The sequence below is a fragment of the Humulus lupulus genome, chromosome 1 (assembly GCF_963169125.1).
Source record: "Humulus lupulus chromosome 1, drHumLupu1.1, whole genome shotgun sequence".
In the NCBI taxonomy this organism is placed as follows: domain Eukaryota; kingdom Viridiplantae; phylum Streptophyta; class Magnoliopsida; order Rosales; family Cannabaceae; genus Humulus; species Humulus lupulus.
The window spans coordinates 8642198-8714286 of NC_084793.1; the positions used below are offsets into that span (position 1 = coordinate 8642198).

At 33.2% G+C, this 72089-nt stretch overlaps 4 protein-coding genes across 4 annotated transcripts; 1 reads left to right on the forward strand and 3 right to left on the reverse strand.

Moving 5' to 3' along the window:
- Nucleotides 1-23305: 23305 nt before the first annotated feature.
- On the reverse strand, nucleotides 23306-26024 carry LOC133785178 (uncharacterized). The gene is made up of 7 exons (XM_062224434.1): nucleotides 25810-26024; nucleotides 25634-25728; nucleotides 25203-25303; nucleotides 24566-24635; nucleotides 24073-24100; nucleotides 23930-23990; nucleotides 23306-23776 (listed from the first exon to the last, which is right to left on the reverse strand). Exons 1-7 carry the CDS (start codon nucleotides 25820-25822, stop codon nucleotides 23674-23676), a joined length of 471 nt encoding a protein of 156 aa, XP_062080418.1. The 5' UTR covers nucleotides 25823-26024; the 3' UTR covers nucleotides 23306-23673.
- Nucleotides 26025-27487: 1463 nt separating this feature from the next.
- Nucleotides 27488-29349, forward strand: LOC133785182 (actin-depolymerizing factor). The gene is made up of 3 exons (XM_062224438.1): nucleotides 27488-27801; nucleotides 28503-28768; nucleotides 28934-29349. Exons 1-3 carry the CDS (start codon nucleotides 27778-27780, stop codon nucleotides 29082-29084), a joined length of 441 nt encoding a protein of 146 aa, XP_062080422.1. The 5' UTR covers nucleotides 27488-27777; the 3' UTR covers nucleotides 29085-29349.
- A 267-nt stretch (nucleotides 29350-29616) lies between these two features.
- Nucleotides 29617-31186, reverse strand: LOC133785173 (inorganic phosphate transporter 1-4-like). Its single transcript, XM_062224431.1, has one exon. The coding sequence runs from the start codon at nucleotides 31165-31167 to the stop codon at nucleotides 29617-29619; it is 1551 nt and encodes a 516-aa protein (XP_062080415.1). The 5' UTR covers nucleotides 31168-31186.
- A 3042-nt stretch (nucleotides 31187-34228) lies between these two features.
- On the reverse strand, nucleotides 34229-37686 carry LOC133785188 (inorganic phosphate transporter 1-4). Its single transcript, XM_062224443.1, has 2 exons — nucleotides 37538-37686; nucleotides 34229-36047 (listed from the first exon to the last, which is right to left on the reverse strand). Exon 2 carries the CDS (start codon nucleotides 35981-35983, stop codon nucleotides 34361-34363), a length of 1623 nt encoding a protein of 540 aa, XP_062080427.1. The 5' UTR covers nucleotides 35984-36047; nucleotides 37538-37686; the 3' UTR covers nucleotides 34229-34360.
- Nucleotides 37687-72089: the final 34403 nt, after the last annotated feature.

The window sequence follows — 72089 nt, forward strand, 5'->3', positions numbered from 1 at the left end:
AAAGGAAAAGAAAAGCTCACCCAGCCTTGAGTAGAGAGCTTAGGTGGCGATGTGTACATATGCGGTCGCTTAACACCACGGCCAAGGAGTTTCTCAGAGGAACTAGGGGTTAACTCTATTTTTGCCGCTTAGGTCGGCGGGTTGTAATTTTTACACTGTAATGACCATTTGAGTTGTAAATAACTTATAAACACTTTTATGGGCCCATGGATAGTTTTATGCTTTAAATAAAATATATCATTTCCTTTTTATTAAGTTTTTCACCTTAGCCTATTAATAACACCTAGATGCACGTTTAGAACCAAATGATTCGATTAGCGAGTTAAGCACGGTTCAAAGTTAACAGTAACAGTCTTGGAGTAACCAGGGCGTTACAGGATGGGTCTCAAAAATCACTGGGCTTTAAAGCCCTGACCTCGAGGAAGCTGAAGGTGGTGATATTTTGGCTCGAAAAGGCATGTGGTAGCTGGATCGAAGCCAAAAGGTCTCAGAACTCCTTGGATTCCGACGAGCTGCCACTACAACTTCAAGGGGTTTGTTGGAAGCCTTAGGTCGCGTGTGAGGAGGAGGGCTCGCGGGGATCAGAGGTTAACGATGTCTTGCATCCTTGGATGGTCCGTGTAGCTGGTGGCGGCCAGCATGGTGGTCGTTGGGGCTGGTAGAGCTAGGACGCGAGAGAGAAATAGAGAGAGAGTGTGTGTGTGTGAGGCGACTGGAAGAAAAGAGAGGATAGAGAAGGGGCTGATACAATTTTAGGGTTTTCTAATTTTTGTATTATCTTTTTTTTTTAATTTAGTTATTAATAAAGCTTTAATTTATTTATTTTTATTATTTTTTTAGGGTCCACTTTGAGTGTCATCAATACTCTTTTAGGACACTCAAAGTGTGTCCTTAAAAATCTCTACTGACTCAAATTTCCTCATAGTCTTTTAGGACTCACGTCAGTAAGTAGGGATGCACATTTTTCCCATAGGGACGAGGCCCCGCAGGGACCCACCCCTAATGGGGCGAGGAATCCCCGAATGTTAAATGGGGCGGAGGCGGGGATAGCACTTCCCACCCCGACAGGGCCCCGTTTAAATTTTTATATATTTTATATATTTCTTTATGTGTTATTGTAGTATAGTAGTAACTTTTTTAATATTTTAAATTTTATTTAGGATAATGTTTAATATTTTAAATAATAAATATTGTACAATATTTTAATTTACATATAATTTATAATTTATAATTTTTATTTAAAATTTATTTTATAAATAAATGGGTTCCCCGTGGGGATTCCCTACCCCACCCCCGACGGAGAATAAGCAGGGATGGGGCGGGGACGGGGATTCAAAATATAAATGGGGATAGGAACGGGGACGAGGACCAGGGGAGCAGTCCCCGCTAATTCTCCGCCCCGTGTGCATCACTACCTAAAAGGTATTTTTTAAGGACTCTCACTGAGTGTCCTAAAAGGTCTAGGAGTTGTTTTTAGGGCTTGCATCTAGGTGAGTGCCCTAAAAGCTAGCTTTTGTAGTAGTGTTGAACTTGAGTGTCATCTTTGGTATTGGATTCTTCCTCATTTCCTAGATTGTTTGGAGTCTCTGAAAGTGATGTTTCCACCTCAAATCGAGCTGCTGTTTTGAGGTCTTTTTCTTGGTTACCTGAAACACCAACATAAATGAGTTCTTGGACTAACAATTGATCTAAGTCTCTTAACTCTCTTTCATAGCCCGTACAAATTCTCTCTAAGTATTTCCCAAAACCCAAAAATAAGAATGAAGTCATTAATCACTGAAGCTATTTCTAAAGCTTTTTATTTGAGTTTAGTTGTATATTTCAGACAATACCAGAAATGCTCATGCTTGGTTGAAACAAATATAATAGTCATAAAAAAATGTTAATGACTTGAGTTAGTTTTATATGGATTACTTTACCATTATATATATATGTATTATATCGATAAAAACATGATAATGTATGATATTCCACAATAGAAAAATAAAATTGAACGAATTTACCGATAAATATTTCTGGCTGAGTCGCGGACAAAGTCGCTCTCTTTAAGACGTTTCGCGGCTCTGCCCTAAGTGTGCACGACAGTCTATCAACCACGCCGTCCCCAGGATAAAACAGCCTCTGTACGATCTCTCCCTGCACCGAGAGGATCGTTCTTGTACACCCTTTATAAAATTGCTCTCTGAGAAATTTCGTAGAACCAAGAAAGAACTATGTGTGTTTGTTCTATATTTTCCAAAATGGTTCTATCTTATTTATACACAGAAAAATCCCCAAAACGGTCAAAAAACGTTTTTTTCTTAATAAATCAGAGGAGGATTAAGGATTAAACGGCTAAAAAATGTTTATCTTCAATTAATAAAAATAAAACTGTTTTGGTATTATTAAAATGAACGTTTAAAATTTAAATAAAAAAAATAAACGTTTAGATACCTTGTTAAAAAAAATAAAACTTAAATACGACACCACACCACACCACCCGCCAGCCAGCCAGCTCAGCTCGGCTCGGTCGGACGGACGGCGGCGGCGCGCGTGTGTGGTGGTCAAGTGTGTGAGTCCTCACCCATTCGCACAAAACTGGGTACCCCTTGGGGCACACCCCAAGTCATTGCATTTGCAATATATATACACTCTATGAAGAGTGTTCCAAATCCATGTGGGACTTTTCCCATATCACACACAAATGTATCAATTTTTAATAATTCATAACAAAAGGTTCCAACAATCCCCCACTTGAATTTTTAAAAATATTTTCTTGAGCAATTTCAGAATCTATAAGATTGTGCATAAACAAATGTATCTTTCGATTTGAACATTTGCGTAGTGAATACGATTTAGATTATACTAGAGTGACACGTAGTCTTGAACTCTATTTCTAACATCGTACCACGCACCAACCTTTCAAGGGTGTAATCAAAAAAGCCCGTGCGTTAATGGCCATGCTCGTCTATCCCAGTATAGTGAATGCTCTAGAAATTTTGCCCAAATTCCATAGGAAGCGGCCCCACTTCCACATTCACATAGGTGAGTCTATCAAGAGTACTCCTGTAGCTTGGTACTCCACTCCACATAGAGTATAGATCTCATTAAGAGTTTCTATTAACTCATCCTCTCATCGCTTCAGGAATTCATGCTTCTATTTGCTTTAATGGAAATAGCATGATTCAACTCATATCACTTCACAACTTGTTATTACCCATTGAACCTAGTTCTTGGGATCTCCAGTCTTTAGGTTGGGTTACCATCATGAGTGATTCATCATTCTAAGGGCAATAGTCCCATTCCCTTCGATGTTTTATGGACTTTCTCTCTAGCTAATCCTTTCGTCAAAGGATCTGCTAGGTTATCATCAGTGCGTACATGATCCACTCTAATAGCTCCTGTTGAGAGAAACTCTCTAACAGAACTATGCTTACGACGTATTTGTCGTCTCTTACCATTGTAATAACGGTTCTGAATTTTTGCAATAGCCGCGGTACTATCGCAGTGGATCAACACAGCTGGTATCGGTTTTTCCCATAAAGGGATCTCAGCTAGCAGGCTTCTCAGCCAACCTGCTTCTTCACTAGTTGTAGCTAGTGCTATCATTTCTTACTCCATGGTGGACTGTGCCAAAATAGTCTGTTTCTTTGATTTCCAAGAAACAGCTCCACCAGCTATACTAAAGATATAGCCACTTGTTGCTTTGGAGTCATCAGACAGAGAGTTCCAGTCTGCATCACTATAACCTTCGAGAACAGCTGGAAACTTCTGATAATGTAATCCAAGGTTCATGGTTCTCTTTAGGTATCTCATGACCCTTTCAATAGCATGCCAATGCTCTATACTAGGTCTGCTAGTAAACCTGCACAATAATCCCACGACATAGGCAATGTCGGGTCTCGTACAATCAGTGGCATATCGAAGACTGCCAATGATGCTCGCATAGTCAGATTGTCTTACACCGTCACCAGTGTTCTTAAATAACTTTACACTTGGATCATATGGTGTGCAGGCAGGTTTACAATCAAAGTAATTATATTTATTTAGAATCTTCTCAATATAGTGAGATTGATCCAGAGAAATTCCATTTTCGGACCTAGTAATCTTAATACCAAGGATTACATTCGCTTCTCCGAGGTCCTTCATATCAAAGTTAGCACACAACAGAGATTTCACAACATTCACAGCATGGATATTCGAACCAAATATGAGCAAGTCATCCACATATAGACATACAATAGTGCAAATGTCATTATCAGATTTATAATAGATGCATTTGTCACTTTCACTCACTTTAAATCCATATGAGATAACTAAATTGTCAAATTTCTCATGCCATTGCTTAGGTGCCTGCTTAAGACCATACAGAGATTTATCTAACTTGCAAACCTTATGTTCCTGACCACGGATCACAAACCCTTCCGGTTGATCCATATAGATTTTTTCTTCTAATTCACCATTCAAAAAAGCAGTCTTAACATCCATTTGATGAACAACTAAATTGTGAATTGCAGCTAGGGAAATCAAAACTCTAATGGATGTTATCCTCGTAACAGGTGAAAAGGTGTCAAAGAAATCTATGTTTTCTCTCTGCCTGAAACCCTTGGCTACCAAACGAGCCTTGTATTTTTCAACAGTACCATCGGGTTTCAATTTCTTTTTCAAAATCCACTTACAACCTATAGGCTTACAACCAGGAGGTAAATCAACTAAGTGCCACGTTTTGTTAGACTCAAGAGACTCCATCTCATCATTTATTGCTTCTTGCCAAAGGTCAGCATCTAAAGAGCACAAGGCTTCTTGGAGGTTAGCAGGATCCTCCTCTAATGTATAGACACAGAAATCAGAACCATAATCTTTAGCAACTCTAGTTCTTTTACTTCTCCTAGGTTCTGATTCTCTATCCTCAATATGTTCATTATTCCTAATCACAGGAATGTTGCTAGTAGATGCGCCCCCACTATTTCTCAATTTAAAAGGGAATCTATGTTCATAAAAATCAGCATCATTTGATTCCACAATAACATGCGCATTTAAATCATAGAACCTATATGCTTTACTATTCATTGCATATCCGATAAATACACATTCATAGGCTCTACTTGCTAGTTTAATTCTCTTAGGATCAGGAATATGAACATAAGCCAGACAACCCCAAGTTCTAAAATAAGACAGGTTAGGTTGCCTATTTTTCAAGATCTCATAGGGTGAAACTTTACTTTTAGACTTAGGAACTCTATTAAGCACATAACAAACAGTTAAGAGAATTTCACCCCACCAATGAGATGCAGCACCAGAATTCAATAAAATAGCCACAACAGATTCAGTAAAAGTTCGATTCTTCCTTTCAGCTTTACCGTTCATTTCAGGTGAATATGGTGCAGTGGTTTCGTGTACAATGCCATGAGAATTATAAAACTCAATAAACATGTTTGAATCATATTCAGTACCTCTATCACTACGAAACCTTTTAATTTTCTTATTGAATTGATTCTCAATTTCAGTCACAAATAATTTGAACATGTCAAGCGCATCACTTTTATTTTTCATCAAGTACACATAAGTAAAGTCAGAACAATCATCAATAAAAGTGATAAAATAACGTTTACCATTCCTAGTTAACGTTCCGTCAAGTTCACAAATATCTGAATGAATTAAATCTAGTGGCTCAGATTCTCTAGTAATAAATTTATGAGGAGTCTTAGTTATTTTTGCTTGACTACAAAAATCACATTTTTCAAAATCATTTTCTGACACTTTAGGAATCAGTCCTATGTTACTCATGTTCTTAATAATGCGCTTATTAACATGACAAAGTCTAGCATGCCAACCATTAAAATCACACAACATATAAGCAGAAGGAGAAACTTTATTGGATTCAACATTTAACTTAAACATACCATCAGTAGCATAACCCTTCCCAACAAAAATACCATTCTTAGTGATGGTGTACAAATCAGCCCCAATAGTTTGAGTAAACCCAGCCTTATTAAGCAGAAAACCAGAAACTAGATTCTTTCTCATCTCAGGAGTATGCATTACATCTTTCAGTAATAAAGTCTTTCCTGAGGTAAACTTAAGCTCCACATTTCCCATCCCAGCAACAATAGTGGTGTGGGAATCTCCCAACAGCACTTTCTTATCATCAGCAGCAGTGTATGTTTTAAACATAGCACGATCATAGCAGACATGGCGAGAAGCGCCAGTGTCTACCCACCACCCATCTGATCCACCAATAAGGTTGATCTCAGAAATTATAGCTATAAAAGCTTCTTCAGTCAAGTTAGCCTGCGGAGCAGTGCTTGGCTTGTTCCTACACTTACGTGCCATATGACCTGGCTTGTTACAAACGTAACAGAGGAATTGTCCAGAGTCATTCTGTTTAGGTGGAGGCTGCTGCCTTCCATGTTGGTTCCTGTTATGGTTCCAATTCTGATTGTTGTTTCGAGGATTGTGCTGGTTGTTGCAGTTGGGATTTGAATTCGCGTTGCGGTTGGAATTCGAATTCGAGTTGCGGTTCTGATTCTTAAAGGTTTTGCCATTTGGCTTCAGAACCGCAGGTGTGGGCTTCTTAGGGATGCTGTTAGAGACAACAAGCACCTCTTCTTTCTGGTCTTGTTTCCTTGCTTCCTCCTCGATACGAAGGCGGGTGATCAAACTTTCTAAGGAAAATTCCTTAGTCTTATGCCTGAGAACATTTTTAAAGTCCTTCCAGGAAGGAGGTAATTTTTCAATTAAAACAGCAACTTGAAACTGTTCATCAAGGGCCATACCTTCCGAGATAATCTCATGAGCAATTTTCTGAATTTCGTGAGATTGGGCCTCCACAGATTTATCATCAACCATCTGATACTTCAGGTAGCGACTAACAGCGTACTTTTTAGTCCCCGCCTCCTCTGTATCATATTTCTTTTGCAGCGCCTCCCAAATCTCCTTTGCTGACTTGTCTGAGTTATAATAGTCATAAAGATCATCAGATAAACCGTTAAGAATAAAATTCTTACATAGGAAATCATTTTCCACCCAGGAGTCCAAGTCCTTCTGTTGCTTCTCACGTTCAGTCTGATTGTCCTTGTCGGTCGAGGCTTCAGGGACAACCGGCTTCAGAGCAGTGAGCACAAACGCCACCTTCTTCATGGTCAGATAAAAAAGCATCTTCTGTTTCCAACGCTTAAAGTGCAAACCCTCAAAGCGAAATGGCTTGTTAATATCAACAGAGGTAGAACCAGAAAATTCATCTTTCGCAGCCATAGCAGAACAGAACGTCTTAAAATTGATATTCCACAATAGAAAAATAAAATGGAACGAATTTACCGATCAATATTTCTGGTTGAGTCGCGGACAAAGTCGCTCTCTTTAAGACGTTTCGCGGCTCTGCCCTAAGTGTGCACGGCAGTCTATCAACCACGCCGTCCCCAGGATAAAACAGCCTCTGTACGATCTCTCCCTGCACCGAGAGGATCGTTCTTGTACACCCTTTATAAAATTGCTCTCTGAGAAATTTCGTAGAACCAAGAAAGAACTCTGTGTGTTTGTTCTATATTTTCCAACGCGCGCGCGTGTGTGGTGGTCAAGTGTGTGAGTTCTCACCCATTCGCACAAAACTGGGTACCCCTTGGGGCACACCCCAAGTCATTGCATTTGCAATATATATACACTCTATGAAGAGTGTTCCAAATCAATGTGGGACTTTTCCCATATCACACACAAATGTATCAATTTTTAATAATTCATAACAAAAGGTTCCAACAATGTATATAGTTAATGAAAAAATAAATAAGAAGAGAGAAAGTTCTATGAGAGAGGAAAGGAATGAAAGAAAACAGGGAGTGATGAGAAAGTGGTGATAGAAAACAATTCAAGAGAATAACACAATTATTTAGATAAAAAAAAATAGCGAAGAAAGAGAAAAAAAAAGTAAATTAATAAAGTTATATTAATTAAAAGAGGAATAATAATATGTGCACTGATAATATGCACTCAGACATTACATGCAATGATAGAATAAAAGAAGTATTAATGTATTATACAATACATTTAGGGTATGTTTGGTATGCCTTATTGTATTGTATTGTATTTTATTTTATTTTATTGTATTGTATTGTATTGTATTGTATTGTATAGGATTGTATTGTATTGTATTGTATATTATTTTTATGCAGTATTTTGTTTGATATTCACTTGTATTAAATTATATTATATTTGGTATGCAATTAAATTGTATTGATTCAAATAAATAAAATAAATATTTTAAAACAATATCATATGTGATATTACCCTGACCCCAACCCCTGGCCCCATCCCCAGACCCCGACCCCGACCCCGACCCCGAACCCCTGCCCCAACCCAGATCTCGAACCCCGTCCCTCGACCTCGACCCTGGCTCTCGACCCCGACCCTGGCCTCGACCCCAGACCACGACTTTGGACCCCGACCCCTGACCCTCGACTCTGGCTCCGGCACTAACCATGACCCCTGACCCTAACCTCTGACCCGTACATTACCACAAAAAACCTTAATTTAAAAAATATTACAATACAAGCTAATAACACATTATTTCTTATGTATTGGAAAATACTGTATTGAAATTTGTAAATGTAATAATTAATACAATACAAAATTCACTCCATAGTGTTTCACTTATTTAATAGAATACAAACTCTTTATACAACATGCGAAACGTTCCTTTCCTGAGTAAGTATTTTATGTATGATTTTGACTCATTTATTAAAATAATTTAATAAGAATATTATTTGACATTATCGACTACATATATAAACCAATTGGTGCAGGCACACTAATGTACCTCTTGTAGCAACATTCAGATTCCGATGTATTTAGTTATAGTTAAAAAAATTATAAAAATATATAAGGAAAAGAAGTGCAACAGAGAAATTACATGTATCATTAAAATTGATTAATTATTTTATTATTTAAAATTGACTTAAATAAATAAAAATATATATTAGAAAAAAAAATCATTTATTGCAGTCACTAAATTAATATTCATTTTTTTATGTTGCAAAAACAAAAACTAACAAACCATATATATAATTGAATAGGTTCTTCCCTTCAATTTATCTAAAATAAATCAATAAATGAAAATAAAGGGGATTTTATTCATCCATATTAAGTGCCACCTTAAATTTGTGTGATATTTTCTTAGGATTATTCAAATATGAGAAAGAAAAAGGTCAAGAAGAGGAAACTATTTGCTTTTTATATTTTTCTTCGTTTAATATTATTTTATTTTTATGTTTAAGACGTGATTGAACATTTATCTATTTTTTAATTTTTCTTATGAAAAGGACGTGCATGAATGGCATTGCAAATCCAAATCGTTCTCTTTTGGTCTTTATTATATAACTAAAGGCAAAGTTCAACTTGACTCTTAGAAAATTATTAATAATAATTTTCATATCCTAATTAACTTTTTCTTATTGAAATTATTAATATATATAGTCGTAATCGTACTTATAATAATAAGCACAAACTTTTCCTAGTTAAATGTATTGAGACCAATTTCAGGGCCATTGAGGATCGAGTACAATAATGAAAAGATTTTGACTCCTTACAATAATGAAAAGTAAGCAGACATTCAACAAAGCTGTTATCCAACCTTTTATCTTTTCAAATTGGGAAGGTATTAGTTCTCAACTTCAACATTTTTTTCCTTTTACAAATAAACCCTAGAAAAACTCTCATTTTTTTAGTCATAACAAAAGTTTTGAATAAAATGAAAAATTTTATTACTAAAATATATCATATATATTATATGTTATTACTAAAAAGATTCGTGAGTAAAAATATTAATTACAATACAATTATAATTTAATTTGTTGTGACTAAATATGTTTTTAATCACATTTTTTTTGTCATTATATACATGGATAGACCTCTATTTTTTAAATGTAGTTTGTTACCCTTTAGTTCTTTTTTGTATAAACTCTTACATATACCCCCATGTTGAATTTTTTAAATATAAAATTTATATTTGTTATTTATTTATGATATTATTTCCACAATAATTTTTTACTAATATATAAAAGGAAAATGCTATTTTGGCTCCTATGTTTTTTCCGAATATGCAATCGACACTTGTGTTTTGTTAAATCACAATTCAGACCATGTGCGTTTACAAAGTGGATCAAAATAGTACCCTAGACCTATTTTTAGTTAAAATATTTTCAATTGCAAGATCAATTCTTGTGTCGTTGGAGATGATATGGTTCCCAGTAGCGGAGAAGATATGATCGACGAGCTGATAATGAAAAATTATATTTGAAATTTGACTAAAATCGGATCTAAAGTTCTATTTTGATCAATTTTGTAAAATCTAGAGTCTGATAATTGTCATTTATATAATAAAACACAAAAATCGATCCCGTATTAAATATAACCAAATTGATATTTGTATACGACATACAATTATTTAGTTAGTATGGATAATAATAAATTTGTAATGATATGTATACTTTCTCAAGATATGATTAGTGAGATTATTCTCCTCTCCTTGCTGACGACCACAATTTCACCATCATGTCCCAATACCTTGGCTTGGTGTACTTCATCGTGTGGTTGTGGTTGTTTTGAGGAATTAATTAGAGGAGTGGTGATGTTGAAGAAGATACACATTATTATATCATCATGGTTGTTAAATCGACAGATGTCTATGATGTGTTTGCATCTTCTATTTATTTTTGTTGGTGTTGATAAATTCCAAAAATAAGGAATTCTTCTTTGTTTAGGGGAACACTATATCATTCATATATTCGACTTGTAATATATCTTTTTTCACATTGAATGAAATTTCTATTCATCTCTTAAATATATATATATATATAACTAGTATTTTATACCATGAGTTATGCATGAGAAAATAAATGACTAAATTTTTGTTACAGCACTGTTATTCGTTTGTTTTTTGTGGCTATATATATTCAGAACAGGGTTATATATATAACTAGGCACATGTGTCTATATATATACATATATTTATATTCATATATATACCAAACCAATATTATATAATACTTCTTGGAGAACAAGGGTTTTTTTATCATTATTATTGGATTCTTGCCTTTATATCATCATGGAGTCAAAAACTTGAACTAACTTTTTGAAGTTTCACAAGTACCATACATATAGAAGAAGAAGACATAATAATGTGCTGTCGACAGGGCATATATAGACAAATTATTTTTGACATTTTTGAAAGACAACAAAATTTCTTTATAGACTTTTTATAATTAAGTAGGTACGTAGAGCAATTTTATCATTCAGTTAATTTAAGAAAATTGTGTGTGTATATATATGTATATTTATAGCATATAGCTTTTGTTTGGATTGATATTTTTTTTCATGGATAATTGGAATTATTTAAGTAGTATTTGAATCGTATTTGGCTATTATTCTTTTAGGCAACGTTTGATCTTGGATTTTACAAGAGTAGAAAAATGGAGGTAAATATGTTTATAAAAATTTTATATATAAAAGATTTTTTTTATTTTTTTAATATATATTTTTTCTTTTTTAAATATATTTATCACCTTTTAGAATTTATTTATTTATAAAGCTAAGAATGTTTATCTCATGTAAAAGTAGCCACCACCATCACCAAAACCCATAATTATTAATTATTACATATTAATAATGATTAAAATGTTACATTAATTATTTCGATTTTTTATTATTTAATTTCCCTGCTGGCTAAGCATGGTGATGATCAGCATTTCTGATTCTCTCTCTCTCTCTCCATTATAAATTTATAATATTAAAAAAATGTATCAGATAAGCATTAATACTATCACTAATGGATATTGTAATTAATTAAGATATTTCATTCACTTTGATTTGGGTTTGCCCCATTGCTATTGTTGCTTAGGACATTCATGCTTTAAAAATTTAAGAAGACTAAATTGTTATTTAAAAGTGGGTAATATTCAATAAATATTATTAATTTTATAAGATACTATTATTATAATTTAAAATTAAAAAAAAAACATTGCTTCTTCTTTATCTTGCTCGATACATGTATTTATGTTGTTTACCTAATTAGATATTTTTAATGAAGGTATATTAAAAATATATATCTCTTTTATATAAAAAAAAGTGCAAATAATGAAAATTATTAATTTTAATTTTTTTCTGTTAACTTTAACAAAATATTTTTATATTTAGACATAAAATTAAATAAATAAATTAATTAAAATAAAATATTTTACAATAATAATTATTTAAAAATAATAAAATCATATATCTTATAACTTAAATAAAATTTAATTAAACTTAAACTTAATATTATATTGAACATATAATATATACATAATCTTTTGTTGTCACTGCCAAATTAAAAAACTAAGCAAACATAAATTTAAACAAAAATAAATAAATTATTTAATTAAAATATGATATTTTAAAGATATTTTATGATCATTTAAATAATTAAATCGTATTTATTTAAAAATAATAAATGCATAAATATCAATTTTTTTTTATCTTATAAATCTGTGTGATAGTTTGTTTTTTATCAAGTGATTGAAGTTCTTTTTCTTCATCAAATTCACCAAAAGACATTGTGAGATATATTAGAAACTAAAATAATTGATACATGCATTATCTATACGTTGTGTTTAAAAGTATTATATGTAGAGATTATTGATATAAATATTTATATGTACTATAAAACTATAATTTATTCTAAAATATATATTTTTAAATAATTGTGAACCAATTTTTATTAAAATTATAGACAATATTTACAACTTTAAAACTAAGCAAACATGCATTACATGTTATTTCTACCTAGTATATAAATAAAAATCAAGAGTGTCGTGAAACATTTTCTTTTAATTAGGTACAACTTTTGTAAGGAAAAGAAATTAGGTCTAGCAAGGCTTTGAATTTGATTTGTGATGACATTTCATATTGTTGTCCAATCTAAGTGTGCAAGATTTAATAGGTAGACTTGTTCGACAAATATGTGTTGAATAGTTTGTAAAATTAACTGATACGTGCCTAATAGTTCAGGAAATTAACTAGGGTTGTACATAGTTTGGTTTGGTGCGATTGAGAAGAATTTTTTTGAAACAAAACCAAACCATAAATAAATGATTTGGTGTTGTTTTATTCGGTTATAACCATATAACCAAAATATTAAAATTTTAAATTTTTATTATTATAAAATAATTAACTAAATAATTATATTTTAAAATAATAATCATTTTATCTTTACTTTCAAGATCATAAAAAGTCTACAATAAGCTTAGAGGGTGTTTGACTCCTTAATTAAAAAAAATTGTTATTTGTTTTTAAAAGCTGAAAATTATTTTTTGAGAACAAATAAATGTGTTTGGTATTGTTTTTATAAAACAAAGTTACAAAAAATAAAAAACAAAAAAAATTGAGAACAATAAATAGTTGCTTTCTATTGTTCTTAATTTTTTATTTTTTGTCCATCTTTTTTTTTTCTTTTCTTACATCATTTTTTTAATTATTATTATCTCACATTATTTATTTTCACATCACTTTTTCTCTCATCATTTTCTCTCTCGTCACTTTCTTTCTTCTCACTGTTTTATCTTTAATTTCTTTCTCATCACTTTATTTTTTATTTTTTTTTCGTATCAATTTCTTTTTCATCACTTTCTCTTTCCTCAAAGTTTTTCTCCTTGCTTTCTCACTCCTTATATTATTTTCCTTTCATATTACTTTATCTCATTATTTATTACAAACTTTTAAAATATTTTTCTCTTTGTAAAATTATTTTTAGAAAACATTAACCAAACACCTCTTGTTTTTTGAAAACTATAAAAACTGTTCTCTGTTCTCATTTCTGAAAACAAAAACCAGAAAATAATGTCAAAAAGACCCTTAGTATCTTTGTTGTTAGAAATGTAAGAATTTTGAATCATTTTATGGAAGAGGGAAAGAGAAACTTTTAATTTCTAAACAATGTGAGACTTTACAATTCTATTTTTCAGTTTTGGAAACTTATGCATGTATTAAATACTACTGAAAACATGTTTTTAACAATTAAATTACTTGGCTTTGATGGTTGGATAGACTTTAAACCATTGCACTCTCATTTCTAAAAATTTATTTTTAGAAAAACTCACGGTCTGATCCGGTTTAATTGGTCTTGAAGAGTAAGAAACCGTGACCGAACCATTTAAAGTTGAGTGGTCTGATTAAATTGAACTTTTAGAAATGGTTTCACCAGACACGGTTTTTGGCGACTTGGTGCAGTGCGGTTTGGGTGCCAAACGATAGTTTGCGGTTTATATGAATACCCCTAAAATTAACAAACATGTATCTAGCGGTTCGAGAAATTATTTTTGTCACATGTTAATATCGATGATTAATTAGAGGTTGTTTGGTATGGTGGAATCATTTCATGTAAATGGTAATTTTCAATATTCATACGTTCAGTACGGTAGTTTTTTTTTCAAATCTGGAAAAATTATTACTATAGAAATGAGATTACTCCATAAATAGGTAATCTTAAATCCTCTAAAAAAATATGGATTCTAAACATTTAATCAATCATAATACTATGATTGTACATATAATTAATTTTTTTAAAGTAATATATTCTTAATGTTTAACTAAATAATGTAATTCAATTGACAAGAATCTAACTTAGTATTCTCATGTACAATCAAATACAATTTGTAAGTTTCCAAAAAATCATATTTCTCTCTTTAATATTCTAGCCAATCATATTAATATTATTATTATTTGAGCAAGTCACTCTTATTTTGTAATTATTTATCCATGAGTAAACTCGTGATTAACGAAATTTTATTATTGTATTTTTCTTAACGAAAATTTATGTCACATTATAAAACAAAAATTACAGGAATGTTGGAAATAAGAATTTGTATTTAATATGACTTTTGTTTTTGAGGAAGTTGTGATATCCCAACTCACAAGCAATGTACAATGTACATATTTGTTCCTTTAAAATTAAAATGTAACAAGGACTAATATATTTATATGGGACAAATGTTAAAAAAAAAAAAGTTGTGTGGTTCCAATTACACCGTTAGAAATAATAATAATTTACACGTGGTATACATATATATTTATTTATAAAAAAAAAAGGAAGAAGGAAATTAAAGTCAAAATATTTTGGTAGTATCAAGGACACACATGATACACGTGCAGTGTATTTTTCTAATAGTGGAAGGGAAACTTTAGTCTCTATCCATCTTAACAGAAGAAATTTTTTTAATACGACAACTTAAACACTCTTTCCATTAGCATGCCCTCAACCATATTTTTGATAAAAATACTCATTTCATAAATATTTATGCATTCATGATTAATTTTTATATTCTACATAAAAAAAATTTAAGACTTTAAATATGCTAAATGTGTAGATCTCGAACAAAATACTAAAATTAAAATTTTTAAAATTAAAATGGACATTTAAGCAAAAAATTACGACTCACTAAAATTTTCGTCAAATTTTAGTGCAGAGCATCGATATACCATCAATTTGCATCATTTTGGCCAAAAATCAAGTTTTCATGATTGCATTGCATGAGTATCGAAACAACATCGATTTTGCATAGAAAAAGCATCGTTTTGGCAAAAAAAAAAAACCAAGTTTTCAATATTGTATTGATTTTCTATCGAATTTGCACAGTTTTGGCAAAAAAAAAATCAAATTTTATGGATGCATCCCAATTGCATCAAAGAAGCATCGAAATAACATCATTTTTGTACAAAAAAAAAATAATGAAAACGATGCTATTTCGATGCTTCTTCTTTGCAATTGCGATGCATCCATAAAAATTGATTTTTTTGGCCACAACTGTGCAAATTTGATGCAAATTCGATAGAAAATCAATGCAATCTTGAAAATTTGGTTTTTTTTTTGTTGCCAAAACGATATTTTTTCGATGCAAAATCGATGTTGTTTCAATGCTCTTGCGATGCAATCATGAAAACATGATTTTGGCCAAAATGATGCAAAATTGATGGTACATAAATGCTATATCGATTCTATGCGCTGAAATTTGACGAAAATTTTGGTGAGCCATAACTTTTTGCTTAAATGTCCGTTTTAGTTTTTTTTTTAATCTTAATATTTTTTTCAAGATCTACACGATTAGCACATTTAAAGCCTTAAATTTTTTTTATGTAGAACACAAAAGTTAATCATGGGTGCACATTATGTGAAAGTGTGTGGGAAGTTTAATGAAAATTGTATTATAGTCAAAATTATACAAAATAGCATATATTTGAAATGCCTATTAAATTTGTCATATATATATATATATATATATATATATGAAATAGAATATATTATTAAGTATATAACTTGAAATTTCCCTAGGGAAATAGGCCTGCCACAACTAATCAGAAAAGTGCTGAGTTGTGGTGCTAAAAATCTAAACTTAAATAGACATGTAATAATATGGCATTTTTTACTTATATACAACAAAATAAAGAATTTACTATAATAATATTACATATATTATTTACAAAATTATATACAATTTTATTAAAAATAATTATATAAATACAATCTCACCAATTAAGCCATTTTCCTAATTTATTATATATATATAACTTCTTCTATTTAATATCATAGGAATTCAATTAATAAATCAAATATTAATTATATAATATACAAATTATTATCTCAATTAAATGAGATATCATAATTAACTGGCGGCAATTTATGAAATATTTAAATAAATTTTTTTAGAAAAATAAAATAAATTGTCTAAATAAACTAAATTATCTAAATAAAATTGTTTAATATGATAAACTAATGTAGTAAAAAAAAATAAACATAAAAGTACACATTGAACAATAAATTAACAAAATATTTATATAACTATAACATGTTATTCTAATGTATTATTTCATTGATAAAGATTTTTTTTTAAAAAGACAACTATGTAATTATAACCTACCCGTCTAGCTAAAATATTTTTGTTTATTTTACTATATCATGATAAAAATAAATGAAAACGGTGTTTAACAATAGTGTTATTGTAGCAAAAAATAACAATTAAAAAATAAATAAATTTGTTTAAAGTACAATATATCCATTCAATATTGACAGAATAAACAATGTTTTCTAAAAAATAAACATAAACTTAGTTGTATATTCATAGCAAGAATTATTCATAAAAATAAATATAAACATAATTGTATATTCATAAAATTCGAAAAAAAAATTACCATACAAAACAATCCAAAAAATGACATCATGAGCATAAACATAAAAATAAACAAAATTGCTACTAATAATAAACAATACATTAAATTTAAAATAAAAAATACTATTCAGTTTAGAAAAATAAACAAACAGTGACTTTAAAAAGCTTTGGTTCTATGGTTAAATCTAAGAATGGTTCTTTTGCGTGGAAAAACATTTTATGGGGAAATGAGTTGTTTGATGCTGGATCTATTTGGAGAGTTGGAAACGGTAAAGATATCAGAGTGTATGAAGATGGGTGGGTTCCAATGCCGTCAAACTTTTTGGTTCTGTCTCCTAACCTTTTAGGTGAAGGAAGTACGGTTTCTCAACTTAGATCTGACTCGGGGGATTGGGATTTGGAGCTCATTCGTGGTCTTTTTGCCCCTGATGAGGCTGCGACAATCCTATCTATTCCTTGGCCATCTACTCCGACTCGGGATAGACTAATCTGGGGTTATGAAACTTCTGGTCTTTATTCTGTCAAAAGTGGTTACTGGTTTGCTATTCGCAATCTGGGCGCAGGTCGTGCATCTTCCTCAGTCGGGTTTTCAGGGTGGTGGAAAAAAATTTGGTCTCTCAATATTCCTCCGAAGGTTAAGATGTTCGCTTGGCAGATCTCTTCTAATTGGATCCCTACCAAATGCAACCTCTCTAAGCACGGTTTATTGACAGACGAGGTATGTCCTATTTGTGATTCTCAGTTAGAAACTACTCATCATGCCTTATGGGGTTGCTCTTCTCTTGCTGACTGTCGTAATCTTAGTGATTTCTCTTTGGGAGATCCTCTTACTATTTGTCCCGATTTCTATGATTTTATTCATCAGTTTCTTGACCCTCTGCCAATTGCTTCCTTAGAGCTGATTTTGGTAATTATGTGGAGAATTTGGTTTAGGAGAAACAAAAAGGTGCATTATGATAAAATGATTGACTCAGACATTGTTGTTTCTTGGGGTCGTGACTTCCTTGCTAACTAGCAGAGAGTAGATAAGCCTCTTGATAATTCTCACACGTTGGGGAACTCGTCATCCACGCTCATGGGCTCTTCTAGGTCGGCATGGGTGCCGCCTACTAGGGGGATTGTTAAGATCAATGTTGATGCTGCTCTTGATGCTTCTAATGGAAGATGTGGGTTGGGTATGGTGGCTCGTGACTCCACCGGTGATGTTATAGTTTCTGCTGTTTGGCACATTATGGGTACTTTCACTCCTGAAATAGTGGAAGCTCTAGCTTTAAAACATGCTGCCAACCAATGCCGCTTATTGGGTTTCCAAAATGTGTGGTTTGAATCTGATTGTTTGAATGTGGTTTTGAAGTTTAATAACCAGGTTCCTTTGGCTTCTTCTCTGGGTTAGTCTTAGCAGATTTTAGACTCAGTTTTTCAGCTTTTCCCTCTGCTAGTCTTTCTTTCTGTGCTAGATCCTTTAATACTGCTGCCCATTCCTTAGCTAAATATGCCTTGTCGGAAGTTATTAGTAAAGTTTGGTGGCCTGGTTACCCTTCTTGTATCCATGATCTCATTTTATATGAGAAGAATTAATTCAATCAGTCTCCCCCTCACCTTTTCTTCAAGCTCTTTGCTTGGCTGGTGAGTCTTGGGGTTTTTCTCAAAAAAAATAAAAATATTTGTTTAGAAAAAAAACATATTTATTTATAACAATGAACAATAACCAATGATCAATAAAACATAGAGTCTTGAAACAAACTAACATTAGAAAATAATGAATGCCAATGTGAAATTGTCACGGTTTTTATTTAGTTTTTGGCATATATGTGTTGGTTTTTTGAAATAAATGCCAATGTGAAAGGATTACTAAAATAGGAAGTTATGATTACAAATCACTAATTTCACAATTTTAATAATAAATTGTATCTTAAAAAGTATAAAATAAAAAGAATTATATTAATTAAAATCTAAAAAATGGTTAAGAATTGTATACAAAAATGAAAGGGAAATTTCATGTTATATGCATAATAACTTAGTAAAATTTTTTAATATGCCAACATAAGTTACTATCCCAAATATATGATAATTTCAAATTTTTAGACAAAAATACCCCTAGCATTCAAACACCAATTTTCTCTCTCAATCCAAACTTTCTCTCTCTAACATCTCTCATTCTCTCACTCTTTCTTACATTCTAATCTTATAGATCTCGAAAAAATACCAAAATTAAAAATTAAAAAAAAACATCTGAAGCCGACATTATTTGAGTGAAAAAATATGAACCTCCAAAGTTTTCGTCAAATTTCAATGCAGAGCATCGAAATTGCATCGGAAAAGTATCGTTTTGGACAAAAATAAAGCTTTCATGATTACATCGAAACATCATCGAAACACCATCGATTTGGCATTGAAACACCATCAATTTTACATCGAAAAGTCATCGTTTTGGCCAAAAAATAAGTTTTCATGATTGCACCATAAGAGCATTGAAACACCATCAATTTTGCATCGAAATTGCATCAAAACACCATTAAAAAAAATGCATCTAAATTGCATCAAAACGATGCATTTTCGATGCAAAATCGATGCAATTTCGATACAATCATGAAACTTGATTTTTGGCAAAAACAATGCTTTTTCGATGCAAAATCGATGGTGTTTCGATGCAAAATCAATGGTGTTTCAATGTTCTTGCGATGCAAACATAAAAACTTGATTTTTAGCCAAAACGATGCTTTTCGATGCAAATCGATGGTGCATCGATGATGTTTCGATGCAAAATCGATGGTGTTCGATGTTGTTGCGATGCAATCATGAAAACTTGATTTTTAGCCAAAACGAAGTTTTTCGATGCAAATCGATGGTGTTTCGATGCTCTTGCGATGCAATCATAAAAACTTGTTTCTTTGGCCAAAACGATGCTTTTTTGATGCAAATCGATAGTGTTTCGATGCAAAATCGATGGTGCATCGATGATGTTTCAATGCAAAATTGATGATGTTTCGATGCTGTTGCGATGCAATTTCGATGCTCTGTCCTGAAATTTGACGAAAACTTTGGAGGTTTATATTTTTCACTCAAATGTCTGTTTCAGATGATTTTTTTTTTAATTTTGTTATTTTTTCGAGATCTACAAGATTAGAATGAGAGAGAGAGTGAGTGAGGGAGTGAGAGAATGAGAGATGTTAGAGAGAGAGAGAGAGAGTGTTCGGATTGAGAGAGAAAATGAGTGTTTGAATGTTAGATGTATTTTTGGGATATTAACTTATGTTGGTATATTAAAAAATTTCACTAAATTATCATGCATATAACATGAAATTTCCCAAATGAAATTAGTATTAATATAGTAATATAAAATATTATTGTAATGAGTGATGTAAAAATCCTAATAATATTTTGGATAGATGAGAGGTTAGAAAAATTAGTATTGAAATATTATGCATGTCCCAAAAGTGTTATGTATGTTCGTGATTTTCACAAATTAAAATATTATATTTGTTAATTTATTAAATATATGAGAGGTGATAATTTAATTAATTTAATATATGAAGCTCCGTCGCCATCTCGTCAAGCTCACAAGCTCTGCCTCCGTCGAAGGTAGATCTGCCCAACCGCAGTCGACTCCACCCGTGAGCCCAACCTTTAGATCTCCGCCCATTGTTGGCGGCCAAGATGTACCAAAAAAAAAAAAAAAAAATAGCACAACTACAGATTTGTGGTAGCTGAAGAAAAAGAAGAACAAGAACGGGTTTCTTCTTAAGCTCGGTCTGTTAGATTTGCAAAATAATTATGACCATCATAATCATTAATAATTCATTTATCATCTTAACTTTAACTTGGTTAGAACTTGTAACATACTAATCTAGTACATAGGAGAGATAACAACCTTTTAACCATGGAGATGATGATCTACTCTTGCTCCTCAATAAAATCTACCAAGAGAAGAAAGAAAACAAGAAATGGTGCAAGGAGTGTCAATGGACATTACTCTTTCACTATCTAAACAAGCATATATCATTTCCATCTCACACACTAAGCCATAAGGGTATATCCCCTTTTAATGAGAGAAATGGGCCTATTGGGCCTAGATACCCAATGAGAGAGAATTGGTTGTCTTAGCCTAATGGGCTGGCCAAAGACGTTTTAGTGCGTGTCCATGGGTCATGAACGTGCTACTATGTTATGTCCTTCCCACTATGGTCCAATAGTAATATTATGCAATACCAATTATGTAGTCATCCTTATATACTAATAATGACACTACATGAGCAACAGTAATTATGTCAGTCCATATAAAATATTCTTATATTCTCCCACTTGGACAACATAATTACACTGATAAGTGCTCATTGAACAATAGTGTCTATACGCAAGAATCTCAAGAATCATAAATGTCTTAAAACAACTAATTATGCATCATATTGTATCGATAGGATACAAATGTAATACACAACGAGATATCAGAGATTCACAAAGCGTGGAGATGACTACCAGTATGGATCCACTCGAAACATAATATCAAGCTAAGCCATAGGCCCGCATTAACAAATGTGCATACACAATCTCAAAGAGTGATCCAAAGTATGCATGTATTCAACAACAAATGACAATCCTTTCATTTCTATTATACATGATAACGATGGCTCCCACTAACTAAATACACTTTAGGCACCTAACAATCTACATAAAAAGTGTGTTTTCAGTACACACAATTAGGTAAGTCTTGTTAGTGTAGTCGTTGACATATAATCTATAAGTGCGTGTCATAATGCTAATAGAGGACTCCACTACTTTCTCATCGCAAATGGAACGCCATCAATACTATCTAAGTAATAAGACTTCTCAAGTTCCGAGAGAAAGAAATTATGCGACATTTATCACATACATTCAGTAAATTCATAATAGATTCAACAACTCTTAATCCTGAAATGAAATATCACAGTTACACTATATAATTAATATCCTCGTAACACGCCACTCACTCTACCTCTACGAATGAGGATTCTGTAAGTGTCCATACAACACTTGATCACAAAATAACTCCTCTGACCAATATACCTCTATGTATGAGAGAGGAAGTTGCAGGTGTTCATTTGATTTGATACTTAATCACAAAATAACTCCTCCTTCAATTATGAATGCTTAGAAATAGACTTTATCATCCATGGTCCAATCGATATCACTAAAACCAACTCTTGTATGTCATGATGTTGGTTTGTTGATTACTAACACATCCTTGGTACCATAAGGATGATAACTCAAGTTCTACCCTGCATACTTACAACAATTATCAAAAGAGGAATGCGCATCCTTACAACAATCTCATATCTAGTGTAATTTCCTCCTATAGATTCATTGGATAATTTAATGGCATTTTGGGCACTAAGGTACGGCAAAGCACAAGATCTGGGCTTTTCTTTTTTCAATTTTAATTTGCTGAACTTGGTTGTTTACTTGGTTTAATTATTGGCGGTATAATTGATTTGGAAAGAAAACTATTATTGCGAAGTTTCTTTGTAGTATATTCTTATTAGATTAGTAAAGATTTTCACAGACGAAAGTTTAATAATAATAGAGATTTAGGAAAGTCAAAGAATGACCTTGCTAAATGCCTATTTGCTAGTTTTGGATCCATATTATTTATCTTTAATAAAGTTGGATTTGCTGCCCGAGCTAGTTTTGGATTGTACACTTTCTTTTGTATTTGCTTTGGTTTACTAAGCTAGCTAATATTTTTCTTATTGATCAAAATTTTGAAAGGGTGATGTCTTGCTTGTCAACAGAGTCTCATGCCTTCATATGTGATTTCAAGCCACTTCATGCATCTTGGTGTAACCTCATAATATACCTAAACAACTTAAATACTTGGATACTCTTCTATATACCATAGGTAAAGTCTCATTATACCTACATTTCATTGCATATTTAAGTATAATGAAATGTTGCACATTTGCAATGAAAGCAAAATGTATCACATTTTAAACAAAAGAAGATATAAAGTTAAAATAAAGTATTCCCAATGTATATGAAGTCTTATCAATTCATTAACAGTGGTGCAAGTTAGGTCATCTCTAGTTATAACTCATCGTTGGCCTTGTAAAACAGGTTGAGAAAAATAATGAAAACCCATCTGCATGTAAGTTGTAACGAAGAGATGGGAGTCAAAACAAAATGCATTATAATACAAAACCCTCTTCAAAGTATATGCAATTACTGACTTAGTGTATGATTTGACACAGAGTTCATTGAACGATCTACCAAGATAATCTAGTAGAGCTTGAGAAGTCAATATAAAAATTCTTTTTGATGAATACATTTCCATAGTTGAGGTAAATCCATTGGATGCCAATAGAAATTTCGTAAGGAAACGCTATTTTGTACACGGACAAAGGCTAAATAAATAAGCAGGGACTAAACTACTTTGCAGCCTCAAATATAACATTAACTACAATAGTAAAAGATACTTCTCAAAACCGAAAGGCTTATCTGATGTTTAAGGCTTCCTGGGTTCAAAAAGCTTCACCATTTACAATGTCAGCTCAGGATCATCTTCATAGTCGTAATCTTGTTCACTTGGCCTGACTCTCTTTGCATCTCTAGGCGTTGGTCTACCCTTTTTGGGTTTTCCCCTACAACATCAAATGTGATTATCAAAACACTGATTGAGGAGTTGACATGCCTCCTAAACATGTACATGAGGCCATCTAAAACAGCAATGATTTCTGATCACAAATAGAGCTTTGCCAACGTCGTGATTTAACAGGAGCTAGTGGGGTACTTACTGTCCATTGGCGTATATCCCTCCACCCTTAGAACGACCTGGACCAAAATCTGATCTCCCATCTAAGATAAACATACAGGGAGGAAACATAAATATTTAGGTTAGGAAAATCTTTTGTGGTATTCACAACACTAGTAAGCTCACCATCTCGTCCAGCTGCCAGTTCTTCAGCCTGACGAAAAGGGAAAAAAAAACATAAGTTATTAGTAAAAACATAAGATCATGGGGACATGTAGAAAGAAAGTATGACCAAAACAATAATACCCTTTGGGAAAAAAGGGAGGGATAAGGAGTAAAATCATACAAAGAGCTAGGAAAAAGTATTGAAAGGAATCATACGAGATTTTATTAAAATATTTCTACATCTTCATGAGCACAGCTACAAAGTTCCAACTATTTCATTTTATGAGAAAAAGATAGTTCAACGCCTGAAATATGTACTTAACTTAACACAGTTACACAGACACAGAAATGACAACTTTTCATGTAAAGCTGCACTAGAACAGAAAATGAAGTAAAGGGATCTCAATTAAATCATAACTTCTTGTGATGAAAATAAAGTAGAGAAAGTAAGCAGAGAAAATAAGTAAAAAAATAAAACACTGCCATTTTCAGTAAACAAGGCTCAGCAACATACTGCTGGTGATGTGACAGAAGACAATGAGAAGAGTCTATCTTCAGGCTGAAACTTCCTAGACCTTTTCGTGCTGCAGCCACAAGATTTGAAGAATTTCATTACACAAAGCATAAGAGTAACCTTTTATTAAAAAAAGGCAATACAGCAACCTTTCGAAAATATATGTAGGAGTAATTCGATTCATAAGCATTGTTTGTTTCATTGTCAACAAAGTAATGTGTACCAAAAACTCTTTCGTATATTTATTACCTAGAAGTGAATAGCCTGAAGAATGATATTTTCAAATATATAATGTTGAGATTTATTCTAGTGACTAATAGGGATGAGGGTAACACAAGTTCGTATGATAACATAAATTTTAGACATGGCAATGTTGATAAATGTAAATGTTGCTAACAATCTTTTTTGTGATTTTTTTTATATATTTTTTTTATGAGAAAAGAAGCAACAATAAGAGAGTACTCTACTCTGGTGGATACAAGAAAATTTTAATCATGGCTAGCATAGATAGATTAATTCTCAATCAGAAGCTCTTTAAGCGTAAATTGATTAACATTGAAAATAAATCATCACATATTAAAACGAGTAAAATAAAAAAGCTATAAAATGGACGGGAAAAAAATCTGTCTTTCCATACAGGGCAGTGTTCTTAGACGAGGACAAGAATCCCTCAAAACCTTTTAATACATTGCCACATTGGCTTGGGTCCTGCAAGTAACTGGTCTCCATATCATAGACCTGTTTTAAAGATAAGAAAAATTCAGAAGCTTGACTATCGAATTCCTTTCTTAATACTTAAAATCTTTCCCCACTTTCAGAAATGAAAGAAAAAGAAAACCCCATTATAAACTTAACCGTGCTTTAAGAAAGTTATGTCTATAGTTCAGATACTGGGAAAATTAGAAGATGAAAATGCATGATATTGATAATGCCCTTTTCTTCCCCCAACCCAATTGTATATGCAACCAAACGCAGACAGTACCAACCCCATCACACACACACACGCGCATAAAAAAAAATTCTTGGCTGAAAAATTAATTAAAAAGAAGGGGGCAAAATAAAATATACCTGCTTTTCAATGTTTCGAAGATCTTCTTGGAGCTTGGCTCTCCTACTAAGAACAGAAGAGAGCAATGCCGTTGGGTTCAACGAAGACTTTTGCGCTGGAAAAAAAATTCAAAAATTAAATCAATTTTACGGGGGAAAAGAAACAATTCTAAGAGGGAAAGATTTCAAAACACTACCTTCCGTATCCATCTTTCTCTTACAAAATAAAACAAGATTCTTCAAAGAAACAAACTTTGCATAAACCCTAAACCCAAATCCCAAAACTTTTCAGGAAATTAGGGCAGTCGAGGCACTCAATTTTCTTAATTTTGCTTTCTAGGGTTATTTTCCGGCCAAAAAAAAAAAAATTCGCAGTTCATCGGAGGAAACAGTTAAAACCAATACGACTTCACCAGGAACGTCGTTTTCTCTGGATTAGTCATACGAACCAATATTTGGGTTGGGCCTGCTGACATGTGGGCCTAGACTTACAAACTGTCGGCCCAATTGTACCAACTAATAAATGCCTTGACAGTTGGCACTGCCACTTGGCGAAGACGCGGCGAGCAGAATCAGCAGATAACGCTGACGTTGGAAAATATGGGGACGATGGGGCCCACAGAGTAAAGGAATATATATATTTATAATCCTCTGCGGACAGGTGTAGAGTAAAATTGGATAAACGGTCCAGATATTGTCAGTGAAGTGAAGCGGGGGTAGTTTGGGTAAATTGCAGGGGGGTGGGGTCTAATGCACACTCACACGTGCATGTAGTACAATAGATTCGTGGTCCCTGATTGGTCAATAAAGAGACAATTGGGAAAAGTCAAAAAAGGACTCTTCACAATCACAAACATGCGTTGGTATAACGCACCTCCCTTGTTACTTTTTCCATCTTTAATTTAAATAAATTAGATGAATGTTGGTCCACCGACTTTTCTTATCTTTATTATTTTTCACAAAATACTCAATAATATTTTTGTTTTTATTTTGAGATTTATCAAACAACATTTAATTTTAATCTGAGTTTAACGTCTGTATTAAATTAATTTTTTTTATTTATATCTTATAAATAGTAAAATATTTATCAAGGAATATGGAGTAAAACTCAAGATAGGCTCTTACACGTTTTGGATATGGTTGGATGGACTGTTGCTCCTTTAGTCTTGTTATAGTCAAATTTGACCACTCACAATAATCATTAATATTATACTTTTTTTTTTTGTTTAATTTTAAAAATAATAAAATATTTGGAAATTTTGATGCTAGGCGCTCAAAAATAGCTCTACTAGTGTGATTATTTTGTATACTTGATATGCGAACAGTTTTTAGTTTGATTTTTTTATGATCGTGTATATTATAGATATTTAGAGTATTTTGTAAATTTTTTAAAAAATTCTAAAAGATTTACAATGATGAAAATTAGTTTAAAAATAAGTTGTTGCATATGTGATTAATTTTTTAATTTTTTAAAAATTTGTACGATGCTCTAAATAACTACAATGTACACAGTCAAAAAAGAAAAATCATACCAAAAACTATTTACACATTAGAAAAACAAAAGGGCCATCGTACCATAAAATCCTCCAAAATATTTCAGTATGTTATGTATTTATTAGTCATGAATTAAAACACCGAGGAATCTTCTTCATTTAAGACTTGTATGGTACAATTTTTTTTTTAATATTAACCTATTTTAAATTCAAAAAAAAATTTGGATGAATATATTTTGTTAGAAAATTATAGTTTTTTTGTGTTAATGATGAGATGGCCAAAGAGTTACGAGGTTAGTTTACCGCAACAAAATGCAATGTGATATTGTCTCTTTCAAGATTCAAAAAAGGGTTTATATAACTTGGAAGAAAGAGAAAGAGAAATAGAAATAAAATGGAATTGAGTTAAGGCACCGTTTTGTTCATTTCCTCTCCTTACATTAAGAATCTTCCACCTTTTGTTATTTTCAACACTTTTTCCTCAGAATTTAAGAAAAGCTAATTAGAATATTGTAATCTTGTTTGCTTGTTTTCACTGTTTTTCTTGGTGCAATACCATTCTCTCTTCCTGTTTTTCTTTTCCATCTTTCTGATCCTCCATAACTCATCCACCACACCCACCCTATTCTCTCTTCTCTGCTCTTCTCTCGCCACAACACTTTGTTTGCTGCCATGTCTTTCAGAGGTTTCAGTCGGGTATCTGTCTTTTTCTCTCTCTGTTTTGATTTGAAGCTGCTTGTTTGGTTATGGGTTTTTGTAGACTTTAGACATGGTTGTCTTTCTGAACCTTGCTCAGATCAACTTACTCTAGAGCTACCATCAGAATAAATATTGATGAAGGATCTCTTTTTTTTAAAAAAAATAAATAAATAAATGAAAAAATAAAAGGTTTTTTTTTTTCTTCTGTCAAATTTCATTGCAGGTGCTGATATGTTCAGTTTGAAATGTTTTGGTCTAAGATCTAGACCATGTTGTTTAATCTCCATTTATTGGTTGCTCAGAAAGTTTTTTAAAAAATGATCTTTCTTTTTGTTTGTTTGTTTGATTAAAATATGATGTGGGGTATTCTGGTTTTTTACTTGTATTGAATAAAATTGTTGTATTTGTTCAGATTGGGTGAATGATTTTGTTTTTCTTGTTCATAAGGGATGTAGCTGTCAATCAAATTTCAGCAGCCATTGATTCATGATGTTTGTTCTGAGATGTTAGACAGATAACTAAGTAATAGTTTCGAATTTCATGTGAAAGTTTGATCTAATGTATATTTGAATAGTTTCGAAAGGTGTTCAATAGAATATGCTAAAATCTTCATTAGTTTCAGGCTTTGTCATGATTTTTTGAGGATTGGTTTAGTTTATACTGAATATCTTGTGGTACAAACTGGGTTTCTCTTGTAGCCAAATGCTTCATCTGGAATGGGCGTTGCTGATCACAGCAAAAACGCTTTCATGGAACTGCAGAGGAAGAAGGTTCACCGCTATGTGATCTTTAAGGTTGATGAAAAGAAAAGGGAAATTTTGGTTGAAAAGACTGGTGGCCCAGCTGAGAGTTATGATGATTTCACTGCAGCCTTACCTGAGAATGATTGCCGATATGCTGTTTATGATTATGATTTTGTGACCTCTGAGAACTGTCAAAAGAGCAAGATATTCTTCATTGCATGGTTAACATTGAACCCTTGATTATTTCACTTTGTTTATGATGTTAACAGCATTGCAAAGGATCTACGTTTGGTGTCTTAACACAAAGATTTATATGTGCATTTCCTTTTAGTTTTCACATTGATATCATCCTAGCTCATGTTTTCTCTGCATAACAAATTTATCAGGTCTCCCTCAACTGCTCGAATTCGCTCCAAGATGCTCTACGCCACATCCAAAGACAGGTTTAGAAGGGAGCTGGAAGGCATCCACTATGAGATTCAGGCTACTGATCCAACAGAGATGGATCTTGATGTAATCAGGGAACGGGCGAATTGAGCTACTCTCACTCTGGAAAAGCTTTTCCTCCTTCAAAAGCAAAGGATTCTCTATTTTCTGTCAGTTAATGCTCCCAGCTGCTGCTATAATCATTATACACCCAATTGTTTGAATGTATTTTGCCAATCTGATGAATAAACTGGCATGTTGGTGGGGTGTGAAAGCTGGGCTAATGTTATCTACTTGCTGAAAAAATTTGGTTACTTTTACTTCCCAGATGTAGATCAGTACTTTATGGATATATAATATATCTCCTTTTATGAAATCTCAAGTTCATTGTAGCTTAGTGATGAAAACAAGCACAAAGATTGAAACACACACTTGCACACACAATAAACCATTTCAAATAACCAATTTCTGAAGTCTCATAGTTGCTGTGGCTGGAATAATGATTTACATCTTAAGATAAAAAGCCTAGTTCTACTGAAAGAAAGGTTCTGGGATAAAAATGAACCAGTGACCAGCTAAAGGTTCTACAAACCAATGAAAAATTATCTAATTATTGCACTGCTGTGAGATCGTGTCTCCCCATTTAGTTGTTTTCTTCCTTGCTTTCTCCTGACATCTCCTCCAGAGATTTCCCTTTTGATTCAGGGACGAAAAAGGTGAAAATGACACCCAAGAGGTTGATGCCACCTAAAACCAGAAGAGAATTCTTGACCCCAATACCTGCTGGAAACCCTGCATCTGCCTTGGCCTTGTCTTGGTTCTGAGCCAAGTAGAGGAACCCAAATGCGCCCACAATCGCCCCAAGCTTTCCTGATGCAGCAGAGATGCCATGGCAGGTGGACCGGAATCTGGCTGGGAAAATCTCAGCCGGGACAACAAATGTGGTTGAGTTAGGTCCAAAATTTGCAAAGAAGAAAGTCAGAGAATACAGAATTACAAACCCAATAAGGTGATCCTTTTGAGTCCAGTAATCATAAGGAATGGCGAGTGCAAACATAAACACTGTCATGAAGGAGAAGCCCATCAACTGAATTGCAAATCGCCCCATTTTGTCGATGAATGCAACAGTAAACCAGTAACCAGGGACTGTACTACACATCGCAATGAGTGTCTGAGCTCTTGCTATTTTGTGTACTTCTCCAATGGCATTCATAGTCTTTGCTGGAGGAATCCATCCAATGGCGCTGAAGATGTCCTTTTGGAACAAATTTTGGCTGTAAAATGCTATGTCGAGCAAGAACCAAGTACTTGTGGTTCCAAGCAAGTGAAGCCCATGTCGAAAAAGGAACTCCTTAGAGAAAAAGCCATATTGACTAGTTGGCTCATTAACCCTCACTGGTCCAGCTTCAATGTCGACCTTGAGAACCTTTGACATATCAGAAGCCGCCTGCGTTACATTCTGCGCAACCAGGGCAGTGTAACGAGCAGTTTCAGGCATCTTCAACCTCCAGTAAAAGGTTATAGCAGCAGGTAAGGCCCCAGCCATTAAAACAATCCTCCATAAGTAGTCAGCTTGGGGGACAGTCGAACCAACCGGATCAACTTCATATGCTGGAGCTTTGAATTTGATTTCAAATAGAGTTGACAATGCAATGGCAAACAGCCCACCAGCTGAAATTCCCAAGCCTTGCATAGCAAAGACCGCAGCGATGAAGGCTCCTCGAGTTTTCTTGTTGGAGTACTCTGACATGATCGTAGCTGAAAGAGGGTAGTCTCCACCAATGCCAAAGCCTAGCCAGAATCTGAAGAAGCAGAGCGTTGCCATGACAGTCTTGGGGTCATGACTAAAGGAAAGGCCAGAGCAAATGGAGCAGATCACCATGATCATGAGTGTCACGCCGTAGACTTTCTTTCGTCCCAACTTGTCACCGAGCCAACCAAAGAAGAGCTGCCCGCTTAACGTTCCAACAAAGGCAACGCCATTTACAGCAGCGGATACTTCTGGCGGGAGTGTTCCTGGATTGGGCGAGCCTTCAACGTGGTAGTAAATACGGCCAAGCATTTTGGTGACGAGTGATATGCAAAACAGGTCGTATGCGTCTGTGAAAAATCCCATTCCGGCAATGATAATGGCAGTGAAATGGTACCACTGTGTTTTAGCAGCGTCTAGCGCGTTAAATACCTCGTTGGCCATGGCTGCTCTTTGCTTTCAGACCCTCCTTTCTCTCTGCTTGAATCACAAAAATCTTGAACTAAGAAAACTTGTCACAAAAATGAATGAATATATACAAACTTTGAAAAAATTATACATACCATATACTACTTAATTCAATTAAAATCTATAGATAAACAAATAAGAAAACATGACATTGATCAGATCATAATATGAACTACCTGAAATGAACCAGCCTGATTGAAAGATGATGATAGTTAAGAATTTATAAAACGGTGAAAAGGAATATTAATGTTAGGATTAGTATATTCCCATAAATTTTGGCACTAGTCTCTCTCTTTTAACTGACCCAAATTATGAGGATATTTTACCTGCAAAATTTCACTTGCTGTTTTATGAGTTCTACACTTACAAATTTGACTTGGCATTTTTCTATTTTTTTTAACTAACTGCCCAAAAGTTTATTTCCTTTCAATATTTTTTAATTAATTAATTAAAAAACACACAAATGCCTTCTGTTGAACTTATCAACTACATAAAATTATGAATGTACATAATTTATAAAAATTCAATTTTTTAAAATTTGGACCCTTAAGATATAGTATCCTTCTTATCATCTCCAATACATTTAACAACAAAAATTTATTTTGCAATGTATAGACGGAATATTTTCTTCAAGAATAAAATATATTTTAACATAATATTTTAATCTTAAATAAAAAAAATATTACATCTTAAATCAACATCGAAAATAAATGTATAATAAAACATAAAAGTGCAATAGTTGATGAGAAACAGGGAAGGAGAGAAGGCTAGGCTAAATGTTGAGATAACTGGTTAATAATCTCTTTAATTCAATATAGTTATGTATAAAAAATAAAGGGTTTATACCTTCTTGAATCCTGTATTTTTTCTCATTACCTATTTGGATTTTATGTGTTGTAAAATTATTAAAATAGAACCCTAAACCCAATTTTAGTCAATGTTTTCTCAACTAAAATTATAAATAATTTACCAAACTAACAATTCAGAAGAAAAATAAAATCATTCTGCTTAAAAACTGTGTTGTTATATTCAATTTTTTCTTCATCAAAATTGAGTTTAGAGTTCTATTATAACAATTTTACAAAATATAGGGTCCAAAAAGTAATTTGTCAAAATACAGGATCCAAACAAATAATGAGACAAAACACAGGTCCAAACAAGTATAAACCAAAAAATAAAAATAAAAACATAATACCAACTGTGTCACTATTTTTCTTGTGCAATAGAGAAGAAGAAAAAAATATAAGCATTATGTTGGTTGTCATCCTAAATTCAAATATTATATCAAATACTTTTTTTTATATAAAATAATCATATTTTTATTTATAAAATACTTTACTGATTTTTATATCTCGTCTATATAATAAGTGTGTAGATAATGGAAATTCTTGATTTTAACAGTTTTTTTATTTTTTTAATATTAACTTTAACAGAATATTCTTATATTTAACAAAATATTCTTATATTACTGTAGTTTGTAAATACTTAAACTTAAATAAAATAAAATAAATAATTAAAAATTTTAAAATATGATATTTTTGAGATATTTTACAATGATAATTATTTAAAAATAATAAATAATTAAAAAATTAAAATAAAATATTTTTGAGAGATATTTTATAATGATAATTATTTTAAAATAATAAATAATTAACAAATTAAAATATGATATTTTAAATTATTTTACAATGATAATTATTTAAAATTAATAAAATCATACTTTTTATAACTTAAATAAAATTTAATTAAACTTAAATTCACTTATTAGAATAATATCATATTAAACATATAATATAATCTACTGTGAATTAGTAACAAATTGCTTTTTTTTTTTAAACTAGCAAAAAACTTAAATTTAAAAACCACGTATAATATTTAATATTACATTAAACATATAATATATAATTTATTGTTGTCACTCCAAATACAAAAATTAGAACAAACATAAACTTAAATAATAATAAATAAATTATTTAATTAAAATAGAATAATTATTTCAAAATTTATATGACATTAATATAAATTTAATAAAAATAATTAATGAATTCTATAAATAAAATTAAACAAACATACATATTGGATATTGTTTTTATCTAGAGTATATATATATATATATATATAATACATGAATATGCTTAACTATTTAAAAACTACACAAACACTGTCAAAAATATTAAATATTTTTGTCCATACAAATCAAAAGAATTTTTTTTATTGAAATAGCTAATGAAAAAATTAAAAGAACGAGCATTACTTTGCTTTCACTTATTATATTGTTAGTGGTGGTATTTCTGTCTCCTCTTATTGTAAAGAGGTTCGACATTTCTAATCTTAAGGTTATACCAAAGATATGTTGGCAGTATTGCAAGGTCAAGATTAATTTTAAAAAGTTGTACAAGTCACTAATAATATAATTGAAAATTTATATTATAATGTATATAGTATACATCATTGATTGTAACATTTTTTTTAATTTGTAAATCTTGCTTTTATGACGATGCTAAGATGACAGCGTGACGTCTTAATCCAACAACAATGGCGTTATACATCCCAATTTACAATCAATAAAAACTACAATACAATTCCCTCTCTAATTTAAACTAGAAATAAAAATGTCATTTTTATTGTGATGTGTGAAGGAGAGAAAAAAGTCACACTATCTACAAAAACGCAATAAAACCCATCACTTATATCCAATTGGTATTTTCTACAAAAATCTACAAAATCTTCAAATCTATGGAAACTGAAAAACATAGTACAATTTACGACCACAAATTTATACTGTTCTGCTATCATATCTCATGGGATGGGACCCTAATATGATACGAGAGAGTCCAATGTATTAAATTTAAAACCAGTGAGACAAAACATCAACCATGGCCATGGGACCCTCCCTATACAGTACGAGAGAATACATTGTACTAAAACTGGTGAAAAGTGTAAAAGTCAATAAGCAAGACTTGAGTTTCAAACCAAACCAGAAAAAAACTCAAACTTATGACCATCATGTTAGATTTTAAATTCAAATATTATGTAATTTGGATATAAACTTATATTCTATATATATTTCAAAATCACTGAACATAACAGATATTAGACTCACTTCAATATGAAAAGAAAAACATTACACATTTCCTTACAACGATTAAGGATCCTAAAACTTAAAGGCCTAAAATGGGACTGTTCTGTTGTTATAGCCAGGTGGTTGTTCCAGCTCTACTTGAGCATTTTCTTCTTCGTTCTCACCGGACATCTCCTCCAATGACTTTCCTTTTGATTCAGGCACCAAGAAAGTAAACATCATGCCTAGAAAGTTTACTACACCCAACACAATGAGTGAGTTTCTCACACCAATGCCAGGAGAGTAGCCTGCATCTACCTTGGTCTTGTCCTGGCTTTGAGCCAAATACAAGAACCCGAATGCGCCAACCATGGCCCCAAGCTTTCCAGATGCTGCTGAGATCCCATGACATGTAGACCGGAGCCTGGCTGGGAAAATCTCAGCTGGCACGACGAATGTGGTGGCGTTAGGCCCGAAATTGGCGAAGAAGAAGGTCAGTGAGTACATGGCAACGAAACCAATTCGGTTTTCCTTATGAGTCCAATGATTGTAAGGAATTGCCAATGCAAACATGAAGACTGTCATGAAGAAGAATCCCATTAACTGAATGGCAAATCTTCCTATCCTGTCTATGAAAGCCACTGTAAACCAGTAGCCAGGAACAGTACTGAAAAGAGCAATAAGTGTTTGAGCCTTGGCAATCTTGTACACTTCTTCGAGAGCATTCATGGTCTTTGCATTTGGAATCCATCCAATAGCACTGAAGATATCCTTTTGGAAAAGATTTTGACTGTAGAAAGCAATGTCAAGCAAGAACCAAGTACTAGTAGTTCCAAGCAAGTGAAGCCCATGTCTGCGCAAAAACTCCTTAGAGAACAAACCAAATGAGTTGGCACTTTTCTCAGATGATTGCACACCTTTCTCTGGTTCAGCCTCTATCTCAACCTGCAAAACCTTTGACATGTCAGAGGCTGCTTGCTTCGTATTCTTGGCCACAAGAGCAGTGTACCGCGCAGTCTCAGGCATCTTCATCCGCCAATAGTAAGTCATTCCAGCCGGGAGAGCTCCCACCATTAGAATGATCCTCCAAACGAAATCGGCCTGTGGAACAGTCGATCCAACTGGATCAACCTCATAAGCCGGGGCACTGAATTGTGTTTTGAACGCTACAGACACAATGATTGCGAATAAACCACCAGCTAAAATACCGAAACCTTGCATGGCAAAGACTGCAGCAATGAAAGCACCACGAGTCTTCTTATTGGCATACTCAGACATGATTGTAGCCGAAAGAGGGTAGTCTCCACCTATGCCGAAACCAAGCCAGAATCTGAAGAAGCAAAGGGTAGCCATGACAGACTTTGGGTTGTGACCAAAGGAAAGACCTGAAGCTACAGAACATATAACCATTATCATAAGGGTCATTCCATAGACTCGCTTTCTTCCCATCTTGTCACCAAGCCAACCGAAGAAGAGCTGGCCGGTTAATGTTCCACAGAAGGCCACACCATTAACAGCGGCCGAGACGTTAGGTGGCAAAGTACCAGGCTTCTCTGCACCATCGACATGGTAGTATATGCGGCCAAGCAATTTGGTCACAAGTGATATGCAGAAGAGATCATAGGCATCGGTGAAGAATCCCATCCCGGCTATGATGATGGCTGTGAAATGGTACCATTGTGTTTTAGCAACATCTAGTGCATTAAGAACTTGCAACTGTTCTCTCGCCATGGCTGCCTAGCTAGCTAGCTAGCTACAAAACTCTCTCAAAAACTTAACCTTTGGTTTTCTTTTTCTGCAAAAATATTAAACCACAGTTAGATGTGGTCCTAACTATTATAACTTCATGACAAAGAGAAGAGAAAAGAAAAATTGATCAAGCAATCACAATTTTGAACTAAGCTCTTTGATTCACAATAGTAATTTAGTAACATTCACCAACTAAGACTTTTCACTTGGTGGTGAATAGTCATCACATCTCACTTACCATAATACCCCTAAATTATTCATGGATTAATTCCTAGATTGTTGAGCTAGAAGGGTATCTTAGTCAACTCATGATGTAACTATAGGCCCAGTTGATCAAACTTTTCTCCAGCCAACCGGGATGGAAGAAAATTTTATAAGGGTCAATGCACAAGTGAAAAGGAAAGATAAAAGGTAAATACTTTCCTTAGATCAAGCTTTTATTTAAGTATGAAAAGGTAATCAATCTTTGAAAGAAGCAAAATCCTCCATAACTAATGGAAAAGTTGAATGAAAAGACAAATTTTGTGATTTATCAGAAACAGACAAATATTGTGACGACACAACACACACACATGTATATGTATAGATATATCCACTTCACACAACCCCACATGAGCTAATCATATTGACATGAAATGAAATTTTAGAAGAAAAAATCTACAAAAAGACATGCTTCAATAATTTTATATGTAAATAATTGACAAAAACTAATTTTCCAAATACCTACCCTCAGGAAAACTGGCTGAGAAATTTGGGAATAGAGAAAAATCTCAAGAAACCAAAGCTTAAAAAAAATGAGATAGGATACCAAAGATTAGTTATGCATGTTTGTAAACAGTAAACATGATAGTATATGATAAGTTTTTCCACATGGTTGGGTTGAAACATCTAAAATAAGGGATCAGATCAGAACAGAACAGAACAGAGCAGAGATTAAGTAAAGCCATTATTTGCTGTCTATAGAGTATATATAGGTCAGACACGTTGAAAATATATATATTAAAATAGCAAAAATAACTGATACACATAATAAGAGCATTAAATGCCATAAGACTAGCAAAATTATACAAGCAGATCCAATAATCAAGCTAATAATATATATATATTTATATGCATATGGGATTCCTATTTATAAATATATATATATATATACTTTCATTTCTTATTGGCAAAAGCTAATATAACCATTAGTTCCCATCAACCATGGCTATATTTTCGTACGGACTCAGCTAAAAATATACAACATTTCATTTATTCTTTTACTGGGGTTTGGCGAAAAGCCAAGAATTTATCAAAACCCAGATGAATCATTTTTCACATAACCAAAAATATACGTGCAAAAACATTGTACGTAACAAATATTCGATGAGACACAAAAAAAAAAAAAAAAAAAAAAACTCTATATATAAAGAATTATAATCTTGCATACCGTTCCCATTAACATGGAAACCCCAAAATTTTATAAAGAAAAGAATAGTATGAGAAAGAAAGAACAATATATATATATATGTATATAGTTACTATATATATACTGACCTTTTGTTCTTGTATGTATTTTCTCGAGAAAAAGGAGAGAGAAAGGAGTAAGGAGAGAATGAGCAATGGAGGGGACCTGTGCTCTGAATTTATAAGCAAACACATCCATAATATTCACTGGTATATTCCCTTCCTCATTTTTCTTCGGCTCTCCAGCCAATCTCTCTCTCTTTCTCTTTCACTTAGCTATATTCCCGTTTCCCACTCCATTACGACGCCGTTTTACCTCTCCACTTTCCACATCTGCCTGCCCTTTTCTCTTTTTCCCTTAAAAATAAATAACTAATTTTAGTTTTTTTTTTAAAAAAAAAATAGAAATATATAATAATAGAATTTTTTTTTATATTACTTGGTGACTTCGAGACCCAACTAAATAATATACTAATAAATGATGATAAAATAAATCATTTTTTTTAGGAGGTGTTACAATATACAAGCACAAACATACCCATCACATAGGGAAAACGTTTATATTTTTTTTGGGTATTTTGTTCAATTACTTTGTGTTTTGGCAAGTGATTTTTTGAATTTTATGTTTTGTAAAATAGTTCAAATATAAAATCTTAAACTCAATTTTGATCAAAATTTTATAAGTTAAAATTATAAATAATTCACCAAACTAACAATTAAAATAAAAACATAATCATTTTGACTAACAATTGTATTGATATATTCAATTTTTTCTTCATCAAAATTGAATTTATGAGTCTATTTGAACCATTTTACAAAATACAGAGTCCAAAAAAATATAAACTCTAACGAAAATACACAATTAATAATGAGTTATAATTACTAATTTGGACGAAACCTACTAAAATTAAAATTATTTAGAATTTTTCTGATGTAATTTTTTCAAAAAAAATATAAATTAGCGAAAACTATATTTATTTATTTAACTTTATTTTTTTAAATGGAAATAAGTTTGAATTCAACATAAATTATTAATCGACTGTAAAATAGAAAGAAAACGAGTGAGATTATAAGTTAATTACAACGGTTTATCAAATAAATTTTGAAAAGGTATCATAATTAAAACAAATAAATTTTGAAGGGAAAGATCAACAACCAATAAGATTATTACACTTTCTATAAAAATAAAAATAAAAAGATTATAACACAAAAACAATACAAGTTGGAAAACACCTAAAATTAGGTATGAAAAAAAGATCATAATCATTGGATTTTTATCCAAATAACTGTTCCATTCAAAACACATTCTCATTTCTATTTATTATTAATGTGTGATTTTATTCTCACACCTAATAATAATCTTTCTATAAATTCATCTTTTGGTTAGGGTGTAGAATGAAAATACATCAATTTTTATTATGTTCATTTATTTGGTTGTATTTAAATTATTGGAATGTTATTTCAATAGAATGTTTTTTTTACTATTTTAGTAAAATAACTATTCTATTTGAAAATAAAAAGAAAGATCATTTAATAATATTTTTATCAATTTTTTTTTTTTAATGTACTTCACTAATATATGTAATCTTATTTTAAATAATTATTTTTTCTTATTTAAATATTATAATTTTTTTTCTCAAAATTAAATATTAATTACGTGAGAGAAGATGATAAGAAAATATTATTCACACATGTATCCTTATTATTTTCCACCCATTAGTTCATTAGCTACTTTCTGATAAGTTAGCTGGCTCTATACTCAATTTTCACGAGACTTAAATTTGAAAACAACTTTAATGTCTCTATTTGTGAGTGCCCTGGTCAACATATCAACGGATTATGAATTTTTATTGTTTTTAAATATGGTTTTTTTTTTTAATGTATAAGAAATGGTTTAATTTATTAATTCTATTCTTTAGTGTTTAATTCACTAATTTTTAATATGATTATAGATTTTTTAATTTTAAAATTACACACATGACGCTGACATGGTCAAGACACATCAGCATATAAACAGCTATGTCAGCCTTCTGTTAACCACATGTGTTGAAAGTTAACGGAAGTCCTTCTTTACATTACTGTGAATATTTCGGGGAGAATTTTTAACAGTCTGAAAAAATTAGGGGGCACGATACGGTAGTGGTAATAGTTCGGGGGTAAAAAACCTAAATAGCCTATTGGAAAATATCAATTTGTCTTTTGTGTTTTGCCTGAATATTTAATCGGTTTATATATTTTGTTAAATAACAAAACAGACCATGTATTTTGTAAAATAGAATAAAATGATAATTTGAATATGATTTTGGTCAAACAATTTTTCAATATGGCTAAAATACTCTTAGATTTCATGAATTAATGAATTTATTAAATAATGAAAAATAAATTTTAAAATAAAAAATGAAAAAAAAAACATATATTTTATTTTCTCTCTCCTCTCTCTTCTCTTCCCCTTCCTTCCCGATCTTCTCCTTTTCTTCTCTTCTGTTCTTCTTCTCCTTCTCATCCACAAACCCTATGCACAAAAATCATCCAAAACACTCGTGCAGACCAAAAAATGCAATATAAAACAAAACAAAACAAAAAATTGTTCGAGCCTTTACCTTCTATGATTTATGGGTCTTTCGATTGCCCCCTCCGACGCCGTCCTTCCGATTTGCCTCTCCAGACATTTTTTCAACACACCAACATTAGAGATGAGTGAGATTCAACCAAACCCTAGGGATTTTAGAGAGGAAACGATATATTAGGGGCTAGATTTTAGAGTTTTTTTGGGGGGTTTTGCTTCCCTTTTGCTTTGACTCTGAAAGAGAGAGTTCGAGAGAATAGAGAGAGAAGTTGGGAAACAAATGAAAAATGTATTTTTGGAACAAATGGAAACACTATGACAATTATCACATGTCAATAGTGGCTAGCATATTTTTTATTTTGGACCCCCATTTAATGCATCAATACTCAAATTTCCCTAGATGTATAGGTAGTTTATAGATCATTCTATTATTAGCATATAGAATTTAAGAACTAGCTATCACAAGTAAATATTTATTATTTTTTCAAGATGTGAATTTAATTCAGAATAATAGGTAAGTAGTAGTAGTGTTATTTTTTTCCTATTAGGCTGGCGGGCCATCGAACTTGTATATGAATATAGAAATTTTTTTAGGCAAGGGCATCACTTTTCTCTCTACCATAGGGATTTTTTTTATTTTTGGGACTTGGAGAAACTATAACTCAACTTTTTTGTATGATGACGTACATTATAGTTATAACATGTATCCTACCAATTTTCAAGAAATTTCGAATAGTTTACGGTGCCGAAATCAGAGTTCAAACAGTCAATTGCATACGTGCCTAATTTTTTTTTTATACGCCTGGAAAACAGACGGTTTGAACTCTGATTTCGGCACTGTAAATTATTTCAAATTTCTTGAAAATTGGTGGGATGCATACTATAACTATTATGTACGCTTTCATAAAAAGAAATTGAGTTATAATTTCTCAAAATACAAAAAATAAAAATCAAACCCTATAGTAGAAGCAAAAGTAATACCCTACCTAAGAGGCTCCCTATGAATATATATATAAATATTTAAATTCATTTCTTAAAAAAATATTTATATTTAGACATAGTTTGTATTAATTACGATCAACCTAACTATTAATTTGCCAATTTTGTACGCGTTGAAATGATGTTGTTCTGTACATTAATTAATGTTGTTAACGTATTTTCATTTTTATCATGTGTCATATATTATAAGAGAAATTTGACTATTGATGCATAAAAATGGCACATACAACAAAATAATATAAAGTTAAAAAAAACATCATATTTTTATCCTAGTATTCTCCTGGATTCCCAAAATGTCCATATTATAAATTTCCCTATCTTTTTCTCCTATTGTCTTCTCACTCTCTATCTCTCACGTTTTCCCTCTCTATCTCTCAAGCTCTCATACACAAAATAAAATAAAAAAATGCAGCCACCATTATCTTAATCTATACTAATTTTCGAGCTTAGATTTGAGGGGCAAGTTGTGAATCATTTCAAGGCAAGAACTTCATTTTGGATTTTGGATATAGGGGAAAAATCGTATGAGTAAGTATATATTTGTTATATGTAGTGAGGAAACTTGTTTATATAAATTGTTTTTGCTATTTCGAATAGATCTGTGTATGTCTTCATGTTTTATTGTAATTTTTCACTGTCGAAATAGATTTTCGTTCTTTTCTTGGTCTTTTTCTGGGTTTTTTGTTTGCCTTGATGAGACTAGATGGTCCTCGATGGATCTCGATAAAAATTCATATGTTTATATTAATTGGATACCTCGATATGTCTTGATGAGACTCGATGGTCCTCGAAGGACCTCAATAAAACCCTCACACATTTAGGGAAAATGGCTACCTCAATGAGAATCGATGGTCATCGATGGACCTCGATAAAACCCTCACACATTTAGGGAAAATGGCTACCTCGATGAGACTCGATGGTCCTTGATGGACCTCGATAGAGGCATAAAACTTAATGTATGTAGTATATGCCTCGATGGGCCTCGATGGGTTCACAAGAAATTTGTTGGGCAGTCTGACTCGATGTACCTCGATTGTACTCGATAGACCTTGATAGGCTGACATCGATAGGCTTCAACATATCTCGATAGAAATCGATCTTTTGTTGTTTTATGTTATAGTTTTAATTTTTGACCTATTATTGTTGTTTCACATTTTATTTCTTGTAATCTCGGCATTCAATTGAAGATTATTTCATTTTTATTCTGTTCACATTTATGTTCTGATTATATAAAAAGCTGATTATATCAATCTATTCTATTTATAGAATGTTTGACAATATACTTAGCTTTTAACATATGAATCAAATAATAAATGTTGATTTATTTTATATCTAGCTGATTATATTTGACAACCTGATTCTTATGACCAAATTTCAATAGATAGGATCGGATTGATCCTTATTTAAACTGAAGATGGGATCTTGCAATGACAGCTCAGACGGACTGATCTATAGCTACAGACAGTTTGTCTATTTCCTCATACCACGGATGATTCTATGTAATTGATTGGCCATTTAAGGAAATATTTTCTAGTGAGCTGTGTGCGTTCAAACCTAGTAAAGCCTGCCTTATGTGAGTATATTTGTGTATAAATACTTACCATAGCTGCCTTGTCTAGGTTAACTCTTTTTTCTATTCTAAAACTTATTTTACATCTTTAGAAAAAAAGTATTTCTTGTGTAGAGGTTAGTGGTTCGGCTATATCTCTATTATCTTGTGTCTTTGTATGTATTTTGTGTATTGAAACAATTCAACAAAGAGAAGAACAAAGAGCAAACCTTCGGGAGAAGGCTCATCCTAGTCTTGCCTCGGGAGGAAGCAAGCACTCTTCAAGCAAATTGAAGAGAGTTCGAGTTCTTGAAGTTTCGGCAAGGTTCATTCATCAAGTGAAAAATACATCAAGCTTGCGGCATATAATTAGAGAGAGTCTAATCTTTGCTTAAGTCAAATACTTTGTATTTTTGAGAAACTTTATTAATGAATCTTATCTCTAGGTGTGGCCCCGTAGACTAATAATATCTTAAAGGATATTGACACCACGTAAAAAATTCTGTGTGTTTTTACTTTTCTGTTTTATCCTTCTGTAATGAATTTCTGTAGTTACAGAATCTCTGTCTGTAACTACAAAATATATGTTCCAGTACCAACATTTTATTCCATATTTAATTAATTAATTTAATTAAAAATAAGTTTGGTAATCATCAAATACGGAATTTCAGTGATGTTACTATTAAAAATAATTTTTTTAAATATTCGAAACTGTTGCGACAAAAAAAAATGGTCAGTACTAAATTAGTTATTAGTAAAAAAAAATTACTAAATTACTTCCTTTATACTTAATTTTACTAATTATAGTAGTAAACTTAATGGCAAGATTTCATTTTTATTTTTTTAAATATAAAATAAGAACTAACAAATATATTGCAAGATTTCATTTTCTTTTTTACTAGCTTAAATGGTTGGGTGTGGGAATAAGTGTGGAAAAAATAAATATAATTAATATTTAAATTATATATATAATGTTTGTACAACTTAAATAATTTTTTTTTTTTTGTAGTTATATAATATATTAGGTAGAAATAACGTGCAATGCACGTTTGTTTTGTTTTAAATTTGTAAACATTTTCTATAATTTTCACCATTTTTTATATTTTATCTATGCATTTTGAAAGAAAAAAGAAATAAAAATAGCATGTAGGGACCTAAATGATACGATTTGAAAAGGTTGAGGACCTAACTGATACAAAATCAACTTTCGAGACCTAAGTGTTACAAAGTGTAAAGAATAAGAATTACAGCAAAAAAAACCCTATTTTTAAATAATTATCATTGTAAAATATCTAAAAAATATCCTATTTTAATTTGTTTAATTATTTATTTAATTTAATTTAAGTTTAAGTCATGTTTACAATCTACCGTTAAATATAAGAATATTCTGTTAAAGTTAACAGGAAAAAAATAAAAAACTGTTAAAACCAATAATTTCCATTATCTACACAAGAGATATATATTAAAGCTTCTAGAGAGTCTCAATCTGTGGCAAGAAAGGAGCTCAGAAATTTGTCGAGTTGAGGTGATGGAGCTTCGGTAATGTTCGGCCTCAAAGAAAGAACTCTCCAAGACCGGGAAGGAAAGTGTTTTGGGAACTTTAGGTGGTTGGTTAGAAGAACCTCCATTAAGTTGAATGCAAGCTTACCCGGAGGAAAAGCTACGGTGACTTTGAGTTTAGGGTCTAATGGGATAGGCCTAGTCTCGGGGTCTGGGTCAGGATAGGTTGCCACTCGAAGTCTTTTTCTTTTTCTTTTTGTGACCTCGTCAATTTGACGTCGAAAGTGGTCTCTTGTATCTTCTTGCTCGCACTGTTCTTCATGCCCAAGGATCAGACGTTAGTTTCGGGTGAAAGGTGATTCGGGACGAGGACTTGGTGGGTGGTAAGGGATTGCAAACTTGGGCTCCCACCGATTCTCAGAGTACTGCAACATCTAACAAGGAAGAAAAAGGTGAGGGCCCATCATATAGAGTACTTGCCTCAATCAAGACTGAAGGCTCGAAAGGGCGAGATTAACTCGGATGTCATTCCCAAACTATTATAAAGTTCGGGCATCGAGGTCGCACCCACGCAAGGGTGGGGAAGTTAATGGCAATTTAAAGAAAAGAAATCCCGTGTGTTTAGGGAAAAGTTTGGCAGTTACCCAAAAATGTGATATTTTCAAGATTTGTGCATTAAAACCCTAAACCAAAACCTATTTCTTAAGCTACACGAAACCTCTAACAAAAAAATCCCCCATTACCAGGAAAAAAAAAATCATTTTTACACATTTTTACCAGACAATTTTTAGCGTAAATCATGATTCTAAGTATACTACGGTTATTTATTGCAGAAAAACTTGCCTAACGCAAGAATAAAGGCCTTGTAAATCTTGTAAGAACCAAAGAAACACATCACAGATGAAAGAAACAAGAAAAAAGGGAAAAACATGTGTGTAAAAACCAGAGTACTTACATAAATTGGATTGAGGATATGGTGAGATTGCTGATTGAAGAAGCGGTTGCAGAAACGATCTCACAGAATCAAAGGTTGAAAGAGTGCTTTGCTTTTTGGGCTTTGAAAACGTGCATAGAAAAGCTTTGGGTTTTTCTTCTTTCTCCGGTTTGTGTTTTCTGAAGAATAAGGATAGTGATGAAGGAGAAGAGAAGGCATATATATATATATATATATATATATCCCAGTGGGATATCAAAGGTCGAATTAATCTTGACCTTTGGTTTGGATTGGGACCTAATCTGACAAATGGGGTTTGATTATAACATTGGAAGCAAAAAGAATCAGAATGGATGTGCACGGAAAAAAGGGGTACTCAAGTACTCTGAATGTGCAATCCTTAAGTGACACGTGTCCATACTCGAGTATGGTAGGTGGCACGTTCTTCGAAAGGAGAAGTTCAAAAGTTTCCTTCTCATAGGATTCGAACCAAAACTTTTGAGAGGGCAAAATGTTACACCCAAATTTTGAGAATAGAAATTATGGTCTCAAAATGTAGGCTTGTATAAATGTAAGCTCGAAATAAGAAAGTGTTTACATAATACTTGTGTGGTTCATCATAAAGTTCCAGAAGCCATGTCATCAGCATATATGCGGATTGAGTTTGACAGTTTCGCTCGGCATCAAGGTGACGACGATAGAATTGGTGAGCTTGAAGCTACATGCGGTCTCGAAGGTGTTTCGAGGTTACAAGTCAAGCTCGAAGCCACAACTGATCAACTACAAGGGTTCAACACTTGTATAAAATTCCTGATTTGTTCTTATTGGCGACCAAGCACCAGACAGGAAGGTTTGAGCTTGGGCGTTGCAAGCTTGAAGAGGATGATCTCCGATGGTTAAGCTCGATAAAGTTACTGGCTCAGGACAAGGTTAACCAAAATGACGAGCTTGTGATGTTGGTCGATCTCGAAAGTGTGTAAATTATACGTTCGAGGTCGGTAATCCAGTTTGAACACAGTTGTTGTTTGAAAATCCCTATTTCTTGGGGATTTGTTATAATCTGATAATAAAGTCTGATTATCATGGGATATTATGTAATTAATGCATTTATTTGTATTTATTTCAAATTAGAATTGTAATATCCCAAAATAAGAGGGAAGATATTTTGAAAACCATTCTATAAATAGACTGGAGAATTTCATTTGTAAACACAAACAATTTAATACTGAGAATACTCTGCAAAAATTGCTTTCTAAAAGTTTTAAGAAGAATTCCACCACTCAATAATATTAACTCATGGACTAGGCAGATTTTAACTACTGAACTATGTAAAATCTCATTTATTTTTTATTTGTTTTCTTGATTTAGTGTTTAGTGCTCTTTTTATTTATGTTGATGAAAAACAGCGTCAACATTTTTTTAATTACTTTTTATTATTTTATTTTTCCAATATTTTTAATTAATTAAGTTTATATATTTCTTTTAAAATTAATATATTTTAAATTTATAATATTTTTTATATATAATTTTAAAATGATTTTAGGAGACAAAAAATAATAATTGCACTTTTTGTCCTTAAAAAAATCGTTTACATTAGTTATATAAAGCCAATAATTGTATGGAAAAGTTAAGAAGGAAAACGATATATATAATGAAATGAAATTAAATAAAGATATCGAAATAAATTGGACACCACTCGACTTACATCCAACAGCTAACGTTGTCGGACTCTGGACCAGTTTGGTACAATTTTTAGAAAGGTGAAAGCTGATTTTTTTTAAAATTGTGTAATAAAGGTGGTTAGTAAATAGTTAAAAATAATTTATTGAATACTTTACGAAGTTATAGCTAAAAGTTAAAGCTAGCACTTTTTTAACTTTTTTTTAAAAAATACTTTTTGGAAAAAATATATTATAAAAGTATTTTTTCATCTAAATATACCTACTTATTTATTATATATTAACCAAAATTAAAATAAATTAATATGATAATAACATAAACAATATTTGAATCTTAAATATTTTTAGTTTGTTCTAAATTTATTTTTAAACATTTTTTATTTTAGTAATTTTATATTAACAAACTACATTAATATAAAGATTTTTTTTGAAATGTTTAATATAGAAATTATTATACACTATAATATTACTTTTGCATCTCATAGTATTTTTAAATTATAATTTATCAAACACATATTAATTTCATGCTTTATAAAAAAAAAGAAATAATTAAAAATATAAAAAATGGAGATTTGCATAACTTAATTTTTACATATTATTGTGATTGTATCATATGACTATATATTATTATAGGATCATCATTATAATTGGAGTTTTAGCTAAAGAGACTAATTATAATATATATACATATATACAATTATATGTGTATTATATAATATAACATTTTTGTTTGATGAAGACTTTATTAGTGCATTCTTAAATATATATTTAAATAGATATGTTAATATTAAAATTTATTTAATAAAATAAAAACTTCTATAACATTTATTTTGGTCTCTTAATATTTAACAGTACTTCAATCATATAGTTTACTAAACACTTTGTTACAATTTATCTAACTCATAGCACTTTAATATCTATAATTTACCAAACACTCAGTAATTTTTCCCCATAGCACAGCTGCAATTGCGTTTCCCAACAGTATAGCTGCAACTGCTTTTCCCCAATAGCACAATTATACTAAACTGGCCCTCAATCAACCTCCTGCATTGTGAACTTTAGAAAAAGAGAATTTACTCATTTGGTACTACATGTTTTTGCAAAGTATCATTTTGGTACCCTCTGTTTTTAATAATGCTCATTTGGTACCCTGTATTTTAAAATTATACATATTTGATACCCTAGACTCAGATTTGATAGATAAAATTTTGTCAATATGATCAAACTGTCACCAGTTATATATAATTAAGTAATTAAATTTAAATTTGGAACATACATTATTGACAGCAGTTTGATTAAATTGGTAAAATTTTATTAATTAAATTTGAGTTTAGGATACTAAATATGTACGATTTTAAAATACAGGGTACCATATGAGCATTATTGAAAACAGATGGTACCTAAATGATACTTTGCAAAAACACAGAGTACCAAATAGTTACCTACCCTTAGAAAAAATTTATTGTTTTTTTATGAATATTTTTTTATTATTATTTAATATAATGTTACTATTAAAAATATATTTTTTAAATATTCTAAACTGTTGCGACAAAAAAACAAAAAACTATAAGTACTAAATTACTTATTAGTAAAAAAAATCACTAAATTACTTCCTTTATACTTAATTTTACTAATTATAGTGGTAAAATTGGCAAGATTTCATTTTTATTCTTTTAAATATAAAATAAGAACTAACAAATATATTGCAAGAATTTTTTTAATAGCTTAAATGGTTGGGTGTGGGAATAAGTGCGGAAAAAAAAAACATAAATAATATTTAAATTATATATATAATGTTTGTACAACTTAAGTAATTTTCTTATAGATATATAGTATATTAGGTAGAAGTAATGTATAATACACGTTTGTTTAGTTTTAAAGTTGTAAACATTGTTTATATTTTATATATGTATTTTGAAAGAAAAAATAAATAAAAATAGCATGTAAGAACCTAAATGTTGGGGACCTAATTGATACTGTTTACCGAGATTTTCGGAAACTATATTAATGAATATTATTTAAGGGTAATGATAAGAAAAGCAGAAGATAAGCATGGAATTTTTACGTGGTTGGGGCATTAATGAGCCTTAGTCCACGAGTCAGTAGTATTAGAGCTTGGAAAGCCTTTTACAATGGAGTTTCGTCTCTTTATATTTCGACAGAGTATATTTCGACAGAGTAACTGTATCTTATTTTTTCAGAGATCCTTTTTCCAGTGTTCTATTGCCTGTATTTATAGGCTCATGGGAACACTGGGTCTGGGTCGGGTATGACCCGGGCCCATCAGAGATATGCATACTCTTTGTGACGCCCCACGTCACTATGGCTGCTTTCTGGAATGACGACTGGCCCTACAAACCAAGACAAGTCTTTCCAGCGTGCTTTGTCCTCACTCGCACACTTCCTGGGAAAACTTCCCAGGAGGTCACCCATCCCTAGATTACTCCAGGTCAAGCACGCTTAACCATGGAGTTCTCAAGTGATGGGCTACCGAAAAGAAGATGCATCTTCCTGATATAGGTAGTACCCATCAATCCATTTAAGTCATCTTCAATTGTGCAGTCCCATACCTACACAGTCTTAGAATCATTACACTTGACCTTCCCCAGGCGATGTGGGATTGCACAGCTTACCCGGTCTTTCCCCTTACATATCACGAGATTCTGACTGTCACACTCTTGGCCCCTCGAGCAGAAGCCTAATAATAAAGATAAAACATACATGAATTCCAGACCAGTTAAGGCCCAATAAGTTGGCCCAAGAGCTATATTTCGCCCGACAAAACGGTGCTTTTGGTCTGGACACTTCGAGTTACGAGGCAGATTCAGGAGACAAGACCAGTCAGAGTACTTGGCAGCGCAGATCTGAAACAACGGCGTGCAATCCCGAGGTGACCTTTTCCACAGGTGAAAAGTAGGGACAACGCCCACGCGGAGTGGGGCGGCTTCAGGGTCCTGGACGCTTGGTCCCACCAACCGGGGACAATGTGATCCGGGTTCGTTTACCTTTGTCCCCCTTCATTTACCACAGGCCCGGACCGTTACTAGGGTCCGGGACCAGGACGCGTATGTCGTGGGGGGTTCGGACTGTCTGCATGTCTCCCGGATGACCATACCGGACCTCCTTGTGGGCCCAGAATTGCACCCAGGCCTGTGTTCCCTTGGACATTCCCGTACCAAGAGGCCTTGGGCTAGGCCCATATTTTGAACAGCCCCCGACCATGGGCCTGGACGAATGTTCCGGGTCCACGCAGGAAATGAGGATAACAGATACAAAATCAATTTTCGAGACCTAAGTGTTACAAAAGTGTAAAAAATAAGGACTGAGGTGAAAAAACTATATTTTTAAATAATTATCATTGTAAAATATATCAAAAATATCATATTTTAAATTGTTTATTTATTTAATTTAATTTAAATTCAAGTCATGTTTACAATCTACCGTTAAATATAAGAATATTTTATTAAAGTTAACGGAAAAAATAAATAAAAAACCATTAAAATCAAGAATTTCCGTTATCTACACACTTTTTATATAGAAGAGATATTAGAGCTTAATCCATTAAAAAAATTATGATAATTTAATCTCTAATTTTCATGTATTTCAATAATAAGAATCAAAATTATAATTTTGTATCAAACTTATTTTCTAATAATTTATTATTTCGAATGATAAACTCATTCGTTCTTTCATTTTTTTTTCTTATATATCTTAATTTAATCTAACTTGAATCCTCCATAAAAAAAATTAATAAGTTGAATCGATTACTTATATATAGGGTAGTACTTAAGTATCCAAGTTATTATTTTTATGCTAGCAAAAGTTTATTTTATCCATATTTTGTTACAATTGTTTATTTTGTCGCTAAGTCTATCACGTGACGTCAAATTTGCATATAACCAAGATAAATACTTTTGTCATAAATATCTCGTAACTTGGATACTTTTGTCGCACATATCTCTTAAATTAGGTACTTTCACCGCAAATATTTATTTAATTTGATATTTTTGCCAACATGTCATAAACACACTTAATAGTTGAAATTGACGACTGCAATAAAACATAGACGAAATGTATTTTTTTCGGAAAAAAAATATCTTGAATACTTAAGTGCTACAAACTTAATAATTTGAGCATGGCATACTTTCACTGTAAATATCGCTTATTTTCATAAATGGATGATTAAGATGGATGTATAAACAATCAATCCACTCCAAGCGTATAGACTTTTTCGATACAAATAAATGGATTAACGTACCACAAAATGAACGATCACTCTAATTAATACTATATTAATAATTTCTTATCAGATATAATTTTGCGGTCAACGTACGTGGGTCGTGACTGAGGTTCCTTCCGAATACTTTCATTTTCATCGTTTAAAAAATAAATTAAATTCAAAATCGTGGTCTACTTTTATCAACTGTTTAATTAATTATAGGGTAACTTTCATTGATTTTACGTCCATTAACAATTAACACGTCAGTTGCAGTTGCACTTTCATGCATTCATTGACTTTCTAGTCTTTGTTTTTGTTCTCATATAGCAACTGAAATATATCTAATATTTTAGATATATATAAGCCAGAAACGAGAGTACCATATACACTGTAAACTTGATTTTTTTTAGTCTTTTTCGCAAATTTTTTTAACAATTTTTATATATTTTTTTGCAATTATATATATATATATATTTAGGATAATTCTTTTACAGGGGTTTTAATTTAAATCCTACTGGTGGGGCTCTCAATGTTTCTTGATCCGTAAACAATTTTCGGCGCGATTTTTTTTTTACCGTGTATATTGTAGCTATTTAGAGCATCTTGCAAATTTTTAGAAAATACCAAATAGTTTACAGTACCGAAAATTAGGTTTGCTTTCCACGCGTATAAAAAAAATTAGTCACGCGTGCAACAACATATTTGAACTTAGTTTTCGGTACTGTAAACTATTCGAAATTTTCTAAAAATTTGCAGGATGCTCTAAATAACTACAATATACACAGTCATAAAAAAATTGTACTGAAAATTGTTTACGATTTGAGAACACTGAAATCCCCACCGGTAGGGCTTAAAGTGAAGCCCCTATAGGAGAATTCCCCTATATATTTATGCCTATAATATATATATTTTTTATTTTTGTCTTGGTGAATAAAATTTCTTGGTCAGCAAGATGAGAAAAATAATAATGCTAGAAAACATTATAAACAAAATTATGTTTTTTGATGAACAAGTAATTAAAGTTTGTTAAAATATCATCTCGAAAGGTCCTTATCAAAATTATTAGGGACTTTTTGGTATTTTTAAAAACATTATGAGAGACCTATTTTATAAAATGTTTATATCTGAGTATTGTGATTGTAGGAAAACTCTTATGTTTTCTGTGATCAAGACTCTTCGAATTTAATCAGCAATGACATAAACAATTACAATAACTAATATATCAGATTAGTTATAAGGAAATGCTAGTAATCAAAAGTTAAATGCAGAAAAATAAATAAAGAACACCCATAATTTTTATACAGGTTCGAACCAGATCAATCTGGCCTACATCCTGTTTGATCCACTATCATCATCATCAATATCTCTGAATACAATTACAGTTGAGAACAAGCACTTCAGGACTCCCAAGAACCTTTCTCTCTTTAAGGTTCTAATCTCAAACACTTTCTAACAGTTGTGTTTCTCTCTCAGTCCTCACAATACACAAGCTCAAATTCTCTTTCTCTGTATTCTCTCTTTCTCTCAAAACAACTTCTCTCCTCTTTCTTTCACACTTTCTTTTTCACGCTCCTTGAAATGAAAGACAACAACACACATATATATATATATAGGCTGCCAAGATTAGTTGACAGCTGATACAGTTGGGTTAGTTAGGATTTTTAGGAAAGATCTCCACAAATTCCACCTCTTTTCTTCAAATCCTAGCTTCAGCAAAGTTGTCTTTGACTCCAATAGTGGACCATAAAATCCTTGCTTAGTTACTAAGGTTAAGCAAATCCAAGCAATGCCTGAATTTGCCTACAGATAACACCTTAGTACCAATGTCAGCAGGATTTTCTTCTATCTTCACCTTTTCTAGCTCAACTACTTCCTCTTCAATCTTCTCTCTAATCCAGAATAGTCTAATATCGATGTGCTTGGTTTTCTCATGGTAAACCGGGTTCTTGCATAGATGAATCGATGATTGACTATCTGAGTACACAGTAGCTTTGCCTTTGAGAAGTTTCAGCTCCTTTAAGATTCCTTGTAACCATATTGCCTCTTTGAATGCTTCGGTGGTGGCCATGAACTCAGCTTCAGTTGTTGATAGTGACACCACTGACTGTAGTGGGGACTTCCAACATATGCAATCTCCATTTGTTGTGAATACATATGAAGTAGTTGACCTCCTTGTATCCTTACTTGCTGCATAGTCTGCATCTACAAAACCTTCAAGTGTAACTTTCTGATCCATCTGTCTGTATCTCAGTCCTATCTCAGTGGTTCCCTTTAGATATCTAAGTAACCACTTAAGAGCATTCCAATGCTCTAATCCAGGGTTGGACATAAACCTGCTAAGAATGCTTAGAGCATGTGCTATGTCTAGTCTAGTGCTGACCATGATGTACATTAAACATTCTAGAGCCATAGCATAAGGGACTTTTTCCATTTCCTTTGTCTCCTCGATAGTCTTTGGACTTTGATCTTTTGAAAGTACAAATTGTCCTCTAAAGGTACTGACACACTCTTAGAATCCTGCATGTTGAATCTCTGAAGTACCCTCTGAATATAACTTGCTTGTTTAAGATTCAGAATCCCATCTTTTTTGTTTCTTGTCACTTCTATCCCAAGTATCTTTTTAACATGCCCAAGCTCTTTCATTTCAAATTCCTCTTTAAGCTTGTCTTTGATTCCCTTTATCACTGTTTTGTCTTTGCCCATGATGAGCATATCATCTACATACAACAATAAATATACTCTTGTTGATTCCTCAAGATGCTTATAGTACAAGCAGTGATCAAAATTTGATCTTGTGAAACCAATTTCCTGGACATAATTGTTGAATCTCTTGTTCCATTGCCGTGGAGATTGTTTAAGGCCATACAAAGACATTTTCAGTTTGCATACAAGCTCCTTTCCCTCTTGTTCCACCTGAAATCCAGGTGGTTGATGCATGTAGACCTCTTCTTCCAAATAACCATTTAGAAATGCTGTTTTTACATCTAGCTGCTCTACCTCCAGATCTTGTTGAGTAGCCATAGATAACATCAGTCTTATGGTTTTATAATTTACTACAGGTGAGAACACATCAATGTAATCAATTCCTTCCACCTGAGTAAAGCCTTTAGCCACTAACCTGACCTTAAATCTCACTGGTTCTTCATGTGTTATTCCTTCCTTTACTTTAAAAATCCACTTGCAAGCTATCACCTTCTTGTTATCTGGTTTTTCCACCAATTCCCATGTGTCATTTCTGTTCAGAGAGTCCATCTCTTCTTTTATAGCTTGATTCCACTCCTTCATGTATTTTCCTGAAGTAGCTTCTTCTATGCTTAATGGTTCTGGTATGTCACCTGTTTGAACTATAGCCAAAGCATAGGCTATCAGGTCTGCCTCAGCATATCTTGGAGGTGGGTGAATTTCTCTTCTCACACGATCCCTTGCTAGCTGATATCCTGTTAAATCTGTGGACTGGTCTGATTGATCTTCAGTATAATCTTCACCTGGTGTGTTGCTTTGCTCATTTTCTGGTTCATATCCTTTCAGTTTTATCTCAAACTCAGTCATGTCATCATTCTTTTTCAATGCACCTGCACCATAAACATCACAACCTTTCTCGGCTTTCAAGTGAGGAAAATCATATTCATTAAACACTACATTTATTGAAATTATGACCTTAGGTCTACCATTTTGATTCAAACAAATTCTATATCCTTTTGTGCCTAAAGGGTATCCAAGAAAAATTCCCTTAATGGATCTAGCATCTAGTTTGTCCTCTGTTTGGTGTGCATATGCTGCACAACCAAAAACTCTCAAGTGTTTAAGACTAGGAGGCTTGCCATTCCACATTTCATATGGGGTCTTAAGTTGTATAACACGATTTGGGCTTCTATTTATAAGATAACTAGCAGTTGCTAAAGCCTCTCCCCAATATGACTTCCCTAGACCAGAACTAATAAGCAAACATCTCACTTTATTCAATAAGGTCCTATTCATGCATTCAGCCACTCCATTCTGTTGTGGGGTTCTAACTACGGTTCTGTGCCTTGTGATTCCATACTCATTACATAGATCATCAAACTCATTATTTATAAATTCTAATCCATTGTCAGTTCTAAGTGTCTTAAGTTTAAGATTTGTTTGATTTTCTACTTGGTTTTTCCAAATTTTAAACTTCTCTAGACACTCATCTTTAGTTTTAAGCAAATATGTCCAAACACATCTACTAAAATCATCTATAATGGATAAGAAATAAAACTTACCAGAATGAGTCGGAACTCTACTTGGCCCCCACAAATCCGCATGAACATACTCCAAAACCTTCTTTGTATTGTGTGTAGCAGTTGTGAATTTAATCTTGTGTTGCTTTCCAAATACACATGCTTCACAGAAAGGTAATGCACAAGTCTTCAACTTGTCTATGCTCCCTTGCTTGTGAAGCTCTCTCAGCCCCTGCTCACTAATATGCCTCATTCGTTGGTGCCACAGATGCATCTCAGTTTCCTGAGTCTTAACTACAGATGTTTCAGCAATGGCTACAGTTTCTCCTTCTAGTACATATAGTCCATTGACTCTCTTTCCTTTCATGACCAGTAAAGATCCTTTTGTGATCTTTAGGTTCCCATTCAAAGACTTGTAGCCATATCCTTCTTCTTCAAGAGCTCCCAAGGATATCAAATTCCTTCTCAATTCGGGTATGTGTCTCACATTGTTGAGCACTTTCACCTCTCCATTGAACTGTCGAATTGGCACCTTTCCTAGACCAATTACCCTGCAAGAAACATCATTCCCCATTAGTACTCTACCACCATCAGTTTCTTTATAATCAAAAAATGAATCTAAGTTAGGACACATATGGTAAGTGCATCCTGAATCAAGGGTCCACTCTTTGATATTTGATTTCTCAGATATTGAGAAAAGTTCTCCTCCTGATGAGCAGTCATCTTTGGTTTCTGCCACAGCTGTAGAATCATTATGAGACTTCATTCCTTGCTGGTGCTTGTTTTCATTATGAAGTTGATTGTAGATTGGTCTTCTCTGGTCCTGGTTTGATCTGGACCCTTGTTGATTTCTTAACAGATTGCAAAATCTCCTAATATGTCCAGTTTTCCCACAGTGATAACACTGTCTTGAGTCTTTCCCTCTTGACTTCGACCTTGGATGGTGTGATTGATTTCCTCTGGATGAGCCTCTCTTTAGATTTCTTCCTCGAACAAAGTAAGCCTCATCTTTCCTGGTTTCTTTCTCAAGTTGTAACTCGAACTCCTTCGACTTTAAAGCTCCAAGAACATCCTCCAAAGCAATCACATCTCTGCCATACTTTATTGCTGCTTTGACTTCTTGATAGGCAATTGGTAATGATCTGAGCAAGATAATTGCTTGACTTTCTTCATCTACCTTATGTTCAATATTAGCCAAACCAACAATAATCTCATTAAATTTATCAATATTTTCATCTAAAGAGATAGAGGAGTTCATTCTAAAACCATATAATCTTTCAAGAAGATTTATTTTGTTCGAAACGGATGGCTTCAGGTACAATTGTTCCAGCTTGTCCCAAAGACCCTTTGCAGTCTTTTCTGAAGTTAATTTCCTTCTTACTCCATTGGAAAGATACATGATGATCGTGTAATAAGCCATCTCCTCCATTTCAGCAATTTCTTCTGGTTTCTTCTCTGCCAAAAGCTTTTGATCTCCGAGCACTTTAGCCACCTTTTGATGCACTAAGATACCTTTTAAACTCTCTCTCCATAAGGCAAAATCATTGGTGCCATCGAATTTCTCCAGTTCAAACTTTGCCATTGTTGACATACTTTCTTGATTCTGTTCTTGAACAATTCTTTATGCGGAAGCTTTGAATCTTGATCTCTCCTCTTGATCGTGGAACCTGGCTCTGATATTGTAGGAAAACTCTTATGTTTTCTGTGATCAAGACTCTTAGAATTTGATCAGCAATGACATAAACAATTACAATAACTAATATATCAGATTAGTTATAAGGAAATGCTAGTAATCAAAAGTTAAATGCAGAAAAATAAATGAAGAACACCCAGAATTTTTATACAGGTTCGAACCAGATCAATCTGGCCTACATCCTGTTTGATCCACTATCATCATCATCAATATCTCTGAATACAATTACAGTTGAGAACAAGCACTTCAGGACTCCCAAGAACCTTTCTCTCTTTAAGGTTATAATCTCAAACACTTTCTAACAGTTGTGTTTCTCTCTCAGTCCTCACAATACACAAGCTCAAATTCTCTTTCTCTGTATTCTCTCTTTCTCTCAAAACAACTTCTCTCCTCTTTCTTTCACACTTTCTTTTTCACGCTCCTTGAAATGAAAGACAACAACACACATATATATATAGGCTGCCAAGATTAGTTGACAGCTAATACAGTTGGGTTAGTTAGGATTTTTAGGAAAGATCTCCACAGTGATTTTAACTAAAAAGTATTTATTACCTTATGTTGATTTTATCTCTTGATTTTTTTTATCATTGATTTTATCTCATAATTAGTGATAAATAAAATCTATGAATTTTAATTTGATATCATAATTTAATAACTTAACCAAGAAATGAGATAAGCAAGCAAGAAATGAGAGTACAATATACTTAAAATTTCATTAAGAATTCAACAATGTCCTTATTTTGTAGTTTTTTTTAAAAGGTCAAATTAATTTTTTTTCTTTAATAGTCGCGTCGTCCATTAAAAAAATATGAGTAATGATATATGCACAAAGAATTATGCACCAAAACATTACAATAACTGACAATATAGGTCATGACATGACAACATGACACAAAATTAGTGGGTTTGGGTTTAGTATAAATAGATACAGGTCAAAATAGACCTATTTCAAGCGAGACCCATTTTTAGTTAGTATAATATTTTTGTGTATAATTTTAGTACACATATTATTATTCGAAAAATAAATATAAAAACTGGAAAATATGGATGTGTTGACGTTCTTTTTCTTTGTTCCAAAATAAGTTGTACATGTTCCCTCGTTTTAGTTAATTATTATGTGAAAAACCAATATAAAAATATGTACTTAATTGTGTCATGAGGGTTATTTAATAAGAGATTACAAAGTCAATGAAATTATATTTTTTTGTACAAGAAATGAATTTATTAATCTCTTTTTTCAGAGACATATAAGCATACACGTGCCTTTAATAAAATTGAAATTTAAAAGTCTAATTTATAAAGGTTCAACAAAAGAGAGCTTTGTAATATACTAGATAGAACCAACGTGTAATATTCAAATTTGCTTAGTTTTATTTATAGAATTTATTAATTATTTTTATTAAATTTATATTAATGTCATATAAATTTTGAAATAAAAATATACTATTTTAATTAAATAATTTATTTATTTTTGTTTAAATTTATGTTTGTTTTAGTTTTTGAATTTGGGAGTGACAACAAGAGATTATATATTATATGTTTAATGTAATATTAAATATTATACGTGAATTTTAAATTTAAGTTTCTTGCTAGTTTTTTTTAAAAAAAAAAAAGTAATTTGTTGCTAATTCACAGCATATTATATTATATATTTAATATGATATTATTCTAATAAGTGATTTTATTAAGTTTAATTAAATTTTATTTAAGTTATAAAACGTGTGATTTTATTATTTTTAAATAATTAATATTGTAAAATATCTAAAAAAAAATCATATTTTAGTTTGTTTAATTATTTATTATTTTAAAATAATTATCATGATAAAATATATGAAAAATATCATATTTTAATTTGTTTAATTATTTATTATTTTTAAATAATTATCGTTGTAAAATATCCTATTTTAATTTTAAATTTTTTTAATTTTATTTAAATTTAAGTATTTACAAACTACCATTAAATATAAAAATATTCCGTTAAAATTAACATTAAAAAAATAAAAAACTGTCGAAACCAAAAAATTTTGTTATTCTGCACACTTATTATATAATATAATATAGAAGAGATATCATGCATGATGCATACTAGGCCATTAGTCATATAATTATTACTCTATTCTCTAAGTAACTACTCCCTTTGGAATCTATATATATTAGCAATTAATCATGAAGCCGATTTAAGGCTTTCACATGCACAAGTATTTTATATAAATAATAATCCAAATTCATTAGAGAGCAATAATTGAGGACTTTAGAGTTGAAAAATGAATTTTAGGTAGTTTTGCAAATTTTTATTTGAAAAATAATCTACATAGTCAAAACATAGCAGCTTTTTTTAATTATATATATAAAAAAAATTAGTTTTGAAAAGAAAATTTTGATCATCTAATTCTTGTAAGTAGCGTATTGTACGCTACTACTTGCTATTTGTTCGTTGATGACACCCACAATTTGATTATTTGTTAATGTCCTTTTGAAATTATCCACAATTAATTAAAGTATAGATTGTTCTTACTCTATAATAATAATAATAATAATAATAATGATAAGGAGGAGAAGGTGGAGAGAAAATATTATTTTGGCCTTTGTGTTTTTCCTAAATACGTGATCAAAGTTTGTGTTTTATTAAATTATAATTCAGATTCCGTGTTTTATAAAATAGATCAAAATGATATCCTAAACTTAATTTTAATCAAAATATTTTTAATTATAAGATTAATTTTTGAGTTGTTGGCCATGCAATGAGTTCAAATAAAGAAGTAGAGAAAGTAGTCGATAAACTGATCATAAAATATTATATTTGAAAATATTTTAACAAAAATTAAGTCTATAATATTATTTCTAAATATTTTGTGAAACATAAAATCTAAATTATAACAACACATGTTAGGCAAAATAATTTTGTTTTTGTTTTAAATTGTTAGTTTAGTGAATTATTTGTAATTTTAGCTAAAAAAAACTTTAATCAAAATTGAATTTAGGATTTTATTTGAATAATTTTACAAAACACAGAGTCTAAAAGATCATTTATCAAAATACAAAGTCCAAAGAAGTAATTAGACAAAATATAAAATCTAAAAAAATATAAACCCTATTATATATAATACAAGGTAAATATCTCTCCACGTGTGTTGAATTTAATTATATAATTTGGAGATAGTAATTAAGACCTCTATTTACGGTTATCATGGTTATCATGGAGATAGTAATTTGGCCAATATATTTATGTCTCGTTATCATGGTTACTATAATATTGAAATGAGGTGTGAATAGGTGTGAATGAAGATAAATATATTATTTGGCTTTAAGCATAAGAGGAAAAAAACAACCATATATGAAGAAAATAATTATGTAAAATCAATACACAATATGATGATGTGAGGTAAGATTATTCTATAGAAAGGGACGCCAATAAATAAGAAGAATTGGTAGACAAATAAGCTGAAATTAATAATAACGTGTTTCAAAGAAAAGCAAAAAAAAAAAGTGTCATACTTAGAAATTTTAAAGTGAAAAAAGACAACCTTTATGATCAAGATTTGCATATTATTGGGTTGCTTATAATAAGAGATACAACTTTATTATATTCTTATCAACTTTCAAACAAAAAGTTTGATGCCAACTCTTCCTATATACACTAAAATTATTTTTTCCGTAAATAAAAATTAATATTGATTTTGATTTGAAATTACTAATAAGAAAAAATATTATATACACTATTTCTCACTATATTTCATCTATATAAAAAGTGTAAATAATATATTTTTTTAATTTTAATAATTTATTTTGTTAACTTTAATAGAATATTCTAATTTTTTCCAGCTTTTCTTACTTATTTAAGAATCACTATACATTTTGTTAACAAAATATATAATTGAGTTGAACTCCTTTGTTAAGATTTATTATTTATATATATATATATATTCAAATCCAACGGTGAAGAATTTGATATCGTAACGTAACCATTACGCGCATATATATATATAGGAAATGAATTAAATATATAGATTATACATAGTAATTAATTGTCATTGAAAATGTTAATTTTGGTAGGTGGAAAGGCCACTCGATCGACTCGAGTGATGATAATAAAGAGTCAACGTATTCCATGTCCCAATCACTGCCATATGCTCATTTTAAGCCTCATATATTATATATTTGTTTAAATAAGTTGTGATCGTCATTATAGTTGGGAAATTTGTTTAACGTGGGTTGTAAGTCAAAAAAAAAATGTTAGATATTTAAATTATTTTAAAAGATATCAATTGTTTTAACATTTAAAATTATATTGATATAAATATTAAATATAGTCATGTATTAAATATTATTATTATAATAATAATATTTTATAATATTTAAATTTATATTAATATAATTAATAAAAATTGAAGATTATATATTATTATAATAATAATATTTTATAACATTTAAATTTATATTAATATAATTATTAAATATTTATTATTGTAACATATATTATTATAATAATAATATTTTATAATATTTGAATTTATATTAATATAATGATTATATATGTAGTTTTGTATTAAATATTATTATAATAATGATATTTTATAATATTTAAATTTATATTAATATAATTGATAAATATATATTTTAAAGCTAGTTTTAAATGTGTATTCTGTTAATTATTTAGAATATTCTGTTAAAGTTAACAAAACAGACCATTAAAACCAAGAATATCCATAGTCTACACATTTTTTATATAGAAGAGGTACATACTCTAGCTAATATTTAAAATATAATTAATTACCGTGGAGACCTAACAATTGAAGTTTTTTATATATATTTATACTCGCCTATGAAAAACATATTCAATATATTATCAAACAACGCCAATATCTCTTCTACATAAAAAGTGTGTAAATAACATAAATTCTTGGTTTTAACAGTTTTTTATTTTTTTTCCGTTAACTTTAACGGAATATTATTATATTTAATAGAATATTATTGTATTTAATAGTAGATAGTAAACATGACTTAAAATTAAACAATTAAACAAATTAAAATAGGATATTTTTGAGATATTTTATAATTATGATATTTAAAAATAATAAAACCATACTTTTTTTTAACTTAAATAAAATTTTGTTACACCCAGATTTCGAGACCAGAAATTATGACCTCGAAAGCTGGACTCGTCAAGTATGAGCTCGAGATATATGAAATACATGTGTTATGGTCTAGTTGTAAAACCTCCGAAGAAAGATGGCAATCTCGAAGATATGTAACCTCGAGATTCTTTCTAGGCTCGAAAGGGCATAGCATCGGGGCACATCTGTTATTAAGTGCCTTCGAATCGAGTAGTCCGAGCTTAAAAGGTACAGGCTCGAATGTGACATCCTCGATAGAATTTATCTGCTCTGAGCATGTCCTGGAATAAGATGGTCAGTTCGTAACAAGTCTGTAAGCCTTGACTGACACGATGCTAGTTGATGACCTCTGAGATTCAATGAGTCATCTGACGTAGAGCTATAAATACGGGCCGGGCTTTTGAGCACGGCACGAAATCGGCACGAGCACGACACGGTACGAAAAAATATGGGCTTGGGCCAGGCACGGCACGAAAAATATGGGCTTGGGCCAGGCACGGCACGACACGGGCTTAGCACGGCACGGCACGACAAGCCCGAAGGCACAACACGAAAGCACGAACAAACTAGCCCGAAAGCATGACACGATAAAAAACCCGATATTTTGACATTAATAATCATAATAAATTTTTATTTGTCAATAATTAATAAATTAAAATGATAATATATGTCTTATTTTTTTCAATGTTTATATTTTTATAATTATATTAAGTTATTTTAAGATTTATTAGTTAAATTTTTAGCATTAATTAGTAGGTATTAAAATTCTAATAATTATCTTTGATATAATTTTGTGTAAAATATTGTTAAAAAGTATATAAAAATATCTAAAATTATAACTTAAACAAAGAAATGTATTTTGTGTGGTGGTAAGTCCATTGATGGTTAAAAAGGAGGTGGATGGTTCAATTCTCCATCCTCACATTTTTTTAGCAAAAAAAAAGTGGGCCTAAAAGTGGGCCCGAATAAGGAAAGTGGGTCGGCCCGACACAGCACGAGCACGGCACGACATGGGCCGGGCCCATGGGTCGTACTGGGCCTACTCTTTCAAAAATGGGCTGGCACGAGCACGGCACGAATTGAATATGGGCCCGGCCCGGCCCGAATTTACCGGAGGCATGAAAAATGTGGGCCGGGCCGGGCGGCCCACATTTACAGCTCTAATATGACGTAACGCATTCCGTATGTTTAAATATATTTATTGTTGTAACATCCCAACATTAAATGGATATTAACAAGTTTGTTATCCGTTTCCGGGTCTTCAGGAGACATTTCCTTGTGTTATCCCAAAATTTGAAAGTGATGATGTGGCAATAAAATTGACATGTGGCACGGATTGGTTTGGTGATCTGGCTAGCCCAGTGCATCAGTGAAGAATTTGGACTGCTTGAGAGATGTCATAATCAAGCCAAATGCACCCGGGGAGAATACTTGGGCTAAGGTGTGCTTAGCTCGAACCCTAGTCCGAGGGGCCCAAGTGCTTGGCTCAGACCCCAGTCCGAGGAGAGACCACATGAGATGAGCTTGGACCTTGGTCCGAGGAAAGGCCACAACAGCTCCGGTCGGACCCTAGTCCGAGGAGCCAAATGTTTGGCTCGGACCCTAGTCCGAGGAGCCCCTAAAGGTTTGGCTCGGACCCTAGTCCGAGGAGCCCCTAAATGTTTGGCTCGGACCCTAGTCCGAGGAGCCCCCTAGATGCTTGGCTCGGATCCTAGTCCGAGGAGTGCCCAAAGAGATGGGCTCGGATCCTAGTCCAAGGAGCCAAATGTTTGGCTCGGACCCTAGTCCGAGGAGCCCCTAAAGGTTTGGCTCGGACCCTAGTCCGAGGAGCCCCTAAATGTTTGGCTCGGACCCTAGTCCGAGGAGCCCCCTAGATGCTTGGCTCGGATCCTAGTCCGAGGAGTGCTCAAAGAGATGGGCTCGGACCCTAGTCTGAGGGGAAGCCAAGTGCATGCCTCAGACCTTAGTCCGAGGAGGGTCAAAAATATGTGGCTCGGACCTTAGTCCGAGGAGAGCCAAAGTGATTGCCTCGGACCTTAGTCCGAGGAGAGCTGAGGAGGGTGGCTCGGACCTTGGTCCGAGGAGAGCTATGCATGCATAATCTTGAGCCAAAGGAGAGCCTAGAGGAGTATGGACTGTATGCAGGTGTCCAACATGCATATGTCCGACCAGAAGATGATATTCATCAACAAAATAGACTAGACTACGTCAAATTTCCATAAACAACTTCAGCAAGAATCGGTCTGGGCACCGCGGGAATCTCTCATACCTCACTCAAATTGAGGAATCTGTTGTATTTTGAATATTTTGTGTAATTTAAATGTAATATAAATAAAAGAATATCCCGATTCTAGAGGGATATTAGTTTAGAATCCCAAGCCTATAAATAGAGGGTTAATGGGATCAAAAAAGGACTTTTTGGCAATTTGAGAATTTGTCTGAGTTCTAGAGAGAGAAAGTGCGTCTTTTCTTGAGAGAACCCTTTTTGTATTATTGAATATTTACACTGAAGAAACTCAGTTAACACTGGTTCATCTGATCTTGAGTGTGGATAAAGTAATAAAATCTCTTGTGTTATTTACTTTTCTTGATAAAACTGTCTCTGTCGTTTACATTCTCTTGAAGGCTTGTCGTTATTGACGTTCTCACGTCGTTGGCTAAAAACACAGTCAACACCTTGTATATAGGAGTTACAACATTTAATGTAATTACTTGAATTTATATGCAGAGTATCTTCCCAAAATATAGGGAATGAACTCTGTAACCTCTCTATCAATAGAGAGGTAATGATCACTTGTAAGGGGACGGATCTTTTCATATCTTGAGAGAAAACTCTGGGTAATTCATCTCTGAAGGATTTCCAGAAAACTCCAAGTCTTAATAACAGAGACTCGTGGACTAGGCAGATTCAACTGCTGAACCACGTAAAAACCTTGTTGTTCCACCATATTATTTCATTTGCACCATAGCTCATATTGTTTAATTGCTCTACGTTTTAAGTTGACGAAAAACGGCGTCAACAGTTTGGTGCTTTCATTGAGAGCATTAAGAAGTACGATTCGGAGTCTAGTCATTCGAAGAGGCCTCCCTGATCAGCTATGGCCGCAAATGATCCTAATATTCATGAAAAAGAAGTCAGCTATCCGCGACGCCCTGGGAAACAACCGATGATGAATCCGGACCCAGAGGAGAGAAGTGAATCCTCTGACTCGCGAGGACCTCTTGCACCACCGGCTCCCAGGGACGATGAGGACATGTACTATAATCCTGAGCGATATGTCCCCATTGTGGAACTCGAAAATCGACAGTTGAGAAAGCAGTTGGCGGAGGCCAAGAAGCATAACGAGGAGCTAGCTAGATTGGCTGCGGAGGCGCAAGCGGAGGCAGCTCAGCCCCAACCTCCGCCTGAGGTTCGGGCCCCACCTCCGCAAGACGTTCATGTTCCTCCCAACAGGCCTCGTGGGCGACCTCGCAAAAATGCTGCCATAAGAAGAACAGAACAACCTCCGCCACCAACAGAACAACCTGCTCCCACAAGGCCCCGAAGGAACACCCGGGCTAGAGCTCCTGTTAACTCGACTATCGAGTCACCAGCTCAAACTGGGAATAACCGAGCCCCCGCATCGGCTCAGACTCAGAATCCTGGTAACGCGCAGAACGTTCCCGAGCCAGCAGAGGCGAACTCGAGACCTTCCAGACCCTGAAATGGGTGGCAGCCACCATCACCCATACGGCACCCTCCGTCGTCAATAAGATATCCCTCACCGGCTCGGAGAAACACACAACCGACTCAGGGTGATAGGGAAAGGTTGGCTGGACGGAAGCAGGGGAATGGAGAAACTACTAGAGAACGGAGAGGCGCCCGGCCTGCGAGAAGCCAAATGTCTCGGTCTCACACTATAGAGATGAGACAACCTAAAAGGAATTCATCTCGAAACAACCATCCAACGAGCCTCGCCAGTGAAGGCTCAGGAGACACTTGATCAGTCAGTATGTATGATCAAGGACGCAGAAACACTAGGAACCAAAGGGACCACCCTGACTTACGGGAACACCTAACTCAAAATCGGGGTAGCGGTAACCCCTCGAACCCAGACCTAAGAGATTGCCTAAATGGGTGCAAGGATCCCATGCCGCTAGCCTGGAATTGTAATCAACGATAGCCAATTTCAGGTGAGACCCCCAGTGGATCTAGTCCAGGAGAGAATTGACCAACTGGAAAGAGCATTTAGACTCTTATAGAATGAGCGAGGTCGGGATCGGGACGAAGAGTCTGATGAGGAGCTCGAACCATTTGCTCCCCACATTTCCAGCACTCCGTTTCCTCAGGGGTTTCAGATTCCTCATGTCCCACCTTTTGAAGGGAAATCCGACCCATACAGCCACTTAAGTATGTTTAACACTATTATGAGAGCAAGGAATGTAGGTTATGAGCTCAGGACCAGCAAAAAACTGGTTCGAAAAATATAAGAGGCATTCAATTACTTCATGGGATCAGTTGTCAAGAGATTTCAAGAAGCAATTTATTGCCATGATCGGAATAAGGCCCGAGGCATCGGCCCTGACCATGTCCGGCAACTACCAAATGAAACATTGAAGAGCTACCTTACAAGATTCAATCTGGAAGTCACCCGAGATCGTGATGTAGACGACATTGGTCATTTAATGGCCGTTCGAGCTGGGGTATTACCGAGAAGTCCCTTCTGGGAAGATATGCAGAGGAAGCCTGTGAGGTCCATAATTGAGCTTAATCGGCGAGCTCAGAGGTTTGTCAATGTAGAAGAGGCGAGGTCAATGCTGAATATGACCTCTCAGCCCATAACTACAACAACAAACGTAAACTCTGCTTCAACCTTGGCGGACCCATCAGCCTCGAAACCCCCTGCAGAAAACCCTTCGAAAAGAAAAAAGAATGAAGGAAATAACCCTGAGGCAGAAAGGGGAAAAAGAAGAAAGGGGAAAGATATTTCTCCGTGTACAAAGTTTACACCGAGCTCAACGAGTCTCGGGAGAATATTTACCTGGCTAATGAAAATCAGGTCCCTTTCAGACGTCCAGACCCCATGAGAAAGCAAAAATCCAAGAGAGACTCCAGAAAATACTGCAGATTTCACAGAGATACTAGACACACTACTGATGAGTGCAGGCAACTGAAGGACGAGATCGAAGGTCTGATCTCGAGAGGATACTTCAGGTAGTATGTCAGGAACCAGAACAATAATCAGGTTTCTACCAGCCAAAGGACAGCTGCGCTACCGACTGCCCAAAATAGCATTTCCCGAGCAAGGGAAGACCAGAGAGCCCCTCCAATGGATGGAGAAGATGTCATAACCATCTCGGGCGGGCCTCATCTCGCAGAATCAGGCTAGAACGCCCAAAAGCGCACGTGAATGAGCTAAAAACTGGCGACGGGTCCCTTTATGAACCCGAACCCAGAGCTCCAAAATACCAAAGGGTTGAATCTCAACATATAACCTTTACTAAGGATGATGCGTCCCATGTCCAATTTCCTCACAACGACCCACTGGTCATCACTCTTCAGCTCGCGAACAAGAGGGTTCACCGAGTTCTTATTGATAATGGGAGCTCAGTGAACATTCTCTATAAGGCCACCTTAGGTCATTTAATTTAATTAAAAAATCAATAAAATATCAGCCATTTTGAAGCCCTAGGTCGAAATTATCATGGGCTATAGACCCGTGAAATTTCCCATTTGATTATAAGCCCATTGGACTTAAAATCAAGGCCTGTATTATTTTCTATTGATTTAATTAATTAAATAATTATTTAAATCATTTATCAAATTAATTATTTATAATTTTAACCTTGATTTAAATTTATTTATTAATTTAGATACCAATTTATCTTAATTAATAAATTTGCCATAATTTCTCTTTTCTTCTCAAAATTACACAACTCTGTGAAACTATCCAAAATTAACCTGGTCAACTTTGATAATTCTAATTGATGATTAAATTAATTAATTGAGACTATATAGATGATTTTATCCAAGGTACAATGGGGACCATGGGCCTATGAAATCAAGCTCCAATAAGTTATCATAAATCTAACAAATAAATTTACTAACTTATTAATTCCTCGTGACTCCACTATAGACTTGGAATTGCAATCTTGAATTCATAGAACGCTCTATAACAAATATAAATACGCTATTAATTATCCATTATTACAACCATAATTGTCACTCAATCCTCTATAGACGGTCTACAATGAGATGGGACTAGAATACTGTTTTACCCCTCATTGTATTTTATCCTTAAAACACTTAGTTCCTTGTAAATGATATTTCAGTAAACTAATTTAATTACTGAAATGAGATCTCTATCATTTAACACCTTGAACCAAGCTAAAAGGAAACCATCATTTCACTTCTTCATTAGAAGCTATAGATGTTCATATCTATGATTAACACTCCCACTTAATTGTACTATCGAGTTCCCAAGATGTAAGTATGGGCTAGTCCGTAGGGTAAGCTGGTAACGAACAAGTCAAAGAACTCAAATAATACAATCAGTTAGAATACTAACCTCTCAGAATTGAGATTGAATTGACCTATGGTCAACTATATGATATGACTAGAATAAATAATAACGGTATGTTTACTTATCTTATCAACTGTCAATATCGGTCCTGTCCGATGTAACAAATACATATGATCTTATCTACTTTGTTAATGTTCTGGAAAGAACATAACACTATAATGTGTAAGTAGATCATATCGTAGATTGGCAAGTCAGTGTAAATCCGGTGCACTGACTAATCTTAGGACTAACTTATTTTGAACATATAATCATATTTATATTCCACTGTGATTACGTCACTATAAATAAGATTAGCTATATGCTCGGGATTTAATAGAAGTTTATATTAAACAAATAATCATAAAAATAAAACATGCGAGCAAAGTGATTGACCAAGTCAAAAAATGATTTCTATTCTTTTATTGATAATAAAATGATATTACAAAGAATTTGGGTTTTAATTAGGGTATAAAACCCCAACACCTATGTACCCTCTCATCTACCCAAGACCATACATAGAAATGGTTCCTATCGTCCTCACATAATATTAATCTATCGGGTTTATGCTTTAGTAGCAAGGGAGACCACAAATCCGAGCTAAGGATGACTGTACCTCTCTCACCCGAGCTCGAGCTCGAGGCTTCATCGTTGGCCTCATTCCCCGATTGCGAACTCCTGCGACGCGAAGCTGGAGATGGATGCCTCGCATCTCTCCTCGGAGGAAGGTTACCGGTTGGGAGAGGTACGAGCTCCCACTGGTCATACTTTTTATTGGACCAGTCAGATGTGGATTGATTTGTCTCCAAGAGGTCGTATGCTCGAAGTTTGTCTTCGTGCAGGAGATAAGAGAGGGACCTCCTACCATAAGGGAGTTAGAGCAGAGCCTCCTTGTGCTCTCTCATTTCCTCGGTGGAAGTTGGCTTGAAGAATAAACACATTTTAACTAAGCACGAGCCTAAACAAAATTTGAGCACCAAAAAGAAAAGAAGTTTGAGACACTTACGAATTCTCTTGAACGAATAGTACCGAGATGGAGCTAGGCCATCTGTCCAGAAGAAGGCCTTCTTGAAGTCTGGTGGATGATTGGGTAGATCCCTGAAGATCTTCGTCTCTTTGGGATAGCTCGAAAGGTAATAAAAGATGTCCCTTCCCCGAGCTCGGGAGGGATTGCTTTTCAGACAAAAGAGATATAAGATCTCTTCTGGTGAAGGTCCTTCCCACTTTAACTCGTGGTAAAGCGACCTCAGGGCAGACAGAACCCTGTAAGAATTGGTATTGAGCTGGAAGGGAGCCAGCCCAACAAAATCCAAGAAGCCTTCAAAAAAGGACTTCAAAGGCAGAAGAGCTCTCGCTTCATGTGGTCCTGGCTCCAAGCTGCATACCTCAGCTTACTGTCAGGATTCCCATCTCTCGAAGCGTGGCAACTTCGCTCGTGGAAGGTCGGAGCTCGGCACCTATGCGAGCCCGACAGTCCTATGCCGTGAAAGGCCAGAATGTCAGTTATCTGTCTTAGCGATGTGACCGAGCTCCAATAGTGCTCGGCCTCAAGGAATTCCCTCCTCGGCTGCGAGGTAGAAGGTTCCCCCATCAGCGAGAATCGAAGATCTCCCGGCTTGAATGCGACTGTCACTTTAAGCGTGGGGTCGAGAGGAATCGGTCTAGGCTCGGTGTCTGAATCTGCGTAGAGGGCGACCCTTAGTTTTTTCCTTTTTCCTTCCTCGACCTCGTCTATCTGACGTCGAAAATGATCCCGGATGTCCTCTTGCTCACACCTCAATTTGTGCTCCCGGATCAAGCGCTAGTTCTGGGTGAAAGAAGATTCTGGGCTCGGAGTTACGGGTGAATAAGGAATCGCGAGCTTAGACCCCCACCACTTTCCTGAGTTTTTCCGCATCTAACAAGAAAGAAAAAGGGTGAGGGCTAAGCGAACAGGAAATAATGAGATAAATAGAAGACCTAAGCTCGAATGATCGAGGCTACAAGGCAAGCTCGACCCAAAGGATGAGGCCAATCTCAAAGCGTGTAGTCCACCGAAAGAAAAGAAGGTGGACATGTTATTGGAAATCCCGATATATCAAGGAAAAAAGGTGGCGGTTATTCAAAAAATGATATTTTTGGGAATCGTGCATTCTTAAAAAAAAAAAAACTCTGATTTTGTACCCAATATCTTGGTGTGCAAGATATGTCCTCCGAAATTCAAAAACCCAAAGAAAGAGCCATATTTGGGTCTTTTGCAGATAAACTGGGTTTGGTACCGATAATGCTAGAACCTGAATCTATTGGTTATCAGCCAAAACGTTCTAATATATTAAACTAATGAATGGACCAACAATATCCTAGTGCTAAAGTGCAACAGAAGCATAAACGTGCATGCAAAGATATAGTATGAATGCGGAAATAAGGGGTTAAGAACAGATACTTACACAATGAAGCTAGCGGGTACTGAGAAATCGAAGACCGAAGGAGTGGATGCAAAAACGATCTCATGGAGTCGAACAAGCCAGCGTTGCTTTGTCTTCTCGGCTTGGAGAACATGCAAGAAATGGGCAAGGAGGTTTTTGTTTTTTTTTTCTCTCTGAAAAATCGAATGTGAAAGTAAAATGGGGACGGCGAATAGAGTCCTATTTATAAGCCCGTGGAAATGTGAAAGGTCGGATTAATCTGGGCCATTGGCCAGATTCCGTATCAGATCAAATGGCCAGGGACTTGTGAGTTGATAGTACCATAAAGAATGGCAGGCAGATAGACGTGGGCAGGTTTTCAAGGTACTCAAGTACTTTGAGTGATCAATACCCGTTCGATGCGTGTCCATACTCGAGTATATTTGATGGTACGGTTCCCAAAGGAAGTAGTTCAAAAGTTTCCTTCTCATAGGATTCGAACTAATACTTTTGAGGGGGCAAACTGTTACACCCAGGTTTTGAGACCAGAAATTATGACCTCGAAAGCTGGACTCGTCAAGTATGAGCTCGAGATATATGAAATACATGTTTATGGTCCAGTTGTAAAACCTCCGAAGAAAGATGGCAATCTCGAAGACATGTAACCTCGAGATTCTTTCTAGGCTCGAAAGGGCATAGCATCGGGGCACATCCGTTATCAAGTGTCTTCGAATCGAGTAGTCCGAGCTTAAAAGGTACAGGCTCGAATGTGACAGCCTCGATAGAATTTATCTGCTCCGAGCATGTCCTGGAATAAGAGGGCCAGTTCGTAACAAGTTCGTAAGCCTTGGCTGACACGATGCTAGTTGCTGACCTCAGAGATTCGATGAGTCATCTGACGTAACGCATTCTGTATGTTTAAATATATTTATTGTTGTAACATCCCAACATTAAAGGGATATTAACAAGTTTGTTATCCGTTTCTGGGTCTTCAAGGGACGTTTCATTGTATATAGGAGTTACAACATTTAATGTAATTACTTGAATTTATATGCAGAGTATCTTCTCGACATATGGGGAATGAACTTTGTAACCTCTCTATAAATAGAGAGGTAATGATCACTTGTAAGGGGACATATCTTTAGATATCTTGAGAGAAAACTCTAGGTAATTCATTTCTGAAGGATTTCCAGAAAACTCCAAGTCTTAATAACAGAGACTCGTGGACTAGGCAGATTCAACTGCTGAACCACGTAAAAACCTT

Excerpts from the sequence above, each read along its gene's own strand:
- LOC133785173 (XM_062224431.1), bottom strand. The coding sequence starts at position 31,167 with ATGGCCAACGAGGTATTTAACGCGCTAGACGCTGCTAAAACACAGTGG.
- LOC133785178 (XM_062224434.1), bottom strand. Across the intron at positions 24,636-25,202 it reads TCGTCTAAGAACACTGCCCT|CACGAAAAGGTCTAGGAAGT; the intron begins GTATGGAAAGAC and ends TTGTGGCTGCAG. Across the intron at positions 23,991-24,072 it reads ACTGGCAGCTGGACGAGATG|ATGGGAGATCAGATTTTGGT; the intron begins GTGAGCTTACTA and ends TGTTTATCTTAG.
- LOC133785182 (XM_062224438.1), top strand. The coding sequence starts at position 27,778 with ATGTCTTTCAGAGGTTTCAGTCGG. Across the intron at positions 27,802-28,502 it reads CTTTCAGAGGTTTCAGTCGG|CCAAATGCTTCATCTGGAAT; the intron begins GTATCTGTCTTT and ends TTTCTCTTGTAG. Across the intron at positions 28,769-28,933 it reads AAGATATTCTTCATTGCATG|GTCTCCCTCAACTGCTCGAA; the intron begins GTTAACATTGAA and ends CAAATTTATCAG.
- LOC133785188 (XM_062224443.1), bottom strand. The coding sequence starts at position 35,983 with ATGGCGAGAGAACAGTTGCAAGTTCTTAATGCACTAGATGTTGCTAAA.